We start from the raw sequence: 60,000 nt of genomic DNA on the forward strand, positions 1-60,000 counted from the left end.
TGTGCGCTGAGGGGGTGTTGGGGAAGCCATTGCTGCCAAAATCAGTCTAAGAAGAAATGTATTCAGTTTGCCACAAAACGTTGCACATTCTAAATATGGATAATATAAGCGTGGCTTTTTGACACCAAGATAGAGGTTTGATTTAGATTTTCAAAAGACGAAACTAATTTTGATCAATTTCAGTTGTCCATTGATTTGATTAATTGATTAAAAAGGAAATAAATTAGCCAATTTAGTTTGCAATATACTATTGAGGCGTGGGTGAAATTATCACAATATTGCCTCAGTCATTTTCAAATTCCTTGTGCAAGTTACAAGCAAATACAGTAGGCCTACAACCCCCATAAAATGGGACTTTAGTGGTCAAACAAAAATAGCTGCATGTGTCAGTAGTAGAAATGCATTTTTGTTCATTTTAAAAATTGTCAGTGCTGTTAGCGTTGGCAGTTATGTGCTCATTATATGGAAAGCAAATAATGTTTTTTACTTCAGAGAAAGAGGAAAAATATCAGCATATTTTTAAATGCTGTCTAATTACCGAACAAGTGGTATTTTATAGGCCTATCCCACAACAAGAAGCTATAGGGCAGAGCAGAACATGATAATTGTAGTATTAGGCGCCGTCACGAGTTATCTGTTAAGAGAGGTCTCTTCTCGTTGCTCTGGTGATGGGACTGAGGTCTTGCTGAGAACCGCGGCGGAATACGGCAAAAATCCACTTTCAGATCTTTGCCCCGCCGTGCAGGTGAAGTCAGTGCTGGCCCTGGCGCCATGCAGCGCGCTGGCGGCCGCCGCCTGGCTGCTGTGACAGCTGAGGCACGAGCAAGGCCCGCTGGCCGCCGACGGGACGCACGCGGCCGCGGCCGCGGCTGCAGCCGCCGCCGCCGACGCCGCCGCCGAACTGTTCAGGCCCGCGGGCGACTGGTAGAGTCCCGGATGCCTGAAGCCGCAGAGCAGCTCCGGTCGCGAGTAGGGATGGGAGAGCGCGCGGAAAGTGTCGAGGGGGCGCATGGAGGCGGCGAAAGGTGACGAGGCCGCACCTGACGCCGCAGCGGCGGCGGCCGCCGCCGTGACCCCAACGTGCGGGTAGTAGTGTAGAGGCATGTGCGAATGGAAGGGGTACGGTAGGCTTCCGGTAGCCGCGGCGTGCGTCATCATGTAGGTGTAGAAGCTGGGGTCTGCTGGATGGGGCCACGACATGGCCAAGCGTTGCCTTTTATCCTTCATGCGTCTGTTCTGGAACCACACCTGTAGACAACATTCAATCAAAACGGAATGCCAATTATTTAACCACTTAGTTATGCCCTCTATTCTTTCTTAGTGAAACGGACCTATACTTTACAACCTCATGGAGTCATGGTTCAGTCTACAGCAAATCTCTTAGCGGATCCATAAGCTTGCAAGGCATGCATTAGCTTTCATGCTAATGTCAACCAGAATAGCTATATGCATGCTGGGGTTCAAGTGGTTAATATGGTTGTTTACAGTTTATGTTGAGCTCTGGTAGGCCTATAAGGCTTAAGAATAGGCTATGCCTATTAGGCCTCCTACTTTGATTGCAGGTTATACTTATTTACAGTGTTATAATGGTGCAGGTGACATAAATTGCATATGACTTATACAGGTCTTATTCATGTTTAAACCTGCATTGACAGTTTTTCTTTTAATCGACGACTATAGGTTACATGAGACGAGTTGGCAGTTATGAGATGAGAAGATTAAATGTATTGTCAATGTACAGTACAAGTATATAGTACATAGTGGCCTACAGTGAAAAGTGTTTTCGCATCTCACCAAAGTGAAAACATGTCAAAGATACATTAATAAGTACAGTATTAAATGCAGATATGAGCAGTAGTCATTAAATAAATAAATAAGTAAGGATATGAGTATAAGGAAAAAACATTTGATATGTATTGCACATATCCCTTATTGCACGTAGCCTATAGCCCAAATGCACAAAGTCCTAGACTAAGGTCCAGAGACCATATTCCACAAGTCCAGTTATCCAAAGTAAATACATAATAATAATAATAATAATTAATAAATCATATGTTTTTACTTATGTAAATTTTCAGAGATATATGGTCTACCATTTTCTTGTTTTGCAGCAAATTCAGGTTTAATAGTGTGTGTGTGTGTGTGTGTGTGTGTGTGTGTGTGTGTGTGTGTGTGTGTGTGTGTGTGTGTGTGTGTGTGTGTGTGTGTGTGTGTGTGTGTGCGTGCGTGCGTGCGTGCGTGCGTGTGAGAGAGAGAGAGCACACCTGCGTGTTCTATATTTACAATATCAGTATTGAATCGAAACATAATTTGTAAATGTACAATAATGCATGCGCTCTCTCACATGCTCGCTTCGCGCATGCACTTGTGCCTGAAAATAGTATTAGAGAAATTGTTCTGTACCTTGATTGTAGTTTCAGGTAGATTAAGCGATGCGGCTAATTCACATCTTCTTGGTCTCGAAACGTAATTTTCCCTGTAAAATTCTTTCTCTAGCCTTCCAATCTGTTCTCTGGTGAAAGCAGTCCGGTACCTCCTGACTTGATCGGCATTTGAACTGTTCATTCCTCCCATTGAATTACCGTTTAAGTTTGAAAGGGAGGATGAGCTTCCAGAATCAGAAAACCCTAAAATATAAAATAAATAAAAAGGGAGAAATACATTTAGTTAGCTGGATATATCCTTCAGAACTAATGCGATTCTGTATACATATAGGCCTATAGAGCATATTTGATAACCTATAATCGTGATTTAAATGCATACAATTGAGGTGAAGTTCATTTATATAGCCATAATAGTTACTGTTGATATTAACGTTTTTGAATAGGTATATTATAGCGTATTAATAGAAGTTCTAATAATAAACACAATAATAACAATACATCATTATTCTAACACAAAAAAAAACGTTTGTTTTGTTTTTTGTTTTAGGAATAAAATAAAAAATACCTTTGTTGTTTTCTTTGTGCTGGCTCGGGGAGCGATGCGAAGGACACCCCACTTCTACATCACTATTCATATCTGAGTCTTGTGAAACTTCAGGGTATAAATTCATTTTCTTCCTGCTTTCCGATGATGAAATTTCCGCCGAAGAGGTATTTTCGCTGTTGTGGTGGCTACCGAAAAGACTGTCAATTTCAAATTTGCCTTTGGTTGGGATGTCCCCGAGACTTCCATGGATCGAGGCTGAAGTTATTCTCGGGCTCAGTCGGCCACTGTGTGGGGAATTTTCGAGGGCCTCCAGCACTGAATTTCCAGCCACGTCTGAAAGCCTCTTGCCTGCAACGGGACTGTGCAGACCCCTCTCCATCAAGATCATTTCTTTTCTTATCCTCTCCATCATTAAGCCGTGGTGCGAGGAAAAAACAAAACCGTTGTCCAGAGCTGCTGGTGCGCCGGTGAGTTGTGACGGAGCTAATCCGCATTCAACTCAGCAACTGTCTCTAAATAACTGCCTCCTAAACCTTTTTATAAGCTAGACCGCAAAAAATACAAGAATCTGAATGCGATCAACGAACAACACTGACTCAAGATGACCCGCGCATCCTTCCCTAGCCCGAAATGTCATTCATCAAAGGTGGTTGCTGCTCGTCGTTAAAATGCTCCCGTGACGTTGCCCGAATGATCATTTATTGTAACAGGTTTATAAGCAAATAAATACGAGAGGGCTGTCAGTTGATGATGGAGGCGGCCTTCGGTCAGACGAATAATATCCAAGTGGAGGGGAAGAGGAGAAGTGAGGAGTGAGGTGCTTGTCCCTGGGCTGATCTGAGTCTGCTTCACATTGCTCTTGGGTTTGGCCTCTTGGGTGAAATTGACAGTCTGATTAATAAAATGAGCCGGGCAACATTTCCCTCTTCATTTAGGAATATTATTATGCTTTGATTCTCTATTGTTTCTCCTCTTCTGTGCATATACACCCTCCTCCCCCTTTGTCATCGCCCTTTCATTTCTTTATTCTCAGTATATCTATAGCTTTTTTATTTCTTTTCTGGTGTTTTTTATTTGTATTTCTTTAATCTTTTAGTAGGTATAGGCTATTTGTTGTTGTGGGGGATTCAGATAATTGCACAATATAGTTTTTACCCTATTTTTTAATCGGTGATATATATATATACTCACTTTCTGTGTTTATGTTTTGTTTTGTTTGTTTGATTTTTCGGGCTGTAAAAATTTCGTTCTTTTTCTAGATTTTGTTCCTCCTCACGACTCGTCAACTACACATTTTGAGATTGTAATAATGCAGGATTTTCTATTATTATTGTCCCTTTCTTATTAAACGAATTATTGGTTGCATCTGTTCACATTTAACAGACGAATAAAATGCATATATTGTTAGGGTAGCCTATATTGCGCAGGTTTAAAAGTGTTTGTCTCGTGTATCTAAAAACATAAACTGATAGACTAACAATCAATAGTTTAATTTCGATGTTCACATATAAAGCTCTGTTAAATCCAGTATTTCTAATTATTCGTTCTGGTGTTAAACTCGTGTATATTGGAGTACACTCACTGTGAGTTATATATAAAAGCCTATGCACAGAGCATCTTTGAAGAGCTTATCATATCATCATCCGCGGCGGACATGCAGTCTGCAAGGAAACCAGTTTATTTCACATTGAAAGGTCCTGACGACTGACGACTCTCATCAGCGAATGATTGTCTCAAAATCTGTTCAGAGTAGTATCTCCAGCCCTCTGTCGTAGTGGCAGCATTGGGGAAGAGAGTAAAATAATTTTGGATGTGTGCAGTCAGTGTATTAGACAAGAGATAAAAGCCATGGAGGATGGACCCCCGGCTATGCCTGGAGATCAGTGTAAAAAGCACTATCAATGTTCTTCTGCGCGTCCTCTGGCGCCCCCCACAGTTCTTTCTAAATCATTACACCTTTACAAAGTACAGGAGACCACACAGAGCTACTATGTAGATCAGATAGAGAAAAATATGATTCTTAATTCTGGTAATTAAAAAAGGCGGAGTCTTTATTTTATTTATTTTTAATTGGTGAACAATTCGGCTCTTTTCTCCAGGTTTTGGAAAAATGGATGACCATTAAAGCCAACTGTCTCACATGAATTAATCTATTTATTAATCTACATATTAATCTAATTTTTATATTATTTTTCCAATTAATTCATTAAAACCAGTGTCATTCTAAGAAGGTCATGAGATCTAGGAGCAAATACTAAAATATATATTTTTGTCAAAATTGTTTCTGCATGATTCTGAAACCGGATAGTGCTTTGTAACACACTTACGACTGACACTCATCATGATACATATATTGGAGTAGGTGTCCAATTCTTATAAGTTCTATACCTAGGGCAGTGTCATGATCTTTAGTGTGTTTTCTTGCCCCTTCTGGCCATATTTCCAACCTGGACATTTATGGCTTCCTCTTAGTTTTTTCCATATTATTTTGTAGTATTGTTTCTTCCTGTTCTTGCTGTTTGTTCTGGTTCTGGTTGCTGTTACCTGTATTGTCTAACGAGTCCTGTGATTTGCCAATGTTTTCACCTGTGTCTAGTTAGTCCCCCTTGTCTATTTATATGCCACACGTGTTTAGTATATGTTTTCTCTATAGTGAGTTTGGTATTAGTATTTCCAAGTGTTGCTCCTAGGCCCTAGCTATAGTATAGTTCATAATTTATTCATATACTGTAGTTTCCTCGTGTTGTATGTTCTTGGTCCTCTATTGTTTAGTTAATAAACCCCTTGTACTCGACCTGCCCTGTCTGCCGCATCCATGCTGCCCTACTGCTCTGTTTGGGTCTTACCTCTTGACTGAACTGAACGTGACAGGTGCTAATTTTCACTTTTCAGCAACGCGTTACGTCACGTGCAATGTTTAATATTGTAATATCTCAATATTTTTACCCAAAGTAAATGCAGAGATGGACTATAATAAGGCATGTGTACATTTTCAACTGCATGTCTGTTTGTTTCGTATATAAAGACTGACACTGGTGCATTCTAATTTCAATCATCAGAGGTAAACAATTAGAAGTGGCGGCTGGCATCACTAAAGCGGACTCTCCATTACTCGACTGGTAGGCCTACTGGAATAGTGGTCATCTGGAGACTTGCATGCTGCTCATCCTTTAGTTCTTTTAAGGGAATTTTTACGTGAAACAACATGATATTTGTACAAATTGGACATCTTATTGTTATGGTTCCCTGCGTTGGCATGTGGAATACATGCACCAGTGGTTAAAAAAGTGGGTTCCAGGGAGGGACCCTCAGGGTTCCTTGAAGGTGTTCCAAATGGACCACTACAGGTCTGTAACTTATATGAAACCAAATGGACACTGTCAAGTACACTGTCAGGTTCCTTAACTGACATGATGAACCACTGTTACAATTATTGCAGGCCACAGAATACAGATTACATGACATTATTTCACAAGATGTGCTATACATTTTAAGTATTCAGGCAGTAAATTGGGCTGTCGCCTGCACTGAAAAACTATTAAGTAATAGGTGAGAATATGTAAGTGTGAAGTAGGAAACTGCATGAATATGAACTTCACCTCTCCCTTCCTGTTCTCTCTCCAGAGACCAGTCATTGAAAACAATGGGTTGTGTTCATTGGAGCAGTTGTTCTCCCCCCCCCCCCCCCCCCCCCAAATTACACTTGTCCATGGATCCCCATCTGAAAATATTGTGCACTGACTGCAAATACCGATCAAGAGTCCACTGTAGTGCTGTCGCCTCACAGCTAGAAGGTCCTGGTCCGGGGCGTGTTCTCTCCTCCGCATCATCAGTGCCCATACCCGAGGCGGGGTTAGTGAAAGGACCTTTTTGTGTGGAGTTTGCATGTTCTCCCCGTGTCCCCTAGGGTAGGTACTCTCGCAAAAAAATGCAGTTATCCTGGTCTCTAAACTACCTCCCCCTGGCCAGCCGGGGCGCCTGACGGAGGGGAAAGGAACTGGTCGGAATAACGTGTTCCTTCCATGCACGCTCTACATCCGGCCGGGGAAACTCCCCCCTGTCAGGTGAAAAGAAGCAGCTTGGACTCCTCATGCATAGAAGGAAGCATTAAGTCAGTCCACTGCCCCCCCAGGTTGGCAGAGGAAGTGTAGCGCCCAGGATTACATTAGATAGATAAATCATGGGATAAAAAAAAGTCCACTGTTTGCCTGCATGTCCTCAAGTTGTCATATCCAGCTCTGTTGTCCTGTCCAGCTCTGTAACTTGTGTGTGCATGTACAATTTGGCACATTCAAATGGGCAAAACAGTTGGTTTGTGATCATTATCTCTGCCAGGCCGAAAGGCGATGCCGAGACTATGTTTTGCCCGCTGTCTGTCCGTCCATCCGTCAGTCAGTGTCACTCAGTGTGTCTGTTCTCATTCTGTCTGTGGACAGCTAATCTTCGGCACCGTTGGCTTGATGGCAGCGAAACTGTGCACACAGAGCAGAACCTCTGCCCCAAATTGTTCACGTGGGCTTGTGTGGCCAATTTTTGCGAAACACATTTTTTTAAATATTACTCTTATACAGATTTTGTACAAAAATCACGCACATTGCTAGACAGTATCTGTATCTGTATAGTCATTAAACGAAACAGGTATTTCAGATTCTTCATATTCCATCTTGATTGGCTTTCAAAGTAAATTTGCGGAAGTGCTAGTTTTAAACAAAATGCCTGAAATCATGAATACAGCGTGCAATTTCTGTGAAATCTTGAGCGCATATTCCTACTAGGCAGAGGAAGTGCCACTTGAAAATATGAAAGACCTAAAGTAAGCACACTCCCTAGAGGCAAAGGATTGCACTTCTTCAGCTCATTTCATATTCCATCCTAATTGGCAAACATTGCCAATTTTGCAGGATTGGCCCATTTGAACAAAATGCCTCAAATCATGAACATAGAGTGCAATTTACGTGTCATCTCAACCTTTTCACATTGGCCTGTTATAGGGTGCCACCAGCAATTGGATTATTTGCAAAACACTTCTTTTTTTTTTAGCAAAATGCCTCAAATCATGAATTTGAATGTCCAAGTAAGAAAAAATGGCACTCTTTTGACATTGGCCTATGATAGGCCCACCAGGAGGCGACAATAACCTACCTCTACTGGCGGAGACCTGTGCTCCGAGGAGCACTTTTTACGTGGTGCAACCAACAGGTGCAAAAGTGGCGCTGCTGAGTTAGAAACAGTTCCAGACCCACAGGAACGCACCCAGGGTGCCGGCCCGATTCCGGCGAGCCGCCCCGCGTCCGAGACGGTTGAGAAATGACAGTTACCGTCACCCTCTACTGTACTATAACTGTACTGTACTGGCACACCCGAAATCACCATATTTACATGTGCATGTGTGTTTGTGTGTGTGTTAGGTTGCACACAGGTGGTGAAAAACAACCACCCATACGCACCCAGCCAGCCACACACACACACACACACACACACACACACACACACACACACACACACACACACACACACACACACACACACACACACATAGCTCTGTAAGGGAAAACAAGAAGAGAAAAAACAAGTGTTAGCTACAGTAACCCCTGGTTAATTGTACAGTCTATTTCTGTTTTGTGATGTTTTGCATACTGACTTGTGATTTGATTTGGAACAGTGTGGGTAGCTGGCAACACCAAAAATGCTAATCACATGCCTTTATTGTCTCCACCAGGCCGAAGGCATGGCCGTCCGTGTGTGTGTGCGGCGTCCCGGTCGATGCCAAATTTTGCACACACAACCTGGAAGCCAAGATGAACCTCTGCCCCAAATTTTAGGCCTGTTATAGCGCCACCAGGAGGCCGACTTTTGTAAAACACATGTTTTGATATTACTCCTCCAGATTCTGTCCAAAAATCCCGAAAATCATTACACACTATCTCTATAGTCATGTGTTCAAAACAGATCTGTCCGATATTTCATATTCCATCCTAATTGGATAATTTCAAAGTTTGCAGGATTGGTCCGTTTTGAACAAAAAGCCTCGAATCACATTTGGCCTGTTATAGCGCCACCAACAGGTAGATTTTTGCAAAACACATTTTTGGAACAAAATGCCTCAAATCATCCAATTGCCATCCAAGGCCTATTATAGTGCCACCGGGAGGCCACAACCTGACCTGGCCTGGTGGAGACCTGTGCCCTGAGGGGCACTTTTTCTAGGCTAGTTGTTCTTTTGCTTCTGGTGTATTTCTTCCTACATTTTCTGGGGTGTAGAAGTGGCTCAGTCAATGGACTGTACCTATCACTGTATTTAGCACTGGCATTATTTGAAAATCATGTGTGCACCTATGAGTGGCATCCGAAATCTGACCCACCCTGCATTGGATTCATGAATTTAGCACACTAGCCCTTACCCGTTGTGAGATATTTGCCCCCCCCCCCCCCCCTCTTGTGGCCGTGTGGGGTACTGCGCCCGGGCGCATTGCCCATCGTGTGGTGATGTAAAAACAATATTTGTACAGTAAATATGACAGTTGCGTCTGTAAAAAGTAGCCTAGCCGGTTTCTGGGAGCGTGCAGGTTTTTTTTGGCATGGAGAGATGTGTGCTAATAGTGTGGCTCGGTCGGAGATAGACCACAGACGGATAAATGGGGGTAAACGTTCACTAATAAATTGATTATTAATCATTAATGTGTCAAATGGGAAAAAGGGCTCCATCATTATGGTCCATGCCTGTGTGAAAAGTGGGAGTGATTCGTGCAGTTAATGATGAGATAACGCGCTGTCAGTGACATTCAGATATTCAGACAGACAGACATTCAGACATTCGCTGAATTATAGTATGATTTGTAATTGTGTGTTTTTACGGAGCTATGTGGGTTGTTATAGTACAAAAGCAACCCTATATCTTCAAAGTCTGATCAGTCCCTACAAACTCAGATCAGCCAACACAGGGAAGCTGGAAGAACATTCACTAAAAACGCTGGGCTGTGACTGAGCGGTCCAGGCACCTAGGCCGGTAATCCAGCCTGACGCGTGTCGCGGGTTGGTTCAAGTCCAGAGCCTGTCGGCCTTTGCCGAATGTCTTCCCCCCCCCCCCATCTCTCTCCTCCTTTCCTGTCCAAACAGGACAGGAAACAAACATGTCCCAAACTCTTCTCCCTTCTGGCTCCAAAATATTGGAATGCACTTCCCATTGCAGTGAGAATGCACTTCCCATTACAATGAGAATGCACTTCCCATTGCAATGAGAATGCACTTCCCATTGCAATGAGAATGCACTTCCCATTGCAATGAGAAATTCACTTACCATTGTAATGAGAATGCACTTCCCATTGCAATGAGAATGCACTTCCCATTGCAATGAGAATGCACTTCCCATTGCAATGAGAATGCACTTCCCATTGCAATGAGAATGCAGACTCACTCCCAATCTTCCGCCGTAATCTAAAAACCTCTTCAGACGCCACCTTAGCCCGTAATCCTTGCCGTAGCACTTGCCCTAGCCTCCTAGTATGCAAAGGCTCAATTTATGTAATTTAGATAGCACTCTATAGTGTATACATAGTTTCATTATATAGATTCCACTGACAGATGTTAGGTTCTTAGCTATTACCAGTATGTATTTGATGTATTACGAAGTATTGTTCTTGCTTACTGTAAATCGCTCTGGATTAAGAGCGTCTGCTAAATGCCTAAATTGTATAGGATGAGGGCATGTCTGATAAAATTTCAAATAGATCTAAATACAGATATAGCCTACAAATATAGATTGGTAACAGATCGGTTAGAGAAAAAACTGCCCAGGGTGCTCACAAAAGCCAGGCCAGAGTAGACATTAAAATTACCCCACAGATGTTTTTAAAGTAAAATATCCCTTTATCAGATCCCTTTTATCATCTCTTTCAAGCAGCCCACTGATTATTCCCACCAGGTTTCATGAAAAACAGCCTTCTAGAATCTAGACGGGTGGAAAGGGGCAATTGTTTCTTCACTAACGCGAAGCTTTGCTTTGTATCGCTTAGGTGTGCACATCAGGTATGAGGTATGAGGGTAGGAGTATTACAAAAATGGGTGGGCATTTTCAACTTGCATCTTTCCCGATTTGCATGGCGACCTAGTAAGCCGGCTGTTCTATTTTATTATCTATTAAACAAATCAACCTTTTGTGTCTCTGCCGTCTGTGTACCTTTACCCCCACATCTGTGGAGAGCCCTGATGTCATCAATATGTCATAATACTGATGTCATAGACTGGCCTCCAAGTACTATTGGATACTAATTACAATAGTAAAACGGGTTTGCATGCCTCTCATAACCTGAGGGGCATGCCTCAGGTCTGAGGCCTGGTATGGTAGGCCTCAAGCCTCAGGCCTGGTATGGTAGGCCTCAGGCCTCAGGCCTGGTATGGTAGGCCTCAGGCCTGGTATGGTAGGCCTCAGGCCTCAGGTCTACCATTCTGAAATTAAATGTAATAATATTTGGACTGCTGGACAGCTGACAGTAGGCTCTCTTTACTATATATTTTTTTTTTATTATTTATTTACCCAGGGAAGTAGCTGAGCACAGGTGCTCATTTTCAGCAACGCCCTGCACATAGACACACACACACACACACACACACACACACACGTGTGCGCGCACACACACACACACACACACACACACACACACACACACACACACACACACACACACACACACACACACACACACACACCTGGGAGCTGACCAGTATACAACCACAGTCTTATACTGTTGGCCACTAAGCAGCACCAGGGGGAGCAGTTGGGGGTTCAGTGCCTTGCTCAAGGGCACTTCAGCGGTGTTGGGTGAGTGATTACAATCACTTCCCCACCCAGATCTTTCCTGCCCGGCCGGGGCAGATACTATAATAAGTATATTTATTATACTTATATATTATACTGTATATATAGTAAAGAGAGCCTATACTGTCAGCTGCCCAGCAGTCCAAATATTATTACATTTAATTTCAGAATGGTAGACCTGAGGCCTACCATACCAGGCTTGAGGCCTGAGGCCTACCATACCAGGCCTCAGGCCTGAGTCCTGAGGCCTACCTACGTTTTGCCTGAGAGTTAACGAGAGACAGGAGAATAACGTAAGTATAATTTCACAGTATTTCATAGAATGCAATGTGAAATAAGTGGTTGTCTGCCTTACCGCCCAACGTGCTTGCCCGCTACCTCGCCTCACCTCTGGAGAGTGGATCCGGTTGTGAGAGAGTTCTTCCTTTTATATAGCTTTATATATAGCTTCACCTGGGCAGGTGAACACAGGTGCGGCATATCCCAGCTGATCAAGTAGGTAACGAGGTACGTATTTATCTTCCATGACCATGCCCAGACTGACGTTGGCACGTAGCTCTCTGCCTCTCTCTAACTCTCTCTCTCAGAAGGGCGCTTGCTTATTGGGTGGTATTCAACCAGCGAGACACCACACATATTTTGTTAGCTCATTGTGTATATTGCATATAGCTTTTTTTCTTTTTGGGCTTGACCACGTCTTCTGCTTGCAGCTATTTTTTTGACGGGTGCTAGGCCCTTCTATGCCCAGTGTTGTTCAGTCCCTCATTTAGTAGCTGAATATATACAGAACACAGATTCAGCAATACAGAACACAAATTCAGCAATATACAACAGCAATATAAAATGCATGAATCGGAAGACAGAAAATGCTCAAAACTAAAATAACTATGCACTCTCACTTCAGGTGCGGGCGGCGGGCACTAGCCCCTCCTATGCCCAGCTTTGAGTGTTTGTGTAAACACAAACATTGAATGCACTCTCTCTGTGTTCAACTTGCGCCTTGCACATAAGTAGGCCATGTATGGCCTACTTGTGCGCAAGCAGAGTGCGCCATAAAGTGCGCTCACCACTGCTGGTACTATACTGCTGCTAAGTCCTAATGCTCTCTGCTGCTGTCCGGGTACGACTGCTTTCTCTGAGTCCCTAGAGCTCTCTGTAATGTCCGGGTACGACTGCTGCTCTGAGTTATTGTCTGTTGGAGACACCAACATACATACCCCAACATACATATACATACATACATACCCCAACATACATATACATACATACTGTACATACCCCTTATTGGCCTTATACCAACCTTGAAACGTACTATAGTTACGTCATCAAGAACAGTGGTCCTTTATTGGCTGGTGGATCAACACCGACATACACACATACCCAGCCGATCGCAGTACTTGCACGCTCTGCTTACGCAAGTAATTATAACAGACAGATAATTAATTTAAACAGCTACAATGTCGAACAAAAGTGCACTGTTCTTGTAATACTAAACAATAAATTAAATATAATGGCAAACTCCCATAACAATAGATATTGTTTATTGCCACAAAACTGACAATTTCAGAGTTAATACTATAATCAGAGTAAGCTGCAAGCTCAGTAAGCTGCACTTTCTCTGTTGGCAGAAGTAAATATGATACGTATCAACTCAAGTGCCTAGAAAAATGTGTTTTCTAAAGCGAATATAAGTTGTATAGACTCATATTTAAGGATGTGTAACAATATTTCCATAGAAATATATTGTCAGTCGATATAGGATAATATCTGTCACTGCGACTGTTTGTGTTTGCTTCATTTGTGTTAGATGTAATGGACCCACAGGTAATACTTTTATTGTTTAGTATATATTCACAGTGTTGTGAGGCATTGAACAGGAAGTCTATTAATTTGAAGACATTGTGCCAACAACTGATCACAGCTGATGAGAATCAGATGATTGGGACTCAGCTCAGCTGTGGCACTGGGGTTAAAAACAAGGAAATGCTGCCTCAGTACAGAGAAGGCTTGGAACAGACGGCACACAAATGGTGTGGCTGAAGTTTGTTGGTTATGTGGATGGCTAGGAAAGGAAGGCCAAAGGAATGGTCAAATGCCAACTAACCATGGAATGAACCGATGTCACACACAGAATATAGCACCTAGCTGGAAAGGGGGACAAGGTATTTTATTGATTTGCTTGCACTGTTATTGGTATTTGGTATTATTGTTAAAATGTATGCAGAAGGCTGTTTATGTATTGTGTAATGTACTTTAGTGTTGCATGGAAAATATATTTTGTGCCTGAGATTGGAACTGTATTATATTGTAGTGATTTATGATTGATATATTGTATTCTATTTCTGTCCCATTTCTACGTTGATCTATGAATAAAGCAACTTCAAAATCATCAGTTCAGAGTCAGACTTCATCCTTAAAAGGCCAGCTGGGTCCGCTACATTAGACAATGTTAATTTCATTTAAATCTATCAACTGCCTGTTTTTGTTTATCGATGACCATGTTTTTGTTTATTGAGGAGGAGCAGAATGGGTGTAGTATAGATTTAATCAATCTGATATTATAAATTGCATTTAGTCCAATGATAATACAGTAAGAGGTTGAGATGGACAATCATTTTTCGGTATTTCCCTGCCTTCTGTGTTTTAATAACAAGACACTGCTATATTCCAAAAAGAGTGTGTGTGTGTATATATATATATATAGTGTATGTATGATGATTGAGAGTGTTAGTTGTGGCTGGCAATGGAGAAGGTTTATGGAATGGGAGATAACATGACAGAAATTAGATGGACTAAAGTCAAGCTATAGGGCAGCAGTATTCTGGAGGAGTTGCAAAGGTTAAAGAGATTATTTTGGCAGCCAAGGCAGGAAGGAATTGCAATGTCCAGGCAGGAAATGACTACAGTTTGAACAAGGACCTGGGCAGAGTCCCTAGTGAGGAAGAGTCTGATCTGATTTATATGTTGTCAAATGTAAACCTGCGGAATCCGGTTGTGACTGTAATGTGGGTCTCACACGACAGTCGGACGTCCAGAGTTCCATTGCGAATTTGGAAGCCTTGGCAGGAGTCACTATTGTGCCAGTTGCTGTAAAACAGCAATATCTCACTTTTGTATGTTGTCAGTTGTCACATTGCAGCAGATCATAGCCCATGCTAAATGTTTTTTATGATTGTCAGTTGTCACATTGCAGCAGATCATAGCCCATGCTACATGTTTTTTATGATTGTCAGTTGTCACATTGCAGCAGATCATAGCCCGGCCATGCTACATGTTTTGAAAACAACCAATTGGTGTTGTCCTGTGTGAGATTGAACTGTTGATCACTGGTACCCACTATCAACCACAAAAACGTTACTGTATATTTAGTTCTTTTTGCAAGAAGATGAAAATTGACAGGCCCTCAAACAAATCAACTGGTGCCACTCAAAACCATATACTCATATTTTTGTCTTTAGCATGATGTTTAAGAAACTTGGAAAGGGCATATCACTATCATAACATCTCTGCTGTCTGGATGAAACCACCTACCACCATTTTTCAGGAAAAAAAACATCCAGCTCAAGAGTTATAGGAGGTTTTTGTCGAAGCTCTTTTTAATACTTTTCATTGGTTCAATATTTTCTTTTACATGCACACGGACAAAGGGTGTTCAATAGCACTGATTTATGAAAAAACAAGTTAAAAAAACAACTTTCCAATGGTTCAATATTTTTTTAACCAACACACAGACATAAAGGGTCAATATAGCATTGATTTATATTGTTGTTGCTGGACAGCAACAACATATTAAAGTTTAGCCCCATCCCTTTATCATTCTCTTTACACCTTTTTGTACTTTCATCCTGCATTAGATTACCAGAGGAATCATGCATCCTCAACAGCCAAATTTAAAGCCTACGTGCTTCTCAAAAGAATAGGAGAGAGCTGATAATGAACAAAATACTAACCACCTGCTTCTCAAAAGAATAGGAGAGAGCTGATAAAGAACAAAATACTAACCTTCAGAATTGTTCCAGAAATATGAAGCTCTCAGATTTGTTAGTTGACGTTCAGTGGTTCAAATCATTATGACGAGTTCTCAACCATCATTCGCACTGTTGTTTTAAGCCTCTGTCTGTGCCGCATGGTGCTGATGCATTAAAGTTTTGTCCCAATTTTTGCCCTCATCTTTAGTTGTTTGCTGTACCAAGTTTAAGATCAGAAGCATATAGTAGGCCTGAAGTCCATGCTTTAGACTGCCTCGTGCAGGTTTCTCCAAAATTCTTGTTTTAGAGGTGAACAAAAGAGGGGAACTTTGTGAACTCGTCTGTCTGTTTAAGGTATTTGTTGTCTGGCCATCAGTATACAAGCCATTCTGTAGGTTGTCTACACTTTAGAAAATAGGACCCTTGCTCATTATGTGCCTTGACTTCTGCTTTTGTGTTGAGTAAGAGAGCCATCTACTGGCACTTTTATGTGAATACAAATACCAAGACCCTTATTTTAACTATACATTATACAATGTTGATATAGAACTATAGAATGACATGTAAAGCCTAACTTGTGGTTATTTTCTTGGGTGACACTGAAATGTTTTCGATGTTTAAATTTAAATGCATATTTCTTCCAATCAGTATATCAATAAGGGCTATTTTCATTTCATAATTATAATCTATTGTATCTCTAAATATCTTTTTCCCCATTCTGTCTAAATTACCCTATTCATATGATGCACCCATGCACTATTTCTTTATTTTAATCAGTCTAAAGTGTATATTTATTATTTAGCCTGGAGGATAGCCTTTGAATAATATCTTTTGAATAATAAATTGTATTAATTGTATTGCCACCATGGCAATTTATTTGAGCAGCCGCTGCCGCCATCATGTATAGCAATCCAGCAGGATTTGCTTCTTCTATGGCATGGAATAGGCATAGAATCTATGCCTATTCCAGCATTTAAACTGCCTGTTAAGAAATGGCTTGACCTACTAATGTCGTTAATTTGGCATCAATCGGAAGGAACTTTTCTGAGTATTTAGGTCTCATGCTTTCAGAATTCACGGTTTATTCAGACCACGGCAATATAGTGTAGGCCTATAGCATATTATAGTCTCTGACTACCATTATGCCAAGTCAAATCCTTCTGCAACACCAGCCGTCTTACAAGTTATATGTGTCAATGTGATAAGTAACACGCATTTGATGTTTTCACATGTGAAATGTGAATGGGACGATAACAGCCTAATTGGGCTATAGGCTATAAGGAGACAATCCGATATATTTTGAAGACGTTTGACTCGTGAGATCTCAAATACGCAATGTTGCAGGTGTAGCCTCAACACTGATTTAATATTGCTATAGGCCTAAACCTCGTGATTTACCAATTGGCTCACCAGTCTTGTTGTCACAATTATTAGGCTATAGCCGCTATACTACAGGCCCAGGCTTTAGCTTTAGCGTATAGCGATGATATGAAAACAAATAATGTCCCAATTTAGTGTTTAGAGAAATAAGACATTAACAAAACTGTATTCCTTGGGCGGATGCGCCAGTTTAGATTTCATTAGGACTCAAGAAACTCAAGAGTTATAAGGATATCCTATAGGTCATTGAGAATGTTCTTAGATTCTCTTCGTGCAAAAACATTGCATCAATAAAACCAATCGAATAGTCACCCCAAAGAACTTGAACGAGGGTAAACCACAAGCAAGTTTATTACCAAGGACAAAGGATGGCGGATAGCTTCCTTCAAAGGGTCTGGAAAACAACCCGTCTAACGACAACAATTTGGCTCCTGCAGTCGTCGTACCACGTCTGGGAAGGAACTCAAGGAAGTATCATAAATGACACTAAAATGAGCCTTTCTCACGTATAGGCTAAAGCCCATGCAGTTCTGGGAGTTAATTTAACTCTGAAAGTCTAAAACTAGACTATATTTTTAAATGAGGGCATGCATTCTGTCATTTAGAATGACACATGCTTTGGGGAACTATACATAGCCTCTATGAATTTTTAAACTGGAATGAATCAATGTCAAATTAAAGAAAATGACACGAATTTAGCTGCAACACGGAATGACTTGCTAACACGTGTTTTTTTTTGCATTTGTTTTGAAGATGAAGTGGCCTGTGTTTAAATTTGTGCCCGTGAGGATTTTGTATATGGGCTATTTGTGCTCCTATTCTGTGCAAGAATGAGCAGCTCAGAGCAACTTGAATTAGGCATTAGTGTAATATAGGCCTATATATATTTTGTTCTATTTGAGACTCTTTGTTACATTGAAGCCTATGATGTAGAGTAGCCTAAAATGTCATGCGACTTTGATAAGCTCACTCCTTTAAATTAACCGCCTAGCAAAGTCTAAAACAAACTTGCTTCGAATATTACACTAAAACAGTTAAAAAGTTAAAACGCACATAATATATTGTTGTAATTTAATTTAATTTCGGATTAAACTGATAATAGGCAAATAATGATAATAATACTCATGATAGATGATACAACTTAGGCTACTTATTTAATAGGCTCCTTCCTTTCTGTTACAATTTACAATTTAGGCAGACGCTCTTGATCCAGAGCGACTTACATTTAAGCAAAAACAAAAGCATGGCATACATTTAAGCAAAAACAAAAAGCATGGCATACATCACATATATCAAAAGTATAGTTATCATGAATCATGTATAAACTAAGAACGTAACAGTGGAGTATATCTATCTCAACTATACATACTTACCTGCATGCATGCATATGCGTTTAATTGCCATATATATATAATATAAGGACGTATGCCTGTAGCCTATATAATGCTCTAGATTCCTTAGTAGTTCCTTTAAAATAACAATAACAGGTAAAGATTTCAAATGTTATACTAAAACTGATGGCCATTGATATTGAGATTTCTTTTGTACTCTGTGCAATAAAATGCAACTATTTATGGACGTATATCGCCCTCTGCTGGATTAATCCCATAGCACTTCAATTTATTTCCCCATGAAATATTGTTTGTGATTTAGTCATATTGTACTTTGCAATTTCCTTTTCCACCGTAGGCTTTAAAATGTTCCCTGTTCCCCGTCTGCTGTCATTTTGAATATATGCTATAGTCTTAATGACGGTTAGACCGACGGGTACATTGCTGACTCTTTGATATTTAATCGACAATGGCATAAGTATATGTGCTCCTATATAGTCCCACATTAGGCTATTCGATTTAAAAGAGCAAGCCAATTATCCATGAAGAGAAATGCAGCCTCCACACCACTGGCGATATGCACTTGGACTTGTTTTACTTCATATAATCACTCATGCACGCAGCACCCTGCATGGTTTTTGACCTTGAACTACAATGCATATGTCTTAAAAGCTGCAACACAGCAGCCAGTTCACATCTATACTGGCAGGCTTACGGAAGTTGATTTTAATTTAATGTTGTACCTGTGATAATGGCAAATGTCTAAATACTGTCGAATTTCCTTCATGACATGAGACTTCAAAATTACGGCATGATGCGGCGACACTTTTTGAAATAGCATCATTTGTGGAATGTTGTATAGCTGCTACAACATTGCAATTGACTAAATCATTTAGCTTGAAATGGAATGGTCGACCTATCTGTGAAGTAAAGCTGAATTGTAGGCTTAACTGTTAAATATTTGGCTTGGAAATTGGAATATCTCAAAAACTATATATAGGCTGCAAAAAAGAGAGGAAAGGATAAAGGGTGCTTATTACCTACCTTCGGATGCGTCATGCGTGTATTCATTTCCTGTTTGGTTTTATCAGCTATATATATTTTTTCCCCCAATGACTGCAGATACCACAAACATTTGTTATTTAACCGTCTAACAATAGGACTATAGCCTATAGTCGCACGTTTTTCCTCTGATACTTCAGTTTATAAATGTAACTGGCCAGTCGTGCGCTGTGTTTTACAAACTATTTTGTTCTATAGCCTACTCTATGAATACATATACAGTAGGTTTGACCGTATGACGGTTATATCCATTTTGGGCGTGTAGGCCTACAAAATATGTGGGTCGTCTTGGGTTGATTGAGATAATCAGAGCTATAGCGATACAGCTTATGCGGGTGTGCATTTAAAAAGCTCTCGATGCGATGTAATATATGTAGGCCTACATTTTCTTTATTTCTTTTAACTTGTATTTTATTTTTACAATTCCCATTGTAAATAAATACCATGCTATTACATGTTAAAGCAATGCACCTGTGGATTTGTTTCTCTCAAAAAAAATATAATCGTCCATAGGCCCTAGATTATTATGTGAGAATTTTCAAAAGTGTTTTGTTTTACATTTACTTTGTGATGAGCGTGCGACATGTAAACTAATGATGCAAAATATATATTTGAATATATATGTTTAAATTAAAACATTAAAACAAACAAATCTAAGGAATTCCGTAAATAAAATAAGTAAAAATAGCTGATCCAAAGGTCACAGTGCTGTAAGAAGCAATGCTTTCTGCGCTTGCTATTTTTACTAGTTTGGGTCCCGAGCAAACGTCTAATCTCTCTTTTGGGTCTCGACCTGAATGGTTTGGTTGTATCACAATGTTGCATGCAAGGTATGTGAATTTGCTCGTTTTTGTATCATATGTGTTACCACAACGAATTAACGGTTTGCCATACGGGGTTCTGATTTGGAGATATTCGAATATTTCAGAGCAATATCTGAATGAGAAAGAACACATAAAATGGTGCAAAAAATTTACCTTCATCACCCCCACCCCCACAAATAATATTTCCTTATGGAATATTTTGCTTTGCAGTATGGGCAAGGGTGGGAGGGAACATGCTTTGCATATCACGTGACACTGTATTAACAAATCAACAATTAGGCTACCTACCCTTTATTCTTTAGGAGTTGCTAAAAGCATAGCAAGAAGCGCGTGAGAAAGCTCCATGGAAATGTGTGAACGGAATCCTTTAAATACTGGCTATGTTGGTTCTCTGTTGAATTTTTCTACTCCAGAGTCGTTGTATTTCTCTAACTTGCGGGGCAATGGAGGCGCCCATATACCCGCGCTTCATCAGATCTCCTACAATAGGAGAGAGGTGTGCACGCTCCCGTGGACTTCCTCAAGTTCGTGCACATCATCACCGCCACAGAACCGCGCCTTTGGGGGCTACTCTCCGTCGTTTCTCCCAAACTCTGCGCCTGTAAATAATCAAATCGGCCATGCCAAGGGACATTTGGAGGAATCGGGCAGATACTGTTTTCAGGACACTGACCACAAACCAGGGGCATCTGGTAAACACGTCTTTCCTCTGGAGCATGGAGTCACCAGTACTCGCAGCTCCAAATATGAATACTCAAGTCTGGACAGCCGGCCCCACAGTTCTGCTGCTGCTCAGCTCGATCCGAATGCCTCAGATCAAGCTATTGAGACCGTTACTAAGCAGGCGCAGGATTCACTTCACCTATCTTCGAACAAACTCAATACGTGTAGACCGACCTTTGCAGACGGTAAGTGCATGGACTTTACCTATATATTCTGTTATTTTGACACTTTGAATGCTTGCAAACATATAGCTTCTCTTTGGTGGGAAGTAAGTTGTAGTGTGCTATGTGAAGAAATTCCTCACAGTATATTATCACCTGCTTAAAATGTTTATTTCATATGGTTTTCCATTTTCCTTGCAGGTGTCCCATGGTGCTCGTCACAAGTGAGAACCAGAAAGAAGAGAAAGCCTTACACAAAGCAGCAGCTCGTTGAACTTGAGAATGAATTCATGATGAATGAATTCATAAACAGACAGAAAAGGAAGGAGCTGTCAGACAGACTGGATTTGAGTGATCAGCAAGTGAAAATCTGGTTTCAGAACCGAAGAATGAAGAAAAAACGTCTAATGATGCGCGAACAAACATTTTCCATGTACTGATATAGCATCGTGGCTTGATCACGTTAATGTGGATAACAGGCAAAATTGTTAACTCAAAAGAGTGCGATTGGAAGTTGACACGAAATAACCGTTTTAGTGCTTTCTTTTGAAAACTGAAGCACGTCCTTGCACGAATTCGTTTATGAAAACTATATACTGTTATGTAAAAATGTAAATCTTGTGTATTGCTGAACTTGTTAGACTGTAGGCCTACACACACGCACAATCCATCCACGCACGAAAAAAATGTGATTAATCCCAAGCGAATTAAACGGCCCAAGTTAAATTAATTTAAATACTATAGAGTGATCCTGGTCCAGAAGGTTTTGACATTGCTATACAAAAATGCTAAACGTGTTGTGCTGTGTGGGAAGTTACTGTATAAAGTCAAGTGTATTGCTTTCTTTTACATCAACATGAATGGGCAGGCCGTTTGGAACTGGGGCTATAGCCTATACGGTGTGTGCATTTTGTATGCAGCCTGGCTTTATGGGCCTGTTTTGTTTGTCTGCAGGATTGGAATCCGCAGTCTGAACTCAAGTTCATGTTTGTCGACGGACGGGGAAACTTTGAAATAAATAAATGGAAAAAATAGCCTCCAAAATACAAATCTGTATTTGGGGGGGAAAAAATGTTCATTTCATGCATGTTGTCTAACTTGTCCAATAAAATGTCAAATGCCGCATTTCTGAAGTTCTTTTATATCCTCAATTAGAGCCTTTCCCTGGGACCGTGTCCACCAGAGGTTGCTTGCTATTCTGTCTGCATAGCCTCAGGCCTCAGTACAGTTCATAGTTGGTTCCAAATGTTCCTTGGTCTGTAAAAGTAGACGTTTCATACGGTTGTCGGAGAGTTTATAAAGGCTATTTCATTGTAGGCTATACGAGCAGTTGTAGCCTACTGAAAGCATGTGGAACAATATTCCCCGAGACGCTGCTCTGTTTCCTATATGAAAATGCTGATAGAACTGCAATAAAATAATGGTGGGTGGATATTACATTCAAACCATATGTGACCATTAGCAGCTGCAAGCCTGTTCTACAAACGACCTCTGAAATCAAATATAACGTTTTAGGCCAAGCTGTGCTTTGGGCATTGCTTTTCAAGTCCGGTTTCTGCCAATGCGCAGACTCGCAGAGTGCTTCATTCGGTTGCAGGTTAGTTGCAGGTTCCATTATTGTTGGAGTGTAATAATTAGAGAGGAGACGTGGAATTTAAACTTTCGTACGGGGATCTTATATACAGGCGGATTGGGTAGTTTCATTTCGTGGACCATCGGTTACTAAATCGGTAAAATTGTGGTTCTTATATGTGTTTATGTGACGTCCGAATTAAATCCAATTATATTCAAAATGAATTTATTCTTCCCTCGCCTGCTGTGGGATACTTTGTGAAATTCAACTGGTCAAAAGCGATATGGAATTCACCAACAGCCAATTGACATTTTTTAGTATTTTAAAAGTCACAATTACTCTTTAACAACAAAAAGAGATAACAGAGATTGCATGCAGCCGAGAAAGATGATGCCGTTGCATACCTATATACCTATACATGTTGTATAGCCTATATTATTGCTCATTTCCGTTTCTCAATCTCTTAATATATACTTCATATAGTCTATAGGCCTACATTCAGACATTGAATCAGGAATTAATTCAACCACGGTGTCAAACAAAGTGAGAAACAGTTGAGGTGGAGTTTTCACTTTATATATATGCTGCGCACGTGTGTTATACGGTGTACTTACACATATAGTAAATATTTAAACTTTTCTTCAGCATAATTTGGAATAGTATATGCGGTCGCATTTATCAACCATAAGCTTTTCGGAGTCCTTCCGATTTCCATCACTGACATATACCGATATGTCTAGCCTAATCTGCATGGTATATGGTGGACCACTATACCTGTAGCACGCACTAGCAGCACTTTACACGCAACGGGGGGGAAAGCTAAACTATTTTGAGGTTACTCATACTAAAACTCTATTCAAAATCCTGATAATTTAGAAACAATTAACGTCCTCCTCAACTTGTCTTTTGGTCTATTTTAGAGATGTAGCCTAGGCTATATATGTATATCAATTTTGTTTCATGCAATGTAGCTATAGCATGCGTCATTCACTCTTACACAGCACTTTCTGGAATCCAAATGCATACATGTTAGACATTTACAAGACTAAATTCTATCCACCACTAGGCCTGTATGGTTCTAAAGACATAGACCACCATGATGACCTTGAAAGATAAGGCACCATAACAAACCACAAATACGTAAAGAGCATTGGGGATGGCTCTCTAGTTAATCACTGAGCGGTTGTGTATACAAACATTTGTTAAGAGCAGGGGACAACATAAAATCATGCCTAAAATAAACAATAGTTTCATATGCACTATATAGCCTAAGTTCATCTGCCACATATTTGAAACATTGTATTATTACAGGGTATAGCCTGAACAATGCACAATCTTATGCATGTTACACACACACACACACACACACACACACACACACACACACACACACACACACACACACACACATGTTTGCATGTTCATTACCTGCACGTCTTTCATTTATTTGGGCCAGGATCCTTTCCAACATTATATAGCTTATAGGCTAGCTAGGCTATTCTCGGTTTTGAGAGCGTCAAAACAAAGTTAAGGTCAAGTAAGTAGGCTCATGTAATTCTCCAAAAAATATTATCACAAGCTTCACCCGTTTGTAAGCAGTCATTTTAAATGCCAAATGTGTGAATGACGTTCTCCCTCGATCCTATAAGTATCTAAACGCACTAGTCCTTTCCCAAACATAGCTAGTCCGAAATGGCAAGGTCAAATTACATGTGCTGTTAATGGTTGGTTCCTCGGCTTTTCAGCGAAAAACCACTTGGATCTTTGCTGCTGTGATTATTATAGAAAAGCTGTAACCTAATTCTGACTCAATAGCATTTGTTTTTGTACCAAACCCGTAGCATGCAAAACTTATTTAAAGCTATAGACCTTAACTGCAATGTCCCGTGTTTAACAATGGCTTAGTTTTAATTGTAGACTATTACAACACTAAACACTTACAACCTCACTTTGTTTGTACTTCTTCCTTGGGAATAAGTGCAAACAAAGTGCAGCAAGACATTCCTCACTATCATTTCATTTGTAATAAAATAAAATTAGGCCTACATTAGTATAATAAAGGTGTATTCATCTAGGAATTTGCTGTTGGATATAGGCTACAATATATACATTCATTTTCATGAGTGGAATGGAAGTATTCAAATCAAGGCTTTTGATACGCACATAGATTTGCGCTGCAGTGCGTAAAAGGTCTAGATATGCTAAATGTAATAATAATCCGCATGGTATAATTAGCCTGCCTTATAGCCTGAAAACTCATACAATAGTGACATTTATACAACGCTCTAATCAAAATGAAAACTACTCCAGCACCACACATGGAGATTTAAATGGAACATATTTATATTTGCAGTTGAGGAGATGTGGTATGGTGTATGGCCTACTTATTTAAATCGTATACTAATAGACCTCCTTCTGCATAAGGGTTCGTGTTAATTAGTTTATCAAAGATATAGGCTGCTAAAGCCTATATCCGGAGCATATAGCCTATACTGCAAACAGAAGTCGTGTTTAATAAGCAAAACCTGCACACCTAAACTAACAAAATACTGGCCAAGCCTTGAATATATTAAGTAGCTATAGGCCTATATTAGACTGTTTGCCTGCATGCACTTTAGAATGCTTTCCCTTTGTCTGTGCAATAAAATCATTTGAGTGCTGAGGGTTTGTGAATGCTTGGAGCACAACACGTCACACCGCAGACGGTCAAAGCCAGCGCACTTGTTTTGTACTTGGCAATGTCTCTGTACGTGTTTAACCTTGATGTTTAGCTTAATATGAAGAAAATGCGTTGCCCGAAGAACATCGCAGCTGAACGTTATAATATGCATCTTTATTCGGATTTTAAAACATCGTCCATCTGCAATTTAAGAATATTAAGGTAAGCTAAATTATATGCTTTGCCACGAGTTAGCCTATTTTACTGGTTTAATCAAAACGTGCACATTGGATGCATATATTTGATTTAGGATGCCTGAACTTCAACGGAGTTTTTCCACCATGGTTAGTCAATAGCTTCTATGATACAGGTTATTTTTTTAGAATTAGGCTATACCTTTATTCGCTGGATTAATGTCCAGCGAATGATTTCCCTCAAATAATGTCAAAAGTATAGGTTATGCTATACACGTGCATTAAATTATATCTGGTTTGGAATCTGCATTGCTTTTGTGTCGGTATAGCGAAGAGCAAGGGTGGACTTGCTCGTGGACTTGGAGTTGCATCATGTGTGATCATTGCTATGTTGAATCTTATTAGTCAGCCTTACTGCGTATGCGCTATGGCCTTATATAGAGGTCACTTTCAATGTTCCAAATCCCAAAGAAAGTCAGGGCGCCAAGTCAACGCATTGTTATTATGCATGGTTAACCTAATTCCTCAGAATGCAGTGACTATAATTGCGTGATGAAGATTATGTGCCCCTAAACCCTCTATGAAATAAATATTCCATGGTGGTTCACAATTTTTCTTTTCGTGAGCTATAGGACAAGACGGCAGAGAGGAGTTGCCTGGGCGCCCCGACAACCAATGAACTCTCGTGCAAGAGCCCACATGAGTTTCTCTGGACAGTTTTTAATGACTGATATTGATGTATGGTAATTTCTTCTGCGGATCACATGACACAATTACCTCAAGAATCGATCAAGATGAATTGCAGGTCTGCCTACGTTTCCGATTTTTTCTCCCTCGCGGGTTCTTTACACACGCCTATGGTGCAATAGATGGACAAAGTTTAACACACTCCAGCCTCCAATTGCTTTCGCTATTCCTAAAGAAGGAAGGGGAGAGATGACGGAATACGATGATCGCAGCAACTGCGCCGCAAATATGTACTTACCGAGTTGTACATATTACGTTTCGGCACCTGATTTCACATCAGTCTCCTCCTTTTTACCGCAGACTACTTCGTGTCAGATTAATTTCCCCTATTCTGCAAACATAGCTCAAGTCCAACCTGTTCGGGAAGTCGCTTTCAGGGACTATGGACTGGACCATCCTAGCAAATGGCACTACAGGGGCAATTACGCCTCTTACTATTCAACGGACGAGATAATGCACAGGGACTTGATGCAGTCATCTACCAGGGCGGATGTGATATTCAAAAACGAGTCATTGTACGGCCACCACGGAGGGACGAGCTCGCCGTGCAACTTCTTTACCAGCGTTGGCCGAAATGGGGTTCTGCCTCAAGGCTTTGATCAGTTTTTGGATGGTGCAACCTCGGAGAAACCCAACCACGAACACCCAAAACAAAAGACAGACTCCGGCGTCAGCGAAGACGATGCAGACAATAAGGTGACTTCAGATAAGCCTAAAGCGGAGTCTGCTGAGAACATCGATGAAGATTCATCCTCTAACTGCGGGGAAGGGAACAACGAACAAAGTATGTGCTTTCCAGACAATAGTAGCCTTTACTAGCCTAGTATATGCACACCATATAGTAGGCTATAGGCTAGTAACCGAGATGTTCACATACCGTGTCGGTCTAGTTTTATGTGCCGCTTTATAAGCATGCAAAAGATTTTATATCCCAATAAGCTTTACTTTTATGGCTGTAAAGATATTTACAATGGGAAACATTTAAGTGTCCCAAAGTTATTTTTCTGATAAATGTGTAATGTAGGCTATTGACACGTATGTTCATTCACGGGAATGGAAATATTTCTTATAGGATGCAGACCTCTTAAGATAATTGCATAGCATTTTATTATAGGGGCTAGTGCTATTCCATAGCCTATATAGGCCATGTATGGCATGGGCATATGTTAACCTGCTAAAAAATTCCAACATGATACAGTTAACCCGTATACCTTTTTAAATGTAAACCTTTTTTAAAGTCAAATTAACTTAATGTATTTTTTTAGGCCGTGTGTGTGTGTGTGTGTGTGTGTGTGTGTGTGTGTGTGTGTGTGTGTGTGAGAGAGAGAGCGCGCGCGCGTGAGAGTGCATGTCGCGCGCTCCCACGCACACGTGCACATCTGTTATATGCACGCCTTTGTGCTGCGTAGACAAGTTGAGACAACAGTTTATTTGTCCACGCAACTTGTTAACTGTATCATCCATTTAATTAGAACAACTGTTATGAATTGCTTCCCCTCCAACAAAATATCTTGTTTTCTTTTATAGGTTCAACAAAAACCAGAAAAAAGAGATGCCCCTACTCCAAATACCAGCTACGAGAACTTGAACGAGAATTCTTCTTCAACGTGTACATAAACAAAGAAAAGCGACTTCAGCTTTCCAGAATGTTAAATTTATCCGATCGCCAGGTGAAGATTTGGTTTCAGAATAGGAGAATGAAAGAGAAGAAGCTGAACCGGGATCGCTTACAGTATTTCACCGGGAATCCCTTATTCTGATAGCATCCGATACACGATAACCTATAGTTCAAAGACACGGGGGTGCAAGCAGCCGAATTCTGGCTCTAGTTGGGCCTTTTTTGTTTTTTATCGGAACATGGATGGACATCAAAATGGTGTCATTCGAAACGCATTTTAATTTACAGTGATCTGATCTTCTTTGCATAATCAACTTATTTTTGTGAACAATATCTACAATATTTATTTGCTTTCATGCGTTTACGCGTTATTGCCGTTAGCAAATATTTACAGCCAGGTTATATTCTGAAATTATTTATAAAAGTTGGTCTAAGTCAAGACTATTTGTGTATGCATACGCATGTGATGTATATTGTGCTGTGAAATAAAGTAGACATACCATTGCTGTATTAGGCACGAATATATTTTATGTGACCAAAGTCGGATATAGTCCAAGTCCACACAACATATAGCCTATAACTGGGATTTGTCACCGTTCGAAATCTGGTGTATATGTCGGGGCTTTTTATTCCCATGTATAACACAAAACTGTTTACTAAACCTTGAACCGTCTAGACAGTATAATAAAAGTAGCTGTAAATGTCTAAATAGGGGCAATTGAACCTTTGGTTTTCCAACCCCCAGAATTGAACTATATAGGGCATTTTCTTTTGTGGAAGTGTTTGACTCCAGGCTATAACCATGGAGTCAACATTGTGTATACACAATGTTAACCTTGTATTGAAATCTAGCTACCGAATTAGAGTTATTCAATCAATTGAAGAACATTTTGTATTCGTGTGAGTCAGCTGGCTAGAGAACATTGGAGAATATATTTTTTACATGGGTCCGTTTTACAGTTAATTGTGAGGGTGGATTCTGCATGCCAATGCATTTCAATGGGAATAGAGCGTATTTTTGGAGAAATCCGCAAATGGCAGCAAACTGCTCCATTCCCATTTGCAGAATCCGCCCTCATGGCTAGAATAAAAGTGCGGTGTAAAATGTCAATTTAAACCGGATTATTTCCCCCTGAAATGACTCATGAAAGAACGATAGGCTACTGCTATACATTTGTCCCCAAATTGGAGTATAAATTACTAACCTTGGGCAAGTTGGGCTACGAAACGGTTGTATATCTGGTATCTGCACCATTGGCATCAATATGGTCTATATGTCTATACTTTTATTTTTGTAACCATGTGTTTGGTCAATAAAAAATATATATTTATCTACATATTAAATGCATTGATTACAAATGCATTCTTTTTTTAACTATATGTCAAATATTTCTCACTGCGGGAAGCTACAACAATAATTAAATGGGTGCATGTGAAATGTATAGTGTACACCCATTTGTTTACTGGAGGCCTTGTTTGAAGAGGAAATAATCGGATCTAGAGCCATGGAGGAATTCAGCTATAAATACTGACGTTTTTTTTTAAATGTTTTGATGACAATGACATTGTAGCCTATACTAAAATTGTTCCACTGTGTAGGCCAAGTTCTCTCGACATTCTCGCGTTAATTCTCATTCTATCCACATGAGGGCAGACTTGTAACTTTAACTGATAATGTGAGCTGCAGACTGAGCCGGTGAGCCCTGCATGCAGGCAATATTTAACATTTAAGTCTGCATTGAAAAGCAGATATATCACAAGGGTTGATGGTTATTATTATTTTTCATTTAATTATCCATAACTATAGACGCTGTGACCCGAATTATGTCCTTTGAAAAGAGGCAGAATTTTGTATTCATTATACCTTCAGTGGAACTATATGCCACATGTTAGCCCACCGATTCAACAGCAGTCTGTTTCTATTGTTGTCTTGGCTCTCGAATCCAGCCTTTTACAGTGACTCCGATCATTTCGAGCTGCAATAATCATAATATCATATATATATATATAATTTCATATCTAAATCATTGAATTAGTTTTTCTTTCTGGCAAATGATAGCCCAAATGAGCCCTATCTGAAGGGCGACTGGAAAAAAGTCAATGAATATTTCAGACTTAACTAACTTAACTTTCTGTTAGTTATTAAGTTAACTATAGGCCTACGTTGTGTTTTGTAGAACATAAGCCCATAGCATTAGGCCATTGAATAACATGTAAACACTAACAGCCATTTGCCTGAGAATTTAGTTTATTGCAAATCTATTTGCATGCCTAACGAAACCACGAAATAGGTTGCAGAAGTTCTTATAGGAGGACGAAACTACAATATTACATTATTGCACTTGCACATTAAAGCAATGGGTTAATGTTCTTTGTTTTAGAATTGTGATTATATATTATATGAAGAACTTGCACGTTGTCGTTGACTCAGCACTGCGTTATACGTATATATAACCGCACATATAGGCATTATGGAAAACGGTACAATGTTGGCTTTACATTTGTATTTTGTACTTTTCAACGTTTTTGGCAAAATACCAGTCATCACGCTAAGGCTATTATAAACTGATATGAAATACCGGTATGTTGAATTGTGTATTTTCGTTTATGCCAATTGTTACTTAGACTTGATGGAATTCGGATTTTATTTTAAACCGCATGCACCCCATAAATTTAAATTATTCAATTATATATATATATATATATATATATATATATATATATATATATATATATATATATATATATATATATATATATATATATATATAGGCCTATAGAGAAAATATTGACACAGCACGAAATTAAAGTGCAGCTAATCACTCTGTTTATAGCGCTATTTTCATGTATTGAGCTGTATGTGGTCATGTATATAGGCCTGTCATATTTCACAATATAGGAAATAGTTGTTAGCTATAGTCCTTATAAATCAGCTTTAAAATGTTAACAACTGCAGAAGATCTGGAAGGCAGTGGAAGCTATATGCATTTTTTTATTACGATTAAACTATTTTATCTCATGCAGGGAGATATTTAACAGCTATATATCCTATGCAAGATGTGCGACTCTACGTGATAGGTGCTGGTGGTGGTCTGCAAATTATTTCACGGTGTTAATTGTTTACGGACTAGGCCGGGCCCCAAACAGATTGGGGAAAACATTCACATGGCATGCACGCGCGCGCGCGCGCGCGCACACACACACACACACACACACACACACACACACACACACACACACACATACACACGCACAGCAACAAACCCACAATTTAAGGTCTGATTATGTTCGGTTATTTGATTCCTGGCTCCAAATATTTGTGCCCTTTGTATATGCTTTGCCCGGCTCCAAATATTTCGATGTGGCACCAGTGTGTATCCAAATGTTTCTAACCACAAAAGTTAAGAATGTTATTTAGCATGTTGTTTAGACAGATGCTTAGTTCATTGTTTACCTATATAGTTTCGTCGAGGCTGCTGTTCTCTCTGCTAACCTTAAACTTTGTATATTGACTAGATTGTATGCTTTACTCTGCTTATTTCAATCTCGCATTTACTGCAGCAGCCAAGAGCGTCTACAAAAGGACTCAATGACGCAGTGTCTTCGAAAAACATTGCTTTCAACTTGACGTTTGGACAGGCTGTTTGAATACTAAACATCACATATTATGCAAAATAATGTATAACAAGCTAATACATGTGCATTGCATTTTACCTATATCGTTAAGGTGAACATTGAAATGGAAAATAATCATGCATAAATATGGCGAGTATATATGAAACCAAATCAGCACCTTAAATTAACTAAAATATTATCTTATATTTTATCATATTTATCACAAGACAGGTTGATGCATGCATGGTCTCTACCTTCTGGCTTTGTTATTGACACAGACAGACATTTCAACACGTTAGTTTTGTATAGACTATATTGATTTTTCTTGTAGCCTACGTATAACGTTGAAACGTGGTTAATGAGATGCAAATGTAAAAACATTAAAAACGTAATAATTAACATTATAAATAGGGCTAACATTTGCCTACAACCAAAACAATTATAGCCTAAATCGACGCTTATTCTACTTTTCTTTGGAAGAGTGGCTCACATATCATAGCCTACAAATACAGAAATGATGGTCTAGTCTTCTCGTATTCGTATAGACTCAGATGCCTGTAATCAGTGCAGTAAAGAATATGTCACATAACATAATTGTTTCTTATATGCACTATAGCATGCACGCACTAAACATCACATATTGTGCAAAATAATGTAATAAGCTTATAAGGTGGACACACACACGTACACGCACTCGCGCACGCACACACACACACACACACACACACACACACACACACACACACACACACACACACACACACACACACACACACACACACACACACACACACACGCACAGCACACAGGTGTTATGAAATGTTGCTTCTGCGGATGACATTTTATGATATATTTTCTGTTGCCAGATTTGTTTCCATTAATTTTATTATTTCTTATTAAGAATGATTCACTTAAATAGTCGTGATACTGATATCCCTTTTGTGAGTAACATAAAAACCAATTTCAAGTCCGCGTCGTAGAGGTCGCTGTTGACCACGTCTGCATCTGAAGTATGAGTCAATGCGTCTGTGTGGAGGGGAAGCAGGCTGCGTCTCAAGGCCATTTTCAAATTTCATTGGTGGGTTTGTCATGTGGTAGAGAGAGGCATCCTGAGTTCCACGGAGATTGTTTTCCTAGACATGTCAGCTTACAAAGGACATCCTCCGCTATAGAACCTATAACAAAATGTCCTTCCCCAGTAGCTCTCCTGCGGCAAATACATTTTTAGTGGATTCTTTAATTGGTGCTTGCAGGGCGGACAGCTTCTACTCCAACAGCAACATGTACATGCCGTCTGGTTCAGAAATGGGAACTTACGGAATGCAAACCTGTGGACTCCTGCCGTCTTTCGGCAAAAGAGGGGAGGTCAACCACCACAATTTGGGCATGAATGTCCACTCTTACATACCTCAAATAGACAATTGGACTGATCCGAACAGATCTTGCAGAATAGACCCCATTCAACGCAACAACAACCAGATGACAAATTGTACATTTTCACACAACATAAAGGAAGAGAGTAACTGCTGCATGTATTCGGATAAGGGAGCAAAAGTCGGCACGTCAGATATCCCTGCATATTCTAACATTATTCCTGAATCGTGTTCAGTTGACGGTCCCGAGATCCCAGTTCCAGGGTATTTCAGACTGAGTCAAACTTACGCAAGTGGGAAACACCAGGACTACTGCCACGAGACGACGAGCCCAAGCACCACACTGATGCAACTGAACAGAGTCACTCCCAAGTCGCAGTTGTCTTCATTTGCCGAGGTGGACAAGAAAACCGAAGAATCGCCGCAAAACCGCGAGACCTCAACAATAACACCCATTCCCGCAGAAAGTCCAGATCCGAAGTCGAGCGCAGAAGAGAGGCATTGCTCCACAGAAGCCTCTGCCTCCAGCCCTGAGTTGCCACAGAAGGAAGCGAAAGGTGGGTAGCTTATAATAAAAAGGTTTGATCGTGAGGCGCTGTAATACGAACACTCCAGCATCATAAAACCCCAGTATAAAACACAAACAACCCTAAAGTCGTAATGTTTAATGAGAGCCTTTCTCAGGTTGCAGGGATAGGTGCAGGGATAGGCAACAGCGAATATAACACTATAGGTGTTTTGTTCCCCCCTCTACTTTTGAAAATATAGCCTAATTATTATTTGTTTTCTATTTAAATAGCATATAGAATTGTATACAGTTAATGAGGATATAACGCATGTATACATATCGTCTCTAATTGTTACAGAATACAATTGCGGTAAGGTCATTTCGTTTAAGCTCTGCCTATACATATACTTAACAGTATACTTGTTCAAAGCATAACGCTATTGGTCTCCATTATTTCACAAGTTTGTGTGCGGAGCGGACATATATCAATATATTTGTCTGCACAAACACCAAATATGCTGTAAATTAAAAACGGCATTTCTATCAATTATATTAATAGTTAACTACCCCTAACGATTTATTCATACCCTGATGAAAGTATTTGAGGCCTAAATCCATACAGTTAAATGTATGCCCATGGCCTATATGGCACTTGACATAACATTATAGGTATACCTGGCTGGACATATTGTATTGGGAGAAGCATTTTTCCATTCTGTAAAGGTGAAATCCACATTACAACTAATGCATGTGTCATCCTGCTATGGCTTGTGTTTCTATTGCAGACTGCAAGACTGTCACGCCAACAAGCAATTGGTTAACTGCAAAAAGTGGAAGAAAGAAAAGATGTCCCTACACAAAACACCAGACGTTAGAATTGGAAAAAGAGTTTCTATTCAACATGTATCTAACGCGGGAGCGCCGCCTAGAGATCGCCAAGGGTGTCAACCTGTCAGACAGGCAGGTTAAGATCTGGTTCCAGAACCGCAGGATGAAACTGAAGAAAATGAGCAGGGAAAATCGTATTCGGGAACTTACCTCAAATCTCACCTTTTCGTGAGATTGCATCATGCATCGGTGTGTTGGTGTCTATATCATCCCTATTTGTGTTTGATGATGCTACTGCAGCATTGGACTTTTCTCGATCAATTTCAAGAAGCTGTGATTGTATATGCATTTGTTTTATTACTTTATTTTTGTTTTGTTTTTATCACAGGGTAACACTTTGGTCTTAAATTATTGTTATTGTATTGTTATTAAGTAGTTGATATTGTTTTTGTTTTTTTCCTGCAGTCAATACATTGTGTCTGAAGAAGATGTCGCAATGGCGACCTACGGTATTCGGAAATACATATATTTCAGTAATGCGTTGATTTCAGACATGAAAGCACATTTTAGGCCTACTTAGTGTGATAATGTTGGATAATGCAAAATGTGATATAGGCTAGTGAACGCAAGTCGGTTGCTCAATATAGTGATCATGTTTTTAAGCCTATAGTGGCAGCGCGCAATGTTAATCTATTGTGAATCTATTGCATGTTTGTGGCATGTATCCTGCAATAAAATTGTCAAAGTATATCATTTGTACTTGTCCTACCTTTAAATGTGTTTTCCATTAATACCCTGCAGGTGATATAGCCACGCATATAGGCTTAACTTGATGCCTTTTATTTTCAAAGTTTAGGCATAATATCCTACTTTTGAAAGGCCATTGTGTGTGTGATTCTTTCAGTTCTGCTTCATCTTAATTCTAGCAAAGAGAGAAAGAAAAAGTGATAATAGATGATCGACCTTCAGATACTCTTCAGCAACGTTCCTGCAAAACATATAGCATTTCCTTTCACCACTCTCTCGTTGAAGAATTTCCAATAATATGTTTCCTTCGGTTCAAGAACTATCCCCTTTTCTAGTGGAAAGTGGAAAGGGCTATAACTATTTAGCACATAGTTCCTTTTAAACTATGAACATTTTATAATATAATCTTAGGCTAATTATGGACATTATGGACATTACGTAGGCTATTCGTTACTGTCCGTGGTGAACGAATTTCCGACCTATACAGTACACACCTACTGCCAGGGATTGTTTAGAGTTACCTAAACGCATATGTGTTCATATACCGATAAATAAATATAGTAGGCTAATCAGCGCCAATACAATTAAGTGGGGTTACTTCTTCTTATACTCCTTCAGGCCTTCGAGTACCAAACACATATAAGGCCACTTGTCTATGCGCGGAAGACTATTTATTTATCTTATATGGGGTCTATGCGCGGCAGCCTATTTATTTTTCAACTTTTGATCGCCGAACAGAAACTGATCATCTGCGTGACGTGCATCACAAATTAATTGGCATTCCACAAATTAAAGCTTTTCCTTCATTCCGCTGCAATATAGCCTGGCGGTCACTGCATGGTCAGGTCACGCAGGCTTTCTCACGGTCTTTTCATCTAGGCCTATACTGTATAATGGCATATAATGTTCTATGAGTAGACATTTCTAAAGCTATAATAATCAGTCCGACTTGGCGTTGCCCTGTGGTTCTTGTGGTTGAGTTCATCAGCAACACATATTTGAGTTTCTATTGAAGGTCACTAAGTTGTACTATAGCCTAATAATATCAAAAACGACTACTCTGTTTAAATGACATGATCTGCATTACTCTTATGTCCGACCTTTCAGACGTTGTGCTTGTTTCTCCGACCGAGAGTGCTATTTTTATTAAGGGCACGTTATATGTTTAATCACACGCACCTCATAAAACATTTATTGATACATAAAGCCATTATGGGTCTCCCTGAATGAATACAATCACTTCACAAACGCTGCTTCCTGGTGCCCCCCCCCCCCCTTTTTAAAGAAGGAAAAGAAACAAATCCAGAAAAAGATTCTTCGTTGAATAGAAATTAACAATGGAAACGCCACAGTGTGAACGGAAATGGCGTCTGTTATTTTACAACATGTTATTACATTTATTTTACGAGGACCTCGAAGTCTATAAAACATTTTACAAGCACTGGGGGGTATCATGACAACACTGTAAGAGTTTTCTCAAACATAAAGACATATAGAGCATCAATGTTGATCGGTTGAAACCATAGACTGTAAAAAAAAAAAAAAAAGGTTGAAACATATAGTCCTGCATCCTCTCCACGGGCAAATATCATACAGCAGACTTTAAATAATGTGCATTCAGTATAGAGATTTCCACACTTAAGTCATGGTGTGACATAAGCATTCTTTATTTATAAAATGAACAGATAAATGAAACATGCCGCTATCAAGCGGACTGATTTACTCGCTGTATTGGTAAATATGATCACGTGATCTATGTAACCAATCCCCGTAGAAGAGGCCAGCAAAAATACTATGATTGTTCAGGGGGAAGCTTCCCGTAACAGTGTAACATTTTATATGAGTAGGAAGAGATCAAAAAAATGTCTACCAGTAGCACTCTTAGTAACTGTTATGTGGACTCTATTATGGGGCACGAAGCGGAGGACGTGTATGGGGCGCGCTTTATCCAGGGTCCACACACGGTGACCCCGAGGCCATCAGGTGTGGGGACCAACGCGGATTTCGCCTCTTGCAATTTCGCAACAAAGTCAGCCGTTTTCCCGTCGTCCTGGTCCTCGGTTCACCCGCAGCCCGCCGCCGCACTGCCAGGGATCTATCATCCTTACGTGCATCACCACCAGCCGCATCTGTCCGCCTCGGACAGCAGATATGTTCGCTCCTGGATAGACCCGATTTCCACCCACGTTTCTTTTTCCGGCTTTCACACCAGCCATCGACAGTATGGAACAAAGCCCGAAAGTTTGCCGTCGAAAAGCACCGAGTGTGATACTTTTGAAGCGGAGACGCGAACGGCCGCCGGCGATTTTGCGCGTGGAGTATCCGAAAGCACCGAAAAAGTACCCAAAGAGAACATTGGAAGTGATCTTTCGAGTCACAGCGAGCCCAAAGAAGAGAAACAACAACTTGACCCAAGTAAGTAAACGAAATAGCCCCCCTGATTTACAACCCACAGAACTGTACGAGCTGGGTGTGTAAAACCGGAGGTTTTACAAACCTATAAAAGTGTCTAGCGCTATACCACGGTCCGGAAAAAACCCCAACGCCAGATTGGCCCCTGATTATAAACGTATAGTAGTTAAAAAACATACTTAATCATGTTCCACTTCATGTTTGTATCTTTCCCTTTTCAGACAACCCAGCAGCAAACTGGATTCATGCACGTTCCACGAGAAAGAAGCGATGCCCATACACAAAATATCAAACTTTAGAACTAGAAAAGGAGTTTCTCTTCAACATGTACTTGACGAGAGATCGACGTTATGAAGTTGCCCGCATACTCAGTTTAACCGAGAGACAAGTGAAAATATGGTTCCAAAATAGGAGGATGAAAATGAAGAAGATGAACCGAGAGAGGAGCAGCAAGGACCAGCTATGAACTTCCCGCTGATGCCATGTCTCATTTGCGGGGATTGCAAGGAAAATATTTCAGTAGCCTACACGTTAGGCAGGGTTTTAAGTATAGACTGGCCTATAGTTTGTTATACTTTTTTTTAGATATCACAGTAGGCTATAGTTCATCATTGGAAACGGAACTGGAATCAAATTATTCACAAACAACAGCAGGACGTCAGCTTTTTTTTGCCTTGGACATTACAAAGACGGAGAAACATTTTTTTAATTATATATTGAGCGGTTTCCGGGAACCCTAACCAAGTTGAGTGCATTGCGCCAGTTGATTAAGCATCCCAAATATAGGGGTCAATCTTTTTTTTTATTATTAGTTTAGATTTTGGAAAGATATATAAACTGACCACATAAACTATTTTGACTGTTTTTGGTCATCTCAAGAGAGAACATATAGGCTTGCCTATAAGTAAGTTTAATATGCATTTGTCTGTTTTTCCACTGTCTTCCCAAAGGATGTTTGTACGCAATGGAGTCAGTTGCGCTTTTGTTCACAGACCGTTCTAGGGGAAAAGGTCCCGATACTACCAGTATCAATAAATACATTAAGATATTAATATTTAGTTTATTTTGAACTATTTTTATTGTTGTTCTATTTCTATTTTAGCTATAGCTATTTTGACATTTTTGGTGTGTGTGTGTGTGTGTGTGTGTGTGTGTGTATATATACCGGTATATATATATATATATATATATATATATATATATATATATATATATATATATATATATAAGCCTTGCTTTGAAAAGAAAGTACTGTTACCAATTAGCTCTTAACTCCAGTGGGATTTTCAACCCAAGACCCGTATAAGCCTAAACTAAATCGTTCTGCAACACGCACGATCACCTGAGATTGCAACTAGTAATTAGGGTGTAGTGTAGGGCTACACTTATTTTTTAAGATTTCAATGGATGCGACATTTTTTATTCCATCGTTCCTATAGGTTAAAATTGTGGATTTTATTGTAAACACATTCGAACCAGTAATAACGTGTTTACGGTTGAAAGGTGCTGCACGGATTTCAAATTTATTGTTCAACTTGTACGTATAATTGCTTTAAAACAGGAAGAAACGTGGTCCAATAAAGCTATAGAAATGGCTAGACGTCTGGCCTAAATTAGTTTATTGGCCAGCCTAGCAATTATACTGTCCTTTGAAACTCTCTTTCTTGGGTGATTGTGTCTCTTACTGACAAACAGAAATGTAGACACTTTTCTACCAGAGTGTCTGGTCGATAAATTGTCCTCGTGACTGAGAGGAAATTACCCCTACCTTAATGGTCACGTTTATTCACCAACTCCAGTTCCCACAACTTAACTTTGACTGTTGTCTGACGTCACTTTCACTGTTGGATCCATTGTTTTATCCAGTAAATGCATTTAAATTGTATTGAAATGTCATAAAGTAGCTTGTCTACGTCCCCCTGGCTTGACCATAAACGCATTGATGCATGCGTTCATGGAGGAAAGTCCTTTGCAAACTTAATTAAGGCTTTCTGGAGAATCAATGGTATAGTAGAATCAGTGACCACTGACCAGTAGACAGTAGCCTAGAGAAACGTGTGTAAAAATAACTATTTAAGTATCTGGAAGTAACAAGTAAATAGCCTAGGAGTGGACCATGGGAGGCTATAATATAGGCCATCTACTTTAAAAGCGGGTCGTCATTATTGAGGGTCTTAAGAGCGCTAGGGGGCGACGTTGTTCTTCAAGACTTGTTTGCAACCTGGTCACATTTTACAATACTACACTGATCGATATGTAGTAGGCCTGTAGGCCAGTGACACAAATGGAGAAAAAAAACTCCTGGGTCATAAATATGAATAGCTTTACAAATATTAGGCATGCCGCATATGTAATAATTACACCCTCCACACACGCACACGCACGCACGCACACACACACACACGCGCACACACACACACACACACACACACACACACACACACACACACACACACACACACACACACACACACACACACACACACACGGTTCGTTCTTCGTTATGGTATTCTCACATCTCTTAATTTGTTGCTTACCGGTAATTTAAATAAAGTTATATGAATATGTTGACAAATTGTAGGTCTATAAAGGTGTGTGTGTGTGTGTGTGTGTGTGTGTGTGTGTGTGTGTGTGTGTGTGTGTGTGTGTGTGTTTGTGTGTGTGTGTGTGTCATCCATTTTTGATTACTTTCGTATATTGTAGTATAGGCTTGCGGCAAACAATAACAATATTAAGTAGGCCTACTCTGCACAAAGGGTTAGTCACAAAATTAAATTATCCACGCGCGCATGCTGTAATTGTTTAATACATTTAAATTATAAAGGCCAATTATAAATGCATTATGTAATGCATGTGTCGCATGCACCCATAGATCGCACCATAGTCGCATACATAAGCCACATGTCTCCTAAATACAGTTGTGTTTCTACAAGTCTTGGCTGTGTGTTAAACCATTTTTTCCAGATGAAAGAGAAGACCTGTATACTAAAAGTCACGCTGAGCCATGGATTTATTCTTTAAGCGGAATTTTCTTGTTTTTTGCACGGATCAATGGCAGATCAACGTTCAATCAGCACAAATGCATTATACAATCATCAGAGGGGGGAAGCCAAGTGCCTGCATGGTGTTGTGTTCATGTAAGCAAACAGCGACAACAGTGAGAATATACTAGAACTAGAATATAGGCCTACATTCAAGGTTGAGTATATAGGCCAATGATGATGACTATACACAATCTAGCAATGTTTTTCTTTATTCTATTTTGATGGAAAAGTAGGACATGAGGTTATGGATGTTTTCCCCATTTAAATGCATGATTTGTCATTTAGTTCTTACTTTGATTCTAAATTGATGTGATCTGGCATGCATAGCAGAATAATGTTATGTTACAGTCCAATTGCCATGCAATCATATACTGCATTTCAGACTAGAAACTAGACTGACACGAGTAATTTAACCCTCATTCACTGCAGTCATATTGCAATTTGCTCTCATGCCTCATGGTATTTCAACTTTCATGCACTGTTGAGAGTGAACACATGAAAGATAGATGTTAGTGTAAACAAACATTGGGCAATTAGCAAAACAATGCTGATCGACAGGCAAGAAGATTGTTCAAGCACTTCTTCAGGTGATAAATGTATATTCTGCACATAACGTAATCTCACTGACATAATAATTAACGGAATGTCTGTCTGTCTGTCTGTCTGTCTGTCTGTCTGTCTGTCTGTCTGTCTGTCTGTCTGTCTGTCTGTCTGTCTGTCTGAAAACACTGTCTGCTCCTCACTGGCTGCACCAATCGCTTTGCATTTTCACATTTGCCGGAAGCCCTTTTTTCAATTTAACACATTTAAGCTGTTAATTAATTTATTAGTGAATTAAAATGTCACATTGGCTTATAGGAAAATACAAAAACTGTAACCGTAAGGGCTACAGGTACAACACTTGGAGGGGAGGTTCATAATAATTATTAAAATGAATGTAATAACCTCATGGTGGCACAGCCCACATTTTGCCTTATAACTCTTGAACTGTAATCCTTGGGTCATGACACATCTCCCCATATAGGACACGCCCATTTGCGTCAGGATAGATTTCTTAGATTTAGAATTTTCTTCAAAACACTTTTTGCTCTTCCACTTTTGATTTTGTCCAAATTTGACAAAAATCGGTACACATGATCTCTGATCCTATCTCCGATTAAAACACCATATGCAGAATTTAGTCTGTATCATTCGGCTGTAATCGGCTTAGTGGGAGCGGCCTATTTTACAAAAAATGCCACGAATCACAAGGGAATGTTCAATTCACCCCAAATTTCATAATCACATGTCGAAAGCAATTCCATTTTCATCCATAGGGGGCGCCGCAAATGCAAAACATGTAAATGTGTGTTGCAAAAACATGCTTTTGGGGGGATACATTTCCTCCTAATTAATTACACATGATCACAGGGGTGACATGACATTGTAATTGGCTAGCTAAATCGGTGGGAGGGGCCTATATTTCTGAAGGGTCACAGGTGATTTTTAACCCGCCAGGCCACCACAAGTTAGTTTTAACCCGCAGCACATGCAGCCACGGGTTTTAAGCCGCAGCACAGGTTATAGTTTTAACCCGCAGCACATGTCGGGAGACACAGATTCTTTTTTACCTGCAGCACAGTTTTAACCCACAGCGATCTGGTGTCGCTTGTTTATCATAAAAGTCCCCATAAAAAAAGTTATGAGCTACTTTCTGTCCAAAATATTCCACAACTATTATTCCGAGCCGCCATCTTGGATTTTTTCAACGTGCCATAAAACAAGAAGTGAGGGGGAGCGCTTGTTTAATAGAATCTTACCTGCGCAGGTAAGACACCCAAAGAAGAGGCCGACACCCTAGGGAGGGAGGGACGCTATTAAACAAGCGCTCCCCCTCACGTCTTGTTTTATGGCACGTTGAAAAAATCCAAGATGGCGGCTCGGAATAATAGTTGTGGAATATTTTGGACAGAAAGTAGCTCATAACTTTTTTTATGGGGACTTTTATGATAAACAAGCGACACCAGATTGAAAGAGGATAATTCAAGCTTGGACTACAGCTGCAATGTTGGTGAGTTTAACGTAATTTAAGACCAGGAGGTCACAAACCAAAAAACATGCATAGGAAGTCGATGGAGGTTATTGCAACTCTAGATTCAACCAATTGTAAAAAAAATCTAGAGTTGCAAATTGCGGCTAGGACTGGTGGAAAATGTTGTAGTAACTGAGTAGTTAGTTAGAATAGGTCTAGTGAAAAAAGTATGTATACGTTTGGTGGATCGTTGAAGGAAGGTTCTCAAAATTGAATGACAAAAAGTTCATTATCATTGCAAACCATCAGAGGATGTACATGTTTATAAATGGATGGACTTGGAGCCATTTCAAATGAGATTATGCTGGTCATATACTTATATTGATATGAAACAATACAGGGTTCTAAGTCTGAACAGGCTCTCACTGTTGACTGTTGTTGGCTAACACAGTGTGTCTCTTATTGACCTCTCTAGAATGATGACTATAGTGTGCTATGTGCATGCACATAACACACATCACTTGACTCCCTCATACACGGTTGGTCTCAAGATTCAGAAAATAAGTTAAATTATAAATATAAGTACGGTAGGCGGTAGCCTATAATCATTGAGATCGTGTAAAGATATGTTAATAAGCCTTTTGATTATTGTGTCAAAGTTTGGAATCAACAAGCTGATCATGCTGATTCACATTTTATTGTTATTTTATCATAAACTGTATTGGCAGCGTTTCTTGGAATTCGCCTATATGGATATAGTTTATCCATGAAAACTGCCTCTATACAGGATACAGACATTTCTCAATAATTAAAAAAAATGTAGGCTGTCAAATGTACAATGTGTTTGTGGTGAGGAAAAACTTCTGAACCTCAAAAGGTTAAAACTGGCACCCTGTTCATCTCACACACACACACACACACACACACACACACACACACACACACACACACACACACACACACACACACACACACACACAGACTTCATGCACTCACTCACTCACTCCTCCCCTCTCTCCCTCCTCCCTCTCCACTCACTCACTCACTTCACTCACTCACTCACTCACTCACTCACTCACTCACTCACTCACTCACTCACTCACTCTGTGTGTGTGTGTGTGTGTGTGTGTGTGTGTGTGTGCGTGTGCGCGCGCGCGCGCGCGCGTCTTTCTCTCTCACACACGCACGCACGCTTGAAAAGTCTAATAAAATGTCTATGTTGCACAGTATAAAAGCTATAGGAACAAGCATCACGTGCACAAAGGTTTTAGTAGTGTAGGCCTATCATTACCCCCCCCCCCCCCCCTCTGTTATGGCCATAAACACCCTGCATGTATTAAACGAGTACTACTTTAATAATTGCAATAAAACGAAAACAAATCTGGTTGGCTATATTTCATTAGGAAAAGGCTCAAAATAAATAATATGAATTGTGATAATAATCCTGATACTGTAACATTTTACAACATTTGTTATATGCCACTATACTACTAGATTTTAATATCACATTGGGTCCCAATGATTGGGACTTGAGTGGCGTGTATAGCACATAATTGAATGTGCGTGCCTTCGATGATCCCAAGCTTCATAGTTTTACCAAATGAAGGCATCCATAGACGCTTTGAAGCTTTTCCGTGCTCAAATTAAATGATGTGCTATACACGCCACTCAAGTTCAGCCTGTGCCGTTACAAAACTTTTAAATACAATGGGATTACCAGATTTCAGTTTTATATTGCAATGCAATCTATAATGTGAGAATATATAAGCAAAGACTATATTGTTATCGAGAATTGGTCATTGATATTTGTCTCATGGTATAGTGCTTTTTTAACATGCTCCAGTACGCCTGTGGCACAGATGCGATAATAAAAATATATTAGGCCCAAAGCGATATATGGCCTATGGTTAATGTTGTCGTGGTATAACAACGGGATAAAATGGAAGCATTCTTCTTCCTGTAACATGCTCCTGGTGAGACTTAAATATGTATACAGGGCACGAGAACAATATACGTTAAGTTATTCACTTCATAACTTCATCATTTTGATAAACAGTGCAACCGTATTAGGCCCAAAAGGGAGATGAGATATAGACATTTTACACAATAGTGAGAAATGCTATCTTATGGTATTACGTTCAACTATTAACGCACACAAATACAAACAGATGAGACCATAGCTATGTTCTTTAAAGAACAGAGAAAACATTGCTGTAAATGTTCTTTGTTTGTATACAGGGCGCCATTGAAAAAGAGACCTTGGTCTCAATTGGATTCCCTGAAATAAAGGTAGCGTAGCCTATATGCTATAAATTAACATTTATGATTCAACTTGCTTTTTCCCAATCTTAAAACCAAACCAAACGGTAACAAACACCTTCAGAATTGTATCACATTCAGCTGTTCTATCTGCATTGTATGTTGCATAAAACATATAAGTGCATATTTGACCCACTAATTTAAAGTGTTAAATTGATTACTGAACTATACATTTCATGGAGAATTTATTTAAAATGATATAGTGATGTAATGTAACAGTATGTCAATTTGCCCAAATCTACAACATAAACAATTTAATTTGAAATGCGTTTTCCTATATTGTCTTTAGGATTCGGCATACAAAGAGATTATATAGTAGCATATACTTAGAGGTTGGACCCGCTACAAAATCTGGGTACGACCATTTTGTAAATACTATATATTTTGTAATTTAACAAACCACATTTGTGATCTTATGGTCAAACGTGAGACATTTCTTGTCAGGATTTTTTTTTAAATGCGGGGGGGGTCTTGTTTTTCCCTCTGTAGAGGACAAGGAAAGGCTTCTGCTATTATGCGCAAAGATGAGAAGAATTGCTGCAGTCTAAATTCCTTTTTGTGAGAGGAAAATTTACAACTTGGTAATCGACCTTTTTATGTGGCTCCATCGCCTGTCATTGGATGCCACTGGTCATGTGTGAGAGGCAAACGTCTTCATGGCCCTTTTCCTGATTTCCCAGGCGATTTTTCCCACTGCATTCTGCTTCTATGGCGTTCCAACCAATACGCCCCTGTCTCCTTTGCTAAAAAGAAATTGACTGTCATTCGTTTCATGAAAGTCTGAGCAGCACAAATCTGCAACAGGACACTGCTCATTCGCTCGGATCGTCGGAAGAGCATTTCAACTTTCTCCATATCTGGCCTCTTCCCAGGAAAGAACACCGGCTTTATGCCCAACTAAATCAACATGTATTGCATAGGTAAACCTAAAAGAATAAAGATGGATTACCTACCATTGATAGGTAAGCATTCTGTGTAACTTTGTATTTTGTATGCAGATTGTGTATGTTCTTTTTGTATGTGTGTCAAGTATAGACTTGTGGAGTTTTGATCGCCAGCTTCCTGTCTCATTAGTTATATGTAAATGAGTACCAGGCTTAACGTGCAGGTGTTCATTAATGTATTGCAGGATCTATGTATATTATCTGTTTATATACATAGGAGAATACGTTAAGGTTATAGGGATAGGCGGTACAACATTGATTTCATTTGACTACAATTATGCCCTTAAGAAGATATACAATTGTGCTATAGGCCTATAGTTATTTAGCCGAATCTCTATGGTTATCACATTGCCATTAGAATGACCATGTTGTGTTGTGTAAATGTATTTGTAGTTATATGCATTAAGCACATCAAGCTTACTGCATATCTGCAGGTAACCTGTAAGTTAATTGTATGACAGATACCCATGCACAGATAGCCATGCACGTCTTATTGGTATACGAATGAACTAATTCACTTCTCACTGTGAAATTAAGCCCAATGCATGTTATTAAATTATCCCTTAAGTTTCACACTTGCAGGCAATAATAACACAGGCAATAATACATGCATGCAAAGTTTGTTGAAATTGTGTTTTCCATGATAGTATAAATTTACAAGTGATAATGTTATGAGTGGCTTATAGGTGCAATGTGTTTTTGTTGGAGTTTTTTACAAAGATGAAACGTTCAGTAGCCTAATAAAAGGCTACCTAACCTACCTAACACAGCTTAAGCCTAAGCCTAAGCCTTAAGTCCCAATGTAGGATATATATCCTTGAATGCATAGTTAGCCTACATATAATGAAACCAAAATATCGATGTTTCACTATTTTGGAATTAAATGTAAAGTATTTCCATTTGAAGCCCAGCGCTCGTTGCTGTTTTCAGCTGCTTTGAGATGAGGCCAAGCGAACAAAGACAGTATTTCACTGTTGCCTGACAGGCAGCTGCGAAAGTATTTACAGCCTTACTGCAATGCGGCAAAATGGAACCGAGAGGATGATGGGCTGAAGTGGGACTGTGTGGGAGCCTGAGAAAATCACAAAGGAATTAGGGCCTATGCTTGTTTTGTTCCCTTTAAAACTATAGGTTCTTATCTTGTGTTTAGTTTATAAAAATATATTGAACATATTGCTTATACACATTTTTAGGACTATACTTTTAAATGAATGGACTCGTCGTATCGGCTCTATTTTCTCTGTTTAGCCTACATCTAATAACAACCAGAACAGTCGATAGGTTATTGGGGGGATCTTATACTATATAGGAATTTGTCAAGGTTTTTGGCAATATGATAATAACACCCATTTCGTCCGTGAGTCTACTTTATTATAGACCTCGTAACATATGAACAATTTGGTTTGTTTGATGTTTCTTACAGTGTAAAATACTCTAATAATTTACTAATTTTTCGTTTAATGTCAGCAATTGCAACAAGTATGGCTTCGCTGCGCAAACACCTCGGTGACCAATGTCTAAAATGAAAGGCTTCTGAAAATGCCAGCAGAAGGCGCTATTGCCCAACAGTCTGCTCCAGGCTCGCCTTCGGCAGAATTTAACTTGGTGGTTTCGAACTATATGATTGGCTGAAGTACATGACAAGATCATAGCTATACGTATTTTGAAGTGGTTCCAGGGAATTATTTACACTTATGGGTCTGTGTTTGATATTCTAGTGCCCACGCTGTAAAGGGGATTCTCAGGTTAAAGGATTCCTTAAGTTTTGATGGAATAATGCAGCCATGCATGCTGGTTTGACTTTGAACCTAATAAGGGTTTGACATGTAATTATGGGATTTGCTGTCAGTTATAAGTGAAAAGAGAAGTATCAAACTGATTTATGTATCATCTACCCACAGAACCATCCTGTTTGTTATTGGTTCAGTAGGAGTAGGCCTATCATAACAAACCAAACAAAAATATTCTGGGTGAACTGCAAACAATATACTTTAACTGACACTGGGTTTTGAGACAGACAGGCAAGGACTTGTCTTTAGCCTAGATTAGCCCTTATTATTTAGGAGCAGTAGAGTATAGGGATATGAATTTGACTGGGGCTGATGTCACTGGAAGCATGTTGGGCGGGGGTAACTGTTCTGAATGAAACATTGCCGATCAAGAGGCCTTATGTAACGGGTGAGGGCACCAGACCCACAAAATGCACACAAGTTGCTAATATGACTCTTTGATTAGCAGTGAAAAGCGATGATGAGTATGTTCAAATAGTGATTTCTCTATAAAGTAAGCATCATCAAGTAACTTGCCCTTAATGAACCTCCATAGCAAAGTAGGTTACTTTTTGTAGGTTATTATCGATGTTTTGTTACCCTGCAAACCCAAATGTCAACGACAGGTCAATGTTACAGAAAGAGGTGGAGCAATCAAGACATCTCATTTGAGCTGGTCTACTGGGCTTGGTTTAGATCTTTATTTATTTATTATTTATTTACAGACACAAGAACACAAGCAGACCTTCATATGCACAATAAAAATATATATAAATACATTTCCACTGGGCTTTCATATTATATAAGTTTGATTAGTTTCTGGCTAAAGAAAGATGAAAGGCACTGTCACTGAATGCATAAGGAATGAATTCGCGATGCATGAAAATGTTTTAGCTTTTCTCCGCGAAATCACTTCCGTGTCTGTTTGTAGCATGACAAAGTTACAATCCCCCGTATCAGTTTCTGCATTTCTATAGGTTGCATAGTGCCTTTCTTCAGTGACATCGGTGTAATCGGCGTTATTGAATAAGTGCAACTTTGAGGGTTATTTATGTTCCGCTGCGGCGTCGTGAATGGCTGTGGGGGAGCACGTGATGCCATTAAAGTTTGTTTTATGGCCCGGGACTTGACAAGCCAAAATATAATTCTCATTGTGTATTAGAAAGACCGTCCAGATGGTTTGGAATAGAGCTCAGATTTGGTAGGAACTATACGAGACTGAATATGGATCCATTTTTTCTTCACCAGTGTCATACGTGTAGCGGTCTTGGTGGTAAGCTGTGTTTTATCATTTGCCACAGGCATGCGCTAGTGATGTCATCAGGCTTCGTGGAGTATAGCATAGCATATATATTGTTCGCCTGCCTCGAACACACAGGGCTAGAGTGCATGAGAACAGAAGTGACACCTCATCGCGGGCTATATCATCGCGGGCTATACTGGAGGACGTATACGCTAAAAGCATAGTTTTCTAGCATGAGGTTTGAGCGAGATACACGTTATTGGTTGATTGATAAGTTTACACCCATTCATGTTATCAAGTTTGTTGGTTTGATTGATGCTCATCGAATCGAAGGAATTTTAAAGTTCCCCTCATGTAGTAGTATGGTAGGCCTATAGTAGGGACACTCGACTTTGTCTTCGGAGGTCGAATACGTAGGCTATATCTGCTTGGAATGGTGGAAATTAACTTGCTACCAGTGGAACTAACGTTTTTTTTTCCTGTGTTCAAAGGCTTACAGTGGCCTGATATTCATAGTAATGCCTATTTAGTATTTATACCGCTCCCTTAAATAACAATGTAATAAATGGAAATTGGTATAAATGCTATATTTTATGGAGTAGGATATATAGGCTATTAATAAATAAAAGTTAGCCCCCTTTACAGTTGGCTGATTTACTGAAGAGGGGCATTTTGCCTCTTCTGTTAGGGTGCCCGCCAAATAGGCCTATACCGTTTTAATGTGCAACCGTTTTCATTTCCTCTAGCCTGATGCATTTAGGCCTACTATTTCTTGTTCAATAGAGCCAAACGTATTGATTCCTTCAGACATTTGAATCCCAGTGAATAGCCAGGATAGGCTGAGAGTGAACAAAAAACAAACAAATTAATTGATAGTTAAATACATTGCACCTGACGTGAAATTATGAGCGGAAAATATTGCTGGTAGAGTAACTATATAACTATAGCTATTCAATTGACCAATGTCATTTTGGTTCAATCATATTGTGACGAAGACAGAAAGTAAGAAAGTTATCCCTTTAGTCAAACAACAAGGAAACGCTGACTTTATCATTCTTTTGTTCTCAAGTATAGCCTGCATCTTGGCTTTGACCCGTCTGAACGAGTTGCAGGGTGAAACACAGGTCATGCTGTCTAATACATATTTCAATGTGATGATGTGGAGAAACGACTTTTATTTTTTTAACAAATACTTGCTAGAATGTTAGGTAGCCTATATAAATAACGAAATTTTCAACAGTTTTATTTTATTCGAAGGCCTATTTGTCGAGGCCCCCAGCAAAGAGGCCCACAGAAAACAACAACAACATGAAATCTCCATGATTAATACATTATTCGTCGAAATGTAGTTTAAATTAATTTGAAAATCAGGTGCGATAATAGGCCTTTCAATTATTCGCAATGGCTGACATAGTGTATACAAAATGTTACATAAGAAAGTTACACTATATGTATCAAACTTAAAATGTATTATTTATAACCATAGCAGGACCATGGCAAATCAATTCACTGCTCCATATCGAATGAACAAGGTTGCGTTTATCAATTTAATACATTTTATTAAGGAATTTACATGTGGCCTTCAGGCCTATAGCATAAACTTGACACCTTGAAAGCGTTCAAAATGTATTGTCAAGTGTCCCTTTGTAATATAAAATAAAATATAAGATTCTTACAATTAAATTAACCAATAATAGACCTATAAACTCAGTAATTTCGCTGGAAGTTGCATGTTCACTCTATATGCTCGGACTAAAGGTTCTATTAGTTAAATGGTTTTTATGGTTTATTCTGAAAGTTTGCAGGCCCGTACCTTATTTTAGACATTGATCATCCCTAACTCTGAATTTCTCATTCTTACTACGTCAATGGGAATTAATGATAAGAGTAATAATCAATACTAGTCAACAATCTAGAATAATACAAACCCATTTAAATCATTATTTCACTGGTAAGCGACCTTCTGTCGTTTTCTGACGAGTCTGGTTGTATACAATACCAACAGAGGTGGTCAGTCGATGAATCATGAGGAATTGGTAAACTTTTGCACTCTTTGAGCTGTCAGCGGAGCAGAAAATAATTGAACTTTTTGATATGTTTACAAATGATTCAATTTGACCCCAGTGGCCTTTAGCCTAATCCTTTGCGTGATGGCAATAGTCAAGCATTGCACGCACAGTCAGTAAAATAGTGATTCTGCTGGGTATCTGTTGCTGCACATGTTCTTCCAGTTCGGAATATCCTTGATTTTGGGCCAAGAACTTGCAAAATGGTTTGTATTCTTTGAAAGACTAAAAGACAATCGGTCTCGTGAACTTGAACTATGATTAAATCGTCTAGAACCTTGCATTGAACTGCGTTTAGCCCCATTTGACTTCAGTTCATATACTTTTCTTCGATTTCGATGGCAGAAAGGGTTTTCAGTGTGGCATGTATTTGTTATTTTCGTATTGGACAACAAATGGATGCAGGATTTTGTGAAACTGATGCTATACCTCTAATATTCAGTTGGGACTTGTATTCCGTCGTCTATATATACCCTGTAGAACCGAATTTGTGTGATAAAATCACATTCACAGATTCGATTCTAGGGGAGTATATGGTCGATGAAAAAACTTCGATTTATTGACACTGCTTTTTTTATATAGGCATGTCTTGTTTGGTGTGGTATATGCCTGCAGCTTTCAAATGCCACTTTCATTTCATAAAATAATGCAGGACTGAATGAATGAGAATTTGACAATAACAAAAAAGAATTAGGCCTCCCACATCAAATTATTAAACACTACCAAAAGTGGGGTCTCAAAGCAATTTGTCATACAATGTTTAACACGTCTTGTAAACTATAAGTAGCCTATATCTACTCGAGAGGATGAAATATCCAAATACATTTACTAAAAACAAGCAAATAAAACAGCAGGATATCGCATTTTTACTCCCATGGTCTTACTTGAGTCGTTTCTATCCATACATTATTGATCCCCAGACTGGCTACTAGCCAATAGGCTTCTAAGACACTTTTTGAAAGGGACGGGGCTCATGAAGTGATGAGATTCGTGTAACTTTTGGATGACCCCTTCTTGACAAAGACAGTGCCCATCAATTGTCATCAGTCTTTATTCCCCTCTTTTATGCCAAAGGCCTTTTTGTATCTTTTGTTTGTTTCTCTGGCTTGTCGTTGGATTGGTGTTGTTGTAGAACATTAAACGTGCTAGAATTTCTTACATAAAGGGATCAAAATGATAGGCTAATACTTTATGTATGCTGTTTTTATTATTGATATATTGTATACACAAGTCATTGCACTGTTCCATTTTTCTTTCTTTTTTTAAACGACTTTCTATTTTCTAACTTTATTTTCCAAATGTACACAGTAATGCTCTGGGTTTTTCTTTTCTTCTCCTAAATGTGGGTTTAATTTGGGTGTATCTGAAGTTAGATTAAATTGCTTTTTAGGTATATGTTTACCCGTTTATGGAGCAGCGTCACCTCTATTGGCCAATCCGGTCACATGGTTCCCTAACTTTATTCAGTTGACACCAAGTAGGAGGGCTTTATGGAGGGAGGAAAAAAAGACAACTCGAGAAAAATTAGTATTTTCTACCTTCAGAAATTAATGGCCATGAGTTCGTATTTGGTGAACTCTAAGTATGTGGATCCAAAATTTCCTCCTTGTGAGGAATATTCACAGAATAACTATATACCTGACCAGGGCTCGGACTTCTACGGTCCATCGCCGGACCCAGAGTTTCAGCATCCAGCAATCTATCCTCGGCCAAACTACACGGAGCCCTTCAGCTGCAACACTGTGCAGGACTCCACGGTGCAGCCACGGGGTCATGTCCAGGAGAGAGCCAGCCCTTTCACCGCACAGACTGAGCAGTGCCCACCGGTCCAAATGGCTGGTCCTCGGACTTGTGGACAACAACAAAGCACAAAGAACCAAAATGGGATACAAGCCAAGCAGCCTGCAGTAGTTTATCCTTGGATGAAGAAAGTCCACGTAACTACCGGTAAGATTTCCCCCATGCACGTCTCTTTTGGGATCAGCTGAGGTCTTCTATTTTAGCTTCAACGAAAGCATTCAGTGTAATATTTATGGGTGGCTTTGAAGGCCTCGCCAATTACACAAGTCATAAATTTTTATTGCCCAGGAAATAGGCCGCAAGGTGAACGTCTCAAAGCTCTTCAAAACACGTATTATCTGATGATAGTGGTGCCTGTATAGATTGGGACGATATTGGGAGTAAACAACTAAATTCATGGAGTGCATGTGCGTCGACATTCAGTCGCGTATAGCCTATTTCCCGAGCTAGTTTTTTTTCTGTGGGTTGTCTCAAAAGTTTGAGTGTCCCGTGCTGAGAAGGGTGCTCTGTTGTGCTGTTTTGTTTAGCCTGCTGCATGGTCAACATTTGGTCACTTTTTGTTTTGTTTTCTCACAGTGAACCCGGATTACACAGGACCTGAACCCAAACGGTCAAGAACAGCTTATACGCGACAGCAGGTTTTGGAACTTGAGAAGGAATTTCATTTTAACAGGTACCTGACCAGGCGACGAAGGATTGAGATTGCCCATACCCTTTGTCTCTCCGAACGGCAGATCAAAATATGGTTTCAGAACAGAAGGATGAAATGGAAGAAAGACCACAAATTACCGAACACCAAGGGCAGGTCGGCACCAGGCTCAAACCATCTGCAAAGTCTTCAGAAGGATAACCAGACTGATATTACAACTTTATAAAGGAGGGGCGCCTTCACGCTGCGAATAAACATGTACATTATAAAAGACAAAGGTTGTATCTAACTTTTGCATGGACTTATCTCATTTTTATCAATTTATATTTAACAAAAGAACGACCCAAGAAGTGTTGACTGGCTCAAAACTGAGTCAGAAAAAATAACTCTGAAACTGAGAGGCACGTTGAATCTCTCATAATTTAATTCCTCAAAGAGGCACAGTATACCGAAAAACACTTTTATTTTTGCATAAATATGTAACCACCGAGGACATTGTATGACCACAACTGATTTTATGGATGATGTATTCACTAATGTTCTTCACATGTGGATTCAAGCAGGTAACATGGTTACGGTATAGATGTTTTATTTAAAATGGGGGAAACCATTCCCAAATTACACAAAATGGGCCCATACAGTGTTTTTTATTTTTATTTTTATAATTTCTAATTAGACATCACATGCACAAAAATATACTTGAAAGAAACATTGTTTGCATTGTGAGCCTACAACTCGGTAACATATACTTTCGTGTTGCAATTATCCCGGTGAAATATTCACGTAATTCACTCGCATTTCTTTGTGATTCATGTTTTAACTTATTTTGTACAATAACGCTTTGAATAATTGCTAAATATTATTCTCAAAGGCAAAACATTCCTGTGTGCATATACTATTCTGAGTGCCCTTATTCGGTTATAAATCTTTCTTGACATCTTTGTAAACAGTGTATATTTTCAGAGGCTCGCTCTGCCATTTGAAACTCTTATGGAAGATCAATTTGTTCTTGCATGGCATCAAATTGATGTTGGTTAGATGTTCCTCATCAGAAAAATCTAATCCAGAATATTTAGAAATAGATTTTCTTTTCTTCATATGGATTGTATTTCGTAATTATTTATTTGATCAAGAATTTGTAAATTTTCGTATAGCACACATACGAGTTTAAAATATTCAATTACCTTTTTTTATTATTATTCTGAAATGAGTTTGAACTCTTGTGCATTATTAGCATGGCTTTTATGCAAGGTTTAGTCAGTGTTCTTAGTTAATGTTGAAATATAGACATTCATTTACACCAAACTAACCAGGGGCTTTCATGTCACGTTTCACGAAAGATATTCTTGTATTATACCATCATTGTCTTAAGACAAACAAAAAAAAGAAGCGAGGAACTCCTCCAATACGAAACAGTCTTCTCTCTGTGAAGTCTTCACGATGAGAAGTTGAAAAGGTATTTCGGTTGAAGTTCGACAAAGCAGCAGTGGCAGGTTCATCCAGGGGACACCGCTTCTTTCGCCTTAGACACATTTCAGCCGCAAGGACTGACCTCCAAGCCCCTCTGACCCGCCCGGACCTACAGCATTTTCTGTCACTGGCGCATTTGGTTTTAAGGATTCCCCCCCCAAACCAAACTAAAACATTGTGAAGAATGTTCACCGCATAAATGTCATAGTTTTAAACTTGTTTAAACAATATTTATTATAGCCTATCAGGTGAAGCCCCAAACGGTTCTGATTATGCATTTGTCAATATGCAATCTGTTTGGTTTTATTTTTGTACATGCTTTTTACCTTGTATTGTGCATCCAGATGTGAAAAGTTTATTGAAAAATAAAGATTTCTACCAATTATGCATTTAAATGACTGTAAATATATTTTTTTTCACGTGATACCTTTTGAGTATAGCCTATACCCCCAAAAATGAAGAAAAAGGAAAGAAATTTCAATTCAAAACAAAGATCTAAATATGTGTATTTTTGCAACATGTTTTACTTCTGTGAATTAAAAGAAAATCAGTTCGTGCATGGCTTCAAATAGCTTTGGTATAGATTTCTTAATTATTATAGCGACAATATAGCATGCATGGAGCCATCAGCACTTCTAAACTCTGCACAATGGCACCAAAAGTTATCTGTAAGGGAAAATATATACTAATTTAGATCTAGTTATGTGTATCTTTTAAATTATGACAAAAATATGTTTTGCTCTAGCCTGTCACAATTTCTACTGACAGTCTATAAGCGCGCGTGGCATGCGCAAAACCCCACAACCTTCAAGAACAATGTTCCGTAAGACCGATTGAAGGTTGTGGCGATTCTTGTGGGTATAGTTTGGGTACCCACAAAACCCTTAGTATTCGGCTTCGTTTGTAGGTTAGAAAAGTCTATAAATATTTTATTTGGGGATATTTTTGGGCTTTGCTGCCTTTATTTATTAGATTGTATAGTGGAGAATGACAGGAAGAGAGAGAGAGAGAGAGAGAGAGAGAGAGAGAGAGAGAGAGAAAGATAGACGAGGAGTGAGACGCAGCAAAAATAGCCATGGGCTCGGGAATCGAACCCACGACTCGCTGTCAGGCATTACAGCCTATGGTGTAGGCTATATATCGTATAATCAGCGCCCTGTTACATATATTTAAGTGTGATCAAATTAATTTGAAATGCATGGTTTTGTTACATTACACCATTGAAAGAGCTTGCCTTGTTATACTGAAACTAAATAGGCTTACCCCAAATCTGGCCAGAGGTGATTAAGCATATAGAGGCATAGGGCACGAGTTGTTTTGACTAAGCTTTCTCTGCTTTGTTGAGAAGTTATGTTTAATATGTCAACAACACGTGCACATCCAAACATGCACCATCATCTACTTTGTTAAATCATAATTGACACACATTTTCCAAAAGTTGGAGTCAGTGTACGGACAGTGACACACGAAAAGACAATCTGTTGCAATTGTTCAGCATTGTTTCCTTCTCCATGCATGGCCTTTGAACACAGGCCTAGGCTTGCAAATGGTATAGGATTGCACAAGCATTCGTGTTTGTGTATGTGAAGAAGAGTGAAGTGAGAAGGCAAGCCTCACCATTTGTGATTTTGTGTGCACACGTGCAAACACGATTCAGAGAAACGATTCAGAGAAAGCAGCCTATATGTAAAGTGATACTTTAATACCATGCACCAGCCCAGATTTTGCAATAATTCTACACTCATTCTCTATTTGGATGTCAGATAGAGTGGAGGGAGCGAGAAAAAGCACATGGAGAGGGAGAGCTATATATTGTGAAAGAGAACATATTTACATCACATATTACGTTTTAGATAAATAGTTAATCTCATTTCATATTCAAATAATTTATAACATGTCTGCATTTTCCCCCATCTCCTGTCATAACTTGTATTGAACATATTATTTATAACAGGTTGAGAATGCAATCAGGTCAGAGCAACCCTCAAACGTGCAGTGTAGCTACATTGACCTACATGTCTGAAAGCAATAAATGGGAGCCAAAGGCAGAGCCATTTTCAATGACATTGCACCGAATGTAGGAATACACCGTCGCCGCGCTCACAATGGCTCTCACACGGCCATATTTGATTTCCAGCTGTACGCAGAAGCTTCGCCAAGCTAGACAGCCCCTAAGATGTATTAAACTGCGCTGTCTGCATTCGGAGATATAATTCGGAGACTATACCACTCCGCTCTCTATTCTTGACCACGTGATTGTCTAAATAATTAATGCAGCACGTCCCCCTAGAAACACGGCGTCGTCATTAATCGCAAGGACTCTATCAGACTTGAAAACTGAACAGATCCCAAGAAAATAATATCCAAACGGTGCGATAGCGATACTCGGCGCAACTGTAGCCGGCACTTTATAGCACAACATCCGAACCAATGGATGCTTGGTAGGTAAATATTTCAGCATTTCTTTCTGACTGAGCTGGTAAATGACGATATCTGTCAGATATTTGATAGATTGCACCCTTTGATGGGCGCTGTAAACAGTCTGTGGTTGTGTGTTGTATACCAATGCTGTGCTTTTTATGAAATGCATAGGTAGCCTGATACAAGATTTTGCGACTCAGCTGTCGACCAGAATAGGCTACAAGTTAACAATTTTGTTTATTTTTTGTTATTTTATTTTTTACTGTATATTGTCCAATGAAAGTACTGGATATATGCATATATGGGCTGCAGCGTTGTCTGACATAGCCGGCTATGTCATTTTTGCACAGGGCCATTGACAGTAAAATGTATTTTAAAGGACAAAAATGACATAGCAGAAATATTTCCAAACGACCTGGTGGGATAACTGTCTGTGCCCATAAACAAAAAAAAGTTATGGTTTGACGTTTACCTGTGCAAATTATAATACATCTCAGGATATATCGTATGTTCTAGGGGGAACAGTCAGTCTCTAACATTAGTCTATTTTTATTGTTGGTGTCGGATGGTTTGATTTTTATTTCTGAGAGTCGTCGTGGAAGTTGTATTTGGGCAGGTTGACAGTTGTGCCTCGTTGTAAATCATTCTCAGTAATTCCTGAAAGGGTGTGAGACTGTTGGGGGGCCGGGCGAAAACTGTAAATCTTTCACTTTTATTACCCTCCGAACATATGCTGCGACGCTGGTCCCGAAACCCTCCTCAGTGCAATTTAACCTACCTCTCAACATCCCTCCGATCCTTGTGTCTCCAAATCCTCCGTCTTCTCATTCATTCTTTGACTCCATGTCCCCCTTAAACCATATCCATTTTCATTGAACAAAAACTGTACTTTATTTATTTGTGTTTATTTATTAGAAAGCAGCCGGTATATGCTTCAACATTGTGGGTAGAGAAGACAGCAGACAAAGGGGGCTTACGTGGTTTATTAGAATACAATTCCACTCTCAGATTTCAACAAATGGTGTCATAAATCACAAAAATGTATATGTTGGGCCTATACGCTGATCAGTGACTATACACATGCAGGAACTATAGAACCATTATATCATTCTACAATATATCTAAATTGTTCAACACTGGACCACTGGCATATACTGTTTTGGTGTATGTCTATTGTATCTGTTTTTATTATAATATATTAAAGCAACGTGACTTCTCACATATACGTCTATTATTAAGATATATATATACTTAAATGTATTAATAATTGTGAATATAGTAAGTCTTAACCAATGATTAAAAAGAGGAAAAAATAGAGCAATACAATATGAATATAAAGTGTACAAACTACAAGCTCTAAAGGATTATCAGAATCCATAAACGATTAATAATTCCACAGCAATGTATCATTGGGTCTAAGTGTGGTTGCAATCCCTGCAATGGAAAGAGAGAAAAAGAAATCATAGGCAATAGAACATTTTCACACACAGTTCAGATGAGGAAATAAACGCCACCCTTTATCAAAATGGATTCGTGAGGTAAGGCTTGGTTGAAGAAGCAGCCTGAAAGGAACAATCTGCCAGTAGATCACGTGAACAAATATGCTTGTATCTTAAGGCAGTGCCTTTATTTGTCATCATAAAGGTTCCGAAACACCAAAATCCTAATGTTAGCTGCAAATGTATAGGCCTATCCGTTTCTGAATTCCTGTATATTTCATTGGGTGATTGATTGCCAGGGATTTTTTTCTGGAATAAGGATACCTTGTTCGCTTTTTATTGGTAGTTGAATGCGAGTCCTTCCATTCTATCGGGAATACTGTCTGCATTGGTATATGGAAATGTCTGAAAAACAGCAAGATCAGGTTTAGGACAGCATTGTCTACAGACAAAGGGTGAAGGATTTATTCTGGAGACTACATGGAAAGGAATTGAGACTGAGAGGCACTGGTATTTATGATGAATTGATTCACAGGTAAGCAATTGCATGGCAAAATGCAACCTTTAACCATGGGGTAATATAATGCAAGGAAATAAATATGATTTATTCGATTCATAGAAGGTGATCCTTATTAATGTCGCTCTCTGATCGGCAATTGTGCGGGTATAGACATTGGGATACAATTTGTAAAGCAGATGTATAATTTGGACTTTCAAATATTACGGAAAGAATCGGTCTGGCAATGGATTTTCAGTTGCATTTCGATGAAGACTGACTCAGAGGAAGAAGTAGTAGAGGAACTTTTCATTTTGTCTCTTGGATCGTAAATCACATTAATTTGTTGTCTTATAGTCACGGTGGCGTTAGCCTTGATTTATGTGGTTTCAACTATGACTTTGTTAAACTGCAAGCAACGTTATATTTTACATGGATATATAGTCTCATTGGATATTTTGGGGATTACTAGCTTTTCATTAAATGTTATTTTGTATGATTTGGAGTGTGGCTCTTGGTTTATAGCATAGTAAGTCAAGATTTCCTCATGGTATTGTCAATTGGATAAAACATTAGAACTAAGTCAAATATTATTCAATTACAATTATTTAGGATATTATTTCCGTGTTCATTTTCTAACTTTGTTTTCAAACAGTTTTGATTTGATTTGATTGTGGAAAGAGGCTTAATTTCAACACTAAAATCAACACTGCTTGAGATTGTTGCGTCTTTTACATAATATCTGACAAAATACCATGTTGTGAGATACCGGATCTGTATGTAATAAGAATAATGGTCAATAGGTCAACATTTAGGCCTACTTATTTCATATTTATTTGGGAAAACCCTATCTGAATAGT

The 60,000-nt window shown here is 39.3% G+C and overlaps 7 protein-coding genes across 9 annotated transcripts in view; 6 read left to right on the top strand and 1 right to left on the bottom strand.

Moving 5' to 3' along the window:
* Window positions 1-630: 630 nt before the first annotated feature.
* Window positions 631-3,343, bottom strand: evx2 (even-skipped homeobox 2; the record flags this gene model as incomplete). The annotated part of the gene is made up of 3 exons (XM_080785392.1): window positions 631-1,248; window positions 2,404-2,627; window positions 2,950-3,343. 3 exons carry the CDS (start codon window positions 3,341-3,343, stop codon window positions 631-633), a joined length of 1,236 nt encoding a protein of 411 aa, XP_080641518.1.
* A 17,311-nt stretch (window positions 3,344-20,654) lies between these two features.
* hoxd12a (homeobox D12a) lies at window positions 20,655-22,279 on the top strand (the record flags this gene model as incomplete). The annotated part of the gene is made up of 2 exons (XM_080785717.1): window positions 20,655-21,219; window positions 21,397-22,279. 2 exons carry the CDS (start codon window positions 20,655-20,657, stop codon window positions 21,633-21,635), a joined length of 804 nt encoding a protein of 267 aa, XP_080641843.1. The 3' UTR covers window positions 21,636-22,279.
* Window positions 22,280-26,545: 4,266 nt separating this feature from the next.
* hoxd11a (homeobox D11a) lies at window positions 26,546-29,317 on the top strand. Its single transcript, XM_080786135.1, has 2 exons — window positions 26,546-27,152; window positions 27,896-29,317. Exons 1-2 carry the CDS (start codon window positions 26,558-26,560, stop codon window positions 28,126-28,128), a joined length of 828 nt encoding a protein of 275 aa, XP_080642261.1. The 5' UTR covers window positions 26,546-26,557; the 3' UTR covers window positions 28,129-29,317.
* A 3,442-nt stretch (window positions 29,318-32,759) lies between these two features.
* hoxd10a (homeobox D10a) lies at window positions 32,760-34,981 on the top strand. Its single transcript, XM_080785556.1, has 2 exons — window positions 32,760-33,531; window positions 34,268-34,981. Exons 1-2 carry the CDS (start codon window positions 32,787-32,789, stop codon window positions 34,540-34,542), a joined length of 1,020 nt encoding a protein of 339 aa, XP_080641682.1. The 5' UTR covers window positions 32,760-32,786; the 3' UTR covers window positions 34,543-34,981.
* Window positions 34,982-36,911: 1,930 nt separating this feature from the next.
* On the top strand, window positions 36,912-38,509 carry hoxd9a (homeobox D9a). Its single transcript, XM_080785604.1, has 2 exons — window positions 36,912-37,472; window positions 37,691-38,509. The coding sequence occupies exons 1-2, from the start codon at window positions 36,920-36,922 to the stop codon at window positions 37,933-37,935; spliced, it is 798 nt and encodes a 265-aa protein (XP_080641730.1). The 5' UTR covers window positions 36,912-36,919; the 3' UTR covers window positions 37,936-38,509.
* Window positions 38,510-45,670: 7,161 nt separating this feature from the next.
* Window positions 45,671-60,000, top strand: part of hoxd3a (homeobox D3a) — a 19,964-nt gene continuing 5,634 nt past the window's right edge. Inside the window, exon 1 of one of the 3 annotated variants that reach the window (XM_080785785.1) lies at window positions 45,671-45,805. The gene's annotated coding sequence lies outside the window, so the exon portion shown is untranslated. Of the gene's footprint in view, window positions 45,806-48,715; window positions 48,830-59,029; window positions 59,180-60,000 lie in introns of those variants that run through there. The other 2 variants (XM_080785783.1, XM_080785784.1) reach the window with 2 other exon arrangements.
* Window positions 52,356-54,424, top strand: hoxd4a (homeobox D4a; the record flags this gene model as incomplete). Its single annotated transcript, XM_080785128.1, has 2 exons — window positions 52,356-52,812; window positions 53,242-54,424. 2 exons carry the CDS (start codon window positions 52,356-52,358, stop codon window positions 53,538-53,540), a joined length of 756 nt encoding a protein of 251 aa, XP_080641254.1. The 3' UTR covers window positions 53,541-54,424.

The sequence above is a fragment of the Protomyctophum bolini genome (assembly GCF_963924005.1).
Source record: "Protomyctophum bolini genome assembly, chromosome: 16".
NCBI lineage: Eukaryota > Metazoa > Chordata > Actinopteri > Myctophiformes > Myctophidae > Protomyctophum > Protomyctophum bolini.

Coding starts and splice junctions, on each gene's coding strand:
- hoxd9a (XM_080785604.1), top strand. CDS start 36,920: ATGTCTACCAGTAGCACTCTTAGTAACTGTTATGTGGACTCTATTATG. Junction 37,473..37,690: donor GAAACAACAACTTGACCCAA/GTAAGTAAACGA, acceptor TTCCCTTTTCAG/ACAACCCAGCAGCAAACTGG.
- hoxd11a (XM_080786135.1), top strand. CDS start 26,558: ATGACGGAATACGATGATCGCAGCAACTGCGCCGCAAATATGTACTTA. Junction 27,153..27,895: donor GGAAGGGAACAACGAACAAA/GTATGTGCTTTC, acceptor TTTCTTTTATAG/GTTCAACAAAAACCAGAAAA.
- hoxd10a (XM_080785556.1), top strand. CDS start 32,787: ATGTCCTTCCCCAGTAGCTCTCCTGCGGCAAATACATTTTTAGTGGAT. Junction 33,532..34,267: donor GCCACAGAAGGAAGCGAAAG/GTGGGTAGCTTA, acceptor TTTCTATTGCAG/ACTGCAAGACTGTCACGCCA.